The following is a 71933-nucleotide window of genomic DNA, read 5'->3' as shown; positions in this document are numbered from 1 at the left end:
GTTTACGCTCCACCTTGTAAGCCCCTATTTTAGTTGAAGAGAATTAAAGTACTTTAGATTTGGAAGACGTCTGATGCTCTACCTTATCTAGAACTACCCTAAATCTACCCTGGTTTTAGAAGACGTTTACGCTCCACCTTAATTAGATATATTGACTATTGTACCAGTAGTTAACGCGACCACCTCGAACCCCAACCCTTACCACACCCTACCTTAATACCCCGGCCTCCTCTCTAACCCCTTATAGAGACCTCTTACCCTTTTATAAACCGTTACGGACCTATTAACTACCTTTACGGACAACTATAAGACCCTTCCACCCGCTACGTACTACCCTATATAAGCATGGCAGATATTAGAAAGCAAGTCGATAAAGGTTAGAATAAGTGGAGGTAGGGAGTTAACCTTACGTCTATACCTGATGTTAACAACTATATTAAATTTAAAACCCTTAAGTACGGATACTTTAAGTTTATAAACGTTAACCTATAGGAGCAATACTAGGAGGACTTTGCGGACTTTACGGAGGCTATCTTTAAAGCATGCAACCCTACCACTATCCGCAACCTATAGACCCTCCTACGTGACCAAGGCGTATGGGTTAAAAGGAATAAACGAGTTACTATTATATAGTCCCTGTATAACATAACACATAAGGAGGACTAAATAGAATGGACTAAGGAAGAACTCCTAGACGAGTACAACACTACTAAGGAACTCTTTACTTGTCCCAAACTTAATGTAATTGCTAGCCTTATACCTAACCCACTTAATTAAATTCGTCCTACAAATATAAGCGGCTTTAGAACTAACCTTACTGGCCAAAATATACCTAATACCCAAGCTATAAACTATAATACCCCCGTAACCCAAAATACGGACCAGATTACTTCTATTGTTTAAGCCATAGATCCGCAAGTTATATATCCGTAAGCTATAGATCCGCAAGCCATATATCCGCAAGCTATAGATCCGTAAGCTATATATCCGCAAGCTACAGATCTATAAGCCATATATCCACAGGCTATAAATCCGTAAGCTATATATCCGCAAGCTATAAATCCGTAAGTTATAGATCCGCAACCTACCTAAGCGAAGACCTATGGCAAGGAGCTAGCTAACCTAGCCAAGCTTTATACTGACGAGTCTAAATACAGCGGTGAAAACGATAATTTTAACTTTAAACTAACTATCTTTACGGACCTCTGTTAGAAGGCTAATATTCCTAAATAGGTACTTAGCTAAGCCTACTTAACCATACTGCGCGGCCTAGCCCTTAACCACTACTACACCAACCTTAAGAGTAAACCCCTCGGTGTTCCCTTTAATAAGCTATGCGAAGCTATATGTAACTACTTTAAAGGACTAGAATACAAGTGTGATATCCTTACTTAATGGAATGCGACTAAGCTATGGACCGTAATTAATAAGAACACCAAAAAATCGATTATAGAGTGTCTGTAAATACTTATTAAGGACCTTCGGTATCTATAGCATGGCTTTAACGCCAAGCTTCAAACAGACGACTTCCTGTATAATAAACTCATTACAGCCTGCTAGGAAGTAGAGCCCTATAAGTACGCCTATTACAAGCCTATAGATACCTTAGCTGGCCTTATTAACGATCTACGCTCCTCTATTATAACGTATAAAGTCTTAAACCCACCAGGCAACACTTAAGCCTTTACTACGGATATTCAATATCCATAAACAGACTTAGACGTCTACTTTACGGACCGCCGCTACCGCTAGCAGCACCCGTACCGACCAAGTCCTACCCGCAACCCCCGTAGCAACCCCCGTACGAAAATATACCCCCGCAGATAAACCAGCCAGAAGTGCTTCGTATACGGCAAGGAAGGATGTTAGTCTATAAGGTATACCCAGGAAGAACGTAATAAGTCTAGGAAGAGACTTAATAACCGTATTAACCAGTTCATTTTGGAATACGAAGGAGAGGAAGTAGAAGAGCCCCCTAATAAGTTAATAGAAGCCCTTATAATTGACTTTAAATTAGACGCTTAGGAATAAAAGACCTTAGAGACATTCCTAACCACTTTTAGACCTTTTATGGACAGCCAAGCCTTTAATATTACAACCGTATTAGCCAACCGTTCCTTTATACACTTAGTTGCACCTAAAAACTATTCCGTAAGCACCCCCGTTACGGACGTTACGGACTATAAACAGGACCTATTTGTATATATTATTACAGAACGCTATACCCCTAAGGAATTCTACGGCGTTATAATTAACATAGGTGCCTCTAAGAAGTCTACCGTAGGCTACGGGCAATACCTTGCATATAAGGCCACTATAAATAATAATGCGGATATTAACACTACGTAGACTAGGGCCGTAAACGTCTAGTTCGGCATCGGCTCAACCGCATTAATTAGATCAATTGTAGTTAAGACTCCAATTAGCCTAGTTAAATTCCACGTAGTAAAAGCGGATACCCCCTTCCTACTCTGTCTTGTAGATATGGACAGGTTATAGATATACTATAATAACGTTACGGACACCCTAATTAGCCCAGCAACTGCCCTAGGAAGTAAACACGTTACCCTGCCAATTATACAACGATTTAGACACCCGTTCCTTATATAGGGAAAGACCTTATAAACGTACATTTAAGAGTCTTTTAACTATAACCCGTGTTATCTTACCAGTACTAAGATCTACCGCCTACACCGCCGTTTCGGCTACCCGTTAGCTGAAAAGCTGTATAGAGTCCTTAAACGCTCTAGATACAACGACGTTAACAGAAAGGTAATTAACCACTTAACTAAATACTGCTCCTACTGCTAGAAATACGGACGTTCTCCAGGCCGATTTAAGTTCACCCTTTATAAGGATCTTAACTTCAACCATTTAGTATACGTAGATATTATGTATATTAACGGCAGCCTAGTACTACATATAATTAATAAGGCAACCTACTACTAAGCCGCCCGTTAGTTACAAAATATATCCACAAAGCATACCTAGGATATTCTACGGACCTGCTAGATTAATACATACGTTAGACCCCCTGCGTATATCACCCACGACGCTAGTAGAAACTTTATTAGCAAGGAATTCTAGCAGAATGCTACGGCCATAGCTATATTAACAAAAGCTGTTCTAGTTAAGGCGTACTAGTCCATTAGGCTTATTAAGCGAGCTTACCCAGCCTTATAAAGAGCTTACTAGATTATTACGGACGAATATAAGAATATCTAAAAGGAACTAGCTCTGTAGATGGCCGTAAAAGCCATTAACAACACCACTGGCCCAGATGGACTAGTACCCACCCTCTTGGTCTACGGAGCCTACCCAAGAATAAGCAATCTAGATCCTCCTGCCCCGTCTATTACGGAATGAGCAGCTGTAATACGGAAGGCAATGGCCGAGATAGTTAAACTACGGGCTAAACAAACTGTTAATAACGCCTTATACTACCGTAACGGACCTAACACAACCTTAGTATACGACCTCCCGCTTAACTCCAAAGTCCTTGTATAGCGTAAAAGCGGCAAGTAGACCGGACCCTACTATTTGCTAGCTATGGAAAACGAAATATGCTACGTATAGCTCCCTAGTGGGCTAACTAGGTTTAAAAGCACGTCCGTAAAACCCTACTTTCGGCCCGAAAATACCCACGACGTTGAGCTAGACGAACTAGAAGTAACCGCCAAACCAAACGAATTGGAAGCACCCCTGTCTACCCTAGAAGTCCCTAAGGAACTTACTAAACCTATTAAGCCGATTATAAAGCGCGGTTAAGGACGCCCCTAGAAGCACCCTGTAAATAAAAACCCTGCGACGGAGAACTATATAACCTCCGCAGGTATATCCGCAAGCTCCGCAGGCATATCCGTAAGCTCCGCAGGTATACCCGCAAGGCAATCTCCGCATACGGATATATCAGTTCTAGTATAGGAAGCCCCATTTACGGCCTTATAACGTAAAGAGATTAACGGACTACTTAAGAAAGGCGTCTTTATAGTTATAGTAGAAAAGGATATTCCGTAAGGCGTCCGTATATTTAACTTACGCTTTATTAATAAAATTAAGCACCTTAGTACTAACAAAGCCTTTAAAAAGTTAAGGCTTATTGTATAAGCTTATAACAACTAAGAAAAGGACTTAGTCCTTATATAATTACCTATAATTTAACAAGTCAGCTAATGGATTATACTTGCACTTATACCTAGCCTACAGCAAATTAAACCTGTAGCTTTATACTTACGGGATATCTCGTAAGCCTATATACAGTCTAGTACCTACCTAAGCAGAGACATCTTTATACGACTACCCCGTAAGCTTAACCTATAACTAGGAACAATTTTACGGGTTATAAAACCTCTTTACGGAGTACCGGAAGCTAAGAACTACTGGTTTAAGACGTACCACTAGCACTACGTTAGTAGACTTAAAATGGAACAGTCGACCTACAACCCCTGCCTCCTATATACCCAATTAAATGGCCTTAGTATCGTTGGACTCTAAATAAACGATACTCTTTTCCTAGCAGACTAAACCTTTACGGACGCTAAAGAGACTAAACTATAAAAGGCAAAGTTCTTAGTAAAGCCGTAAGAGTAGCTAACTGAGTAAAATCCGATTAAGTTTAATAGAGGCTTAATTACCTAAAAGGGCAACCTAATTAAGCTAACTCAGAAACGCCAAGCTTAAAACTTAAGGCCTATTATAGCAAGGCCTGCAGACCTTACTAGCTCCCGTGGAGAAACCTGTAAGACCGTAAATATAAAGGACTAATACGTTATACAGCGCGTAAGAGGCGCCTATATTGCCACGGTCTGTTAACCCGAATCTACCTACGATTTATCCTTTATGGCCTAGGCAGTAGATCCACAAGAGGAAAATGTTAAGTAGCTTAATAAGCGCATTTAGTGGCAAATTGACAATGTAATAAGGGGACTTACTTTTATACCACTAGACCTAAACTCCCTTAGCCTACTGGTATTTACGGACGCCTTCTTCGCCAATAATAGGGACCTATTATCACAAATCGGTTTTATACTTATACTTACGGACCATAACCAGGATATAAATATACTGTACTGGTCTTTAATTAAGTGTAAATAAGTAACCCGCAGCGTTCTGGCTTCCAAACTATATGCACTAGCTTATGGCTTTAATATAGCAGCCGCAATCAAATTAACAGTTTAGAAGATCCTATAACTGGAGTAGTTACCCCTAGTCTTATGCACCGATTTAAAGTCCCTCTACAACTACTTAGTCAAGCTAGGTACAATATAAGAGAAGAGGCTTATAGTCAACCTAATGTGCTTACGTTAGGCCTACGAACGACGCGAGATTACGGAGGTTAAATGGATTAGCGGCGGAAATAACCCAGCAGACGCTATAACTAAGGCAAAGCCGTGTTAAGCCCTTAAAACCCTAATTAACACGAATAAGCTTAACCTAGAAGTTATAGAATGGGTAGAACGGGACTAACAACGCACCTATAGTACGTCTACGGCCCGTTAGAGGGCTGTACGGCTCGTTATACGGTATAGGTGGAAAACGGTAGAAAGCTACGGTGGAACTTGGTGGACCTACGACCAGCTTAAAGCACCGTTTAGAAAGCAGCCTAGACGGCACCTTAGGGGAGATTTTCTATGTATTTTCTTTTGCGTTTTACAGTTTTATTAAAGCAATTACGGAGGCTGTACACAGGTGGTTCCATTTTTTAAGTATCGCCAGTGTCTAATTACAGCACCTGTTGTATAAGCCGCGTGCTTACGCGCTTGGTACACCAAGTACGCGTTTACGCGTTCGGTGTACCAACCACTGCTTACGCGTTGGTGCACCAACCATCTGCTTATAAGGCACTAACTAATTAGGGGAGGCGCATCAGTATATAGACCCCGTAGTCTACTTTAATACAAGAGTCAGTCACCACCGTCTAAATGAGCATACAATACTAAACGTATTTCGTGCCCCTAGACACAACTTATACCATTAAATTGGTACCAACACTATAAAAGTAGTCAGAATTATTACGTAGTAAAAGGAATAAAATTAGTAGAAGATATATATAAATAGAGGTATAATAGTATACTATAAGGAACAAAAAAATATTTAATTAATAGTTTCGCGTTTTATTATAATAACGCATACCAAATTTATAAAGACGCTAAATACGGCGCAAGCTACTAGCCATAGGAGCTAGAATTATTAGAGTTTAGAGAAACTAACAAACTAGTTCGCAGATTAGATATTAAGGATAATAGCTTTAATATAGGCGAAACATTCCGTAATAATAAGGTAATAAAGGTAGCTTACTAGGAGTATATAAACCTTAAAGATATTATATAAAAAGTAGAGGATAATTCCACTATAAAATAGGGAACATTAGTTAGGATTAAGACCCCACTAAATATAATGTCTATTGCTTTATAAGACGTAAGAGAAGTAGACTAGCAAGCTACTTTAATACTTAATAAAGGTAAAAGGCTAAAAGCTTAAGATTCTTAAAATAAGATAAGGTAAGCTTAAGAATCTATAACAAACAATAACCAATAGAGCAGAGTAATAGCTTAGTTTAGTAATATACGAATAAGCTTAGGACGTAGTTTCCTAAAGGCATAAGATTCTTAAGATAAGATAAGAACACTAAGTAAGCCTAGTTAAATTAAGGCTAGAGCAAAGCTTAAGAAAGAAGCAAGCTTAGGATTAAGAATCCTATAGGACTAAGATTTCTAAATATAAATAAGGACTATTAAACAAACCAAGATTAAAAAGTAAAAAGACTTTAAGGATCTATCTACAAGACGTAAACTAAAAGAAACTATAGAAGAGTTTAGATAAAGAATTACCGTATAGCAGGAACAAAAACTAGATAAGAGATTTAGTATACTAAGACGTACTAGGGACAGAGCGCTAGTATAAAGAATTACTAATAGGCCTAAAGTAGGCACACTAAAAGCTAAGTGGCTTACTAAACTAAAAAACGAAGAGGATCTAGGAATCCCTATTAGATTTAAGAAACAATATATAAAAAGCTATTATAATATAATAATAAAAAGATACTTCCTTACGGACAAGCCGTATATACTCTAGTAGCTATATTAAAAGTAGCATAGGCAACAATATAATAATAAGTGGGAAGATTTCTATATATAGTTAGATAAAAGAGTTATTTAAAACCACCTAATTATAGAGAAGGCTATAACTTATATTAAAGAAGCCTTAATTATAATATTAAAGGATCTAAAGGAACAATTAAAGGACTAGAAAAGCAAGAGACAGATCTTAATACCTATAAATAAAGTTATAATGTTTAAATTAGCATAATAGAGGTTTAAACTTAAAGATAAAAATAAGTTAAGAGTTAACCTAAAGCACCTAGCATACTATACGCTATTATAGATTATATATATAGACAATATATATAAAATACACAAAAATCAAAAGAAAAAAAATAGAAATACCCTATAAGGATATATTAGGCGCTAAATAAGTAACAGTATAGAAATACTAAGTATATATATAGCTAGCATCTAATAAAAGTTTAGGAGTTAGGAGACTTAATACTTTAACTAGGAAGATTCCTTACGGAAAAATGCTTAAACGGACAATAGTAGTAGAAATACCCAGAAAATATATATTTATAGTATATAGAAGATAAAAAGCAAACTAGGTATTAGCTAAAAGGTGAGCTAAGTATAACAGGATTAAATAGCTAATAGTTAGGAAAAGTGGAGGCCTATAAAACTAAAGGGAGCTAGTAATAGAGCCTTAGACCCTTAAAGGAATTTAAGGATAATACCTAAATTTAAGAGTTAATTAGTAAGATTAGCAGTTTAAAGTATTAATAGATAGTAGAGTAATACGGAACTATATCTTACTAGCAGCAGTTAAAAGAATAGGATTACCTTACAGGCAAAAGGAGCAGCCTTACCTATTAGTTACAATTTTAGGAGATCTAATAGCCTACGGAGGAAGGATTATTAATCTTAAAATAGGACTTATTTAGATAACTATTAAAGGAAAATTAATTAAGATATCTTTTAATATCCTACTATTAGGACGGGATAAGGTAGTATTAAAAATGCCTTAATTATAAGAGTACAACCTAAAGATTAATTAGATTATAGGTTAAGTTAATATTAGAGATACTTAATAATATAAAATATAACAGCAAACCAAGTTAGTATGGTACTAGGTTAAAGTAATATATAAAGAAACTAAGCGAGGCTTAAGTTATATACTAAAGAGATACTATAAGTATAGCAAGAAACTATAAAGCCTAGAAAGTAAAAAGCTAGTAGATTATATAGCATAGGACTATAAGATAGAGTTAAAACTAAGAATAAGTCTAAGGTTCTTTCTAACCTATAAGCTTACTTAAAAAAGGCAAGCGCACTTAAAGAGTTTATTTAAGAAAACCTATAAAAGGAATATATTAAACCATCGCAGTTATTAATAGGTTATCTAGTACTGTTTATACTAAAGAAGAACAGAAAACTTAGGCTATATATTAACTATAGATAGTTAAATAGCATTACTTAGAAGGATAGGTATCTTTTACCCTTAATTAGCAAAATCTAAAATAGGATAGGCAATACGCAAATCTTTATAAAGATAGATCTAAGATAGGCGTACCATTAGATTAGAATTAAGGAAGGCAATAAATAGAAGGCAGCCTTTAGGTTAAGAGAAGAACTATATAAGCTATTAGTTATATAATTTAGATTAATAAATATACTAGTAATATTTTAGAAAAGAATTAATAGTATATTAGGAGAACACCTTAATAAGTTTATTATAGCATACCTTAATAATATTATTATCTACTTAATAACTAAGGAAAAACACAGGGAATACATTAAATAGGTTTTAAAGAGACTATAAAAAGAACAGATACTAGTAGCAATTAAGAAATACAAGTTCTTTACTAGAAAGACCAATTTTATTAGATTTATTATTAAACTAGGTTATATTAGTATAGACCTAAAAAAAATTAAAGCTATAGTAAGTTAGCAAGAACTAGAGAATATAACGCAGTTAAGGTTATTTTTAGGGTTTTGCAACTACTATAGAAGGTTTATAGCACAGTAGTTAAAAAAATATTAAACCATTTACTAGGCTTATAAAGAAAGAAAAACTATAGGCATAAGGAGACAAATAAAAGAAGTTATTTAAAAAAAAAACTTAAGGAGTTATTTACCTAGGAACTAATCCTTAAAATCTATTAACTAGGACTAGACACGGTTATAAAAATAGATATATTAGACTACGCACTAAGAGTATACTTACTATAAAAATATAAAGACGTATAGTATCTAATAGCATACTATAGTAGAAAGATAACACTACTAGAGTTAAACTATGACGTTTATAACAAGGAGTTATTAGGAATAGTTACAGTACTTAAAAAATAGAGAGCATTCTTATAAGGCGTAAAAAAACTATTTATAGTTAAAATGGATTATAAAAACCTAACGGGGTTTCTAATAATAAAAGAACTTAATTATAGATAGATTAGATAGGTAGAGATGCTTATAGAATACTATTTTAAGATTTAATATACTAAAGGAACTAAGAATATAAGGGCAGATATACTTAGTAAAAAGGCTAAACTATAAAATAATAAGAAACTATTAAAAGCAATACTACGCAAAAATAAGGATAGATTAATTAGATATAATTACCCTAAACTAGTAGCAACTTAAGAGGATAATAAACTAAAGAGAGTCTACAAGACACCAGAAAGCTTTTAGGTATAAAAGATTCTAAAAGCATAGCTAGAAAATCTATAAATAGATATATATATAAATTAAAAAGTAAAGTATATCCTAAAGAGCATAGCAGAGCATTTTATAGAATATTTCTATAAGGGAATAACTTAAGGACATAATAGAGCAACAGGCTTAGTGTTAAGACTTTAAAAAAAAAAATTTAACAGAATCTAAAATATCGTAAGAAAAGTAATAAAAGAGTACCTAAATTACTAAAGGAATAAACTAACAAAGTATAAGCTATATAGAGGGCTATAACCTATTAAAATACTAAAGAGACTATAGGAGGTTATATTATAGGACTTTATTATTAAGTTACTAAAGTTAAGAGACCCTATTACCGAACAAAATTATAATATAATCTTAGTAATAATAAATAAGTTAACTAAATAGGGCTACTTTATAGCATATACAGAAGAAATCTTAGCGGAAGACGTCGCTAAAATCTATATTAAAGAAGTATTTATAAAATATAGAGCACTAAGTAAAATTATATCGGATAGAGATCTAAGATTTATAGCAGCATTTTAGGAGGTATTTTTAGCGGAGTAAGGAGTTTGAGCAGTAACTTCTACCGCATATTATCCGCAGACGGACGGTTAAATAAAAAGATTAAATTAAACACTAAAATAGTATCTAAGGTATTATATTAACCATATACAGAATAATTGGGTATTATTATTACTAGTTATATAATTTATATATAATATAACACTATAGAAAGAAATAAGCATATTACTATTTAAGGTAAATTATGGATATAAGCTAAGAATATTATTATTACTAAGATAAGCGAAGAAAATAAGTAGCATAGCTAAAGAAAAAATAAAGACATTAATAAATCTTTATATAGGCCTTATAGAATTAGCAAAGAAAGTATAAAAAAGAATAAAAAAGTACTATAATACTAAGAGATCTAAGGGACCAGATCTTAAGGAGGGAGATAAAGTATAGCTATTATACAAAAATTTTAAGAGTTAATAACTAAGTAAGAAGTTAAACTATATTAGACTAGGACCTTTTAAAATTACGTAAAGGATTTTACTAGTTATATTTAAGTTAAACCTACTAGCTAAAATAAAGATCTACCCTATATAGTATATTATAATGCTAGAGCTAGCATATAGGAATATTAAGCTACTAGTTTATAAGGCAGACATATATAGAGGATAGGAAAAAGATAAATAGTAAGTTTTTGTCACGGGACACCCCCGTGACACCTTGCATACGTCTACCTATTTCCACCGACTTAGCAATTAAAGACTAACCGCGAAATGGCAATCTAATAGCAATCTAATAGCAATCTAATGGTAATCTACGGCATTCTGCCATATTCTGCTAAGTTCTACTAAATTCTGCTAAGTTTTGCCAGGACCACGACCTAAACCCTATTTTGCCTATGTATGAGTTAACTAAGTAACCAAGTCAACGATATATGCCCTTTCTTCCCGTTTTCCTACCTTCTTTCCTTATACAACGTTTTGACCTCCTTATATAGTTTATATATATAGCTTAATAATATCTACCTTGCTATATATTATTGTCGCTTATACTCACTCTATAATACTACGTTGCGTTAACTACCTATACTACTATTAACATATAGAACGAACCTAAAGCCCCTATCTCTTGCACCGTTAAAATCGCGCGTAGAGTTGTGGCCCAAGCTCAATCAATCAAACTCGCTTGTTTATAGGCGGTCGGAAATTCTACCGCAACATTTTGGGGGTGGAGGTTTTGATGTTCTTGAAATCGCGCACGGGCCACATCTGCACACCCGACGACGGTGCAAGGGATAACGACCGCTAGTATTATATCTACACTTTAAGAATAATTAATAGGGATATAGAAGTCTTTTATAGACACCCTTAAATAAAACTAAGCTACTTTAAATTAATAATAAGCTAAATAAGAAGCATAATACTAGTAATTAATTAAGGACCTCTAAGAAGAAGTCCGCGCCCTTAAGATGCCCATACTAGGACCTTAAGATTAAACGCTATTTCCGGAGATAAACACGCGGGACGTAAGCCCTAAACCCGCAGTAGCCACTTACCCTAAGCCGACTACTACACTAAAACAATCTAAACGACTACTAGATCCCCTAGTATTTACTAGTAAATAATAAGAGCTCTAATTATTTTTAAGCTAGCTTAAAAATAAGCTAACTGGTAACGCTAACTGATACCTAACTAAAGCTAACCAACTTTGTTACGCCCTAAGTTAACTAGGAGAAGATATAGCTAACCTTATTAAACCTCTTTAGCTAAACTTAGTATAAAGCCTAGTTATACTTCTTAAAGCTATATATAGTAACCTAAACCGCCAAGTTACTACTTAAAGAAAGATAAACTATATAACTTAAGGGATGAAAAGTTTCCTAGTATACTTTTCCAAATTTAACCGTTACGTAAAGGAAATAGGCTGGAATAACTCCATACTAATTAACAGCCTTATTAAATTCCTAAGCCCTAAACTAAAAACCTCCCTAATAGGCGTAGACCTACTAGGAGCCCTTAATACCTGCGTAAATGTTATTAATAAATAATATAATGATATACTACGCCTAATACCAAAGCCCACTTCTTAATATAATACGGCAACCCCGCAAATGTTTACTAAGTTATTATCTCAGCCTAAGCACCCCGACGCTATAGATATTAATACTAGAACCCTAGAGTACGCCCCACTAGGGTCCTTTAAATAAGAACGACGCATTAAGCTAGGCCTCTGCTTTAAATGTGGAAGTAGCTCTTACCTTTTTAACTACTACTTCGTCCCTATGCCTAAACACGAATTACAAACGGCTAATACTAGCAGCCGTTCACCGTATTAATCTTCCGGTTACCATCCCCGATCTCCGCCTAGTTCCAGCCCTATATCTAGTAAGCACTATTTATAAGGATAAAGCTATAGCCGACGTCCTATAAGAACCCTACCCTGATTACCTTTAAAAGGAAGGTCCTAGAGCTAAGTCGCTCTCTAGGACGGCTCTGCTATAGGATTTTATTAAACGTATTTAACGTTACAAACTCCGACTCTTAGGACCGTAGCATAACTATTAACTGCCGTCTTTGGCAGAATGGTTAATAAGCTAATACTTAAATCCTAATTAATACAGGAGCTAGCGGCATAGGATTTATTAATAAGATCTTTATATAAGATAATGGTTTTACCCTAACCCCCCTTAACCGGTATATTGACGTATTTAGATTTAATGGCAAACGCATTATCTTAGGCCGTATTACCCACGTAGTATTCCTGAGACTCCGATACCTAAACCACGAAGAATTAATTAAACTTTTTGTTACTACCCTAAGCCACTCGGTAATCCTTAGATAACCCTAGATAAAGCTATATAAGGTAACTATTAATTAGAATAACCTTAAGCTTCTATTTACCGCCTCCCGTTATAAGCAAAAGTACCTTATAACTCGCTACTTAGACCTAGAACTAAAATCTAAAAAATCCACTATAATCCACCAGTCTAAAATTTCTACGACTGTCCACCCTGTACCCGAGAAATCCACTAGATTCCACTAACCTAGGAATTCCACCGAACTCTACCGACGTAAGATTTCCACTAATGCCCACTTCACGCCTAAGAATTCCACCGACATCTACTAAGGATCTAAAAACTCCACTGAATTCTATAAGTTATTACTAAGTACTGCACCGCCCTAAGCCAAGTAAAAGCTTAAGCTTTATATACGAAAATACCAGAAGGACTAGTATTCCACTATAAAAAGGATTCTTAAAGAACCTGAACCCAAATCTAATACTAACTCCGTACCTAATACTAAACCTAAACCCGAATAAGAAACTATAGACAATCTAAGTAAGCTCAGCACCCTAGATATCCGTATAATTGGAGCTACCCCGCTAGCGCAACTTACTAAAAAACCCGAGTATACGATCTTTGCTGTTATAATGGCCGATATTAAGAAGGCCTTAGTACTAAAGAAGCACACTAACCCTGCTATAAAGGTACTAATAGAGTATTATTATCGCCTAGATGCATTCTTACAAAAAGAAGCTAATAAGCTACTAGAACACCGACTATACAACCATAAGATTATACTTAAAGAAGGAAAGCAGCCCGGATTTAAACCCTTATATAGGATATCCTAAAATAAACTCTAAGTACTACAAAAGTATTTAGACGAGAACCTAAGTAAAGGATTTATTAGAGCAAGCTCGTTGCCTATAGCCGTACTAGTAATCTTTATTAAGAAACCTAGCGGCGGTCTACGCTTCTGTGTAGACTACTAAGCTTTTAACGCCGTTACCGTTAAGAACTAATATCCGATTCCGTTGATATAAGAGACGCTAAACTAACTAAGTAAGGCTCGTTGCTATATAAAGCTTAATATTATCTCTACATTTAACCGTCTCCGCATTACAAAAGGGGATAAATAGCTTACTGCATTTTGTACCCGATATAGACTATTTAAGTACTTAGTAATACCCTTTAGCCTCGTAAACGCTCCGAGCTTGTTTTAATATTATATAAATAATACCCTACGCCCCTACCTGGACATTTTCTGTACTGCTTATATTAACGACATCCTAATATATAGTAATAACCCGACTAAATATTGGAAACACGTTAATCTTATCCTATAAGCCCTATACGGAGCTAGTCTATAATTGGATGTAGATAAATATAAGTTCTATAAAACGGAAGTTCTATACCTTAAACTCCTTATTTCTATAAATGGTATATAAATAGACCTAAAGAAAGTCGAAGTAATTGTGAACTGGTAAGAACCCGAGAATGTTAAGGACGTAAGAGCCTTTATAGGATTTGCTAATTTCTACTAATAGTTTATTAATAACTTCTCCGCCCTAGTTTTACCCCTTATAGCTCTAACCTAAAAGGATAAAGTTTTTACCTTTAATAAGGAATATAAGAAGGCCTTTATCTATCTAAAGGTTATATTTACTACTGCGCCCGTGCTCTAATACTTTAACCCAAACTAAATAAGTATTATAAAAGCTAACTTATTTGACTACGTTACTAAAGGCATCCTGTCTTAATATAATGAGGATAGAGTATTGTACCCTATAGCATACTTTCCAAAACGACTAAGCCTAGCCGAATGTAACTACGAGATCTACAATAAGGAATTATTAGCTATTATTAGATGTTTTAAATAATGGCGACCTAAACTAGAAGGCGCTAGATTTCCGATTAAGGTCCTTAGTGACTATAAGAACCTATAGTACTTTACGACCACAAAACAGCTAAGTTATTGTTAGGCCCGCTGGTTAGAATATCTATCTTATTTCTAATTCTTAATTACGTACCGCCTAGGCGTCTAAGGCTAGAAGCCTAATACCCTAACCCAACGCTCGTAAGACGCGCTAGCCCTAGAAGAAGCGCGCTCTTACTAAAGTTAGACCCTACTTCGCCCTAAACTATTTAACCCTCCTACTAAAGATCTTACGGTACACGTCCTTGAAATAACTAATTAATTAATTAAACAGATTATAGTTAATAAATACCCAAATAACGAGTTTATCTAAGAGACGCTTAAGCTAATGCAAGATAGCATTAGACGCTCTAAAAAGATTTCTCTAAGTAAATATAAAGCCTACGGAAACCGCTTGTATTACTAGAACCGTTTAGTTATTCCTAATTATAATAAGCTTAAGCTTAAACTCCTTAAATATATATACGATCTATTTATCGCCGGCCACCCGGGCTAAGGAAAGACCCTAAAACTACTCTAACGGGAGTATTATTGGCCGAATATGCATAATATAACACGAAGGTACGTCTCTAGCTGCTATACCTACTAATGAGCTAAAGCCTTACATAAGACGTATAACGGTCTTTTAAAGCCACTACCTGTTCCGGACTAAAGATAGAAGGATATCTTAATTAACTTTATTATTAACCTTCCTAAGAGTAAAGGCTGTATAAATATTATGGTAGTTATAGACTAACTATCTAAAATAAGACACTTAATCGCCTGCCCCGATATATTAACGCTTACCGTTACCTAACTATTCCTAGATTACGTATAGAAACTCTATAAACTCCCTAAAACAATTATCTCTAATAAAGGTAGCTAGTTTGTCTTGGTATTCTGGAAAGAACTAACTACTTAACTCCGCATTAAAGTACTGTTATCTACTACGTATTACCTAGAAACGGATGGCCAAATAGAACGCGTAAATGCTATAATGGAATAGTATATTTGGATATACGCGTTATATTTATAGGATGACTAAATTAACTAGCTTGTATTTGCCGAGTTTACTATAAATAACTCCGTCTCGGAAACTATAAAAGTCTCCCCGTTTCTAGCTAATTACGGCTAGTACCTACGAATAGGTTTTAAACCCTTTAGTAATGTTCCTTACCCCGCTTATTACGCCTTATAAATTATAGAAGCAAATTAATTTGTAGAGAAGATGGAGGAACTATAATAGTTCCTTACTAATAAGATGATATAGGCTTAATCTGTCTATAAAGCCGCAGTAAATAAGAAATAAACCCCAGCACTGGCCTACTAAATTAGTGATTTTATTTGGCTAGATATAAGAAATCTAAATACAAAACGACCTACTAAGAAACTTAATTGGAAGAACGCTGGCCCTTATAAGGTTGAAAAGATTATCTTTCCTTATGCCTACCGACTGAAGCGCCCTAATATGGTTAAAATCCACCCCGTATTTTATACGTTAGCCCTCTACCCTACTGCCCCTATATTAGACGCCCTGCCTAGACAGATATAAGACCCTCCCCTACTAGTTAAAGTAGATGGTGAGAACGAGTACTTTATTAAAAGAATTAATGATATTAAGTATAATAAACGGAAACGCTAATATATATATCTTACGAAATGGAAAGGCTTTATTAAGTTCTTATAGGAACCTATTAACTCTATAGGACTTATATAAGCTACAGAAGACTTTTACAAACTCTACCTAGAACTACTATAGCCCTATCTCGCAGAAGCTTGAGTTTAAAAGGAGGGTACTATTATAGGATACCCCCGTAACACCTTATATATATCCACCTATTTCTACCAACTTAGTAATTAGAAACTAACCGTAAAATAGCAATCTAACGGTAATTTAATAGCAATCTAACGGCAATCTACGGCATTCTGCTATATTCTGCTAAGTTCTACCAAATTCTACTAAGTTCTGCTAGGACCACGACCTAAACCCTATTCTGCCTATATATGAGTTAACTAAGCAACTAAGTCAACAATATATGCCCTTTCTTCCCGTTTTCCTACCTTCTTTCCTTACGCAACGTCTTGACCTCCTTATACAGTTTATGTATATAGCTTAATAATATCTACCTTGCTATATATTATCGTCGCTTATACTTACTCTGTAACAGTTTTAAAGATTATAAGTTATAAGGACATTAATAATAAAACATAGTATAAGGTTAAGTGGATAGGCTACACTAAAACTACCTAGAAGCTACTAGAAAATTTAAAAAATACTATAAAAAAGGTATAGGAGTATTAGAGGAGATTAGGTTAAGGAGTATTAATAAAGAAAAATTACTAAAGAATAAGTTACCTAAGGGGGACCTAAAAAGAGCAGTTGCTAAACTACTTAAATCTATTTCCTTCTTAAATAGAAAAAAATCCGTTTTTTTATTACTAAGTTCCTATAAACCTTATTTTATAAGTTTCTACTCCTTAAAACAAACCTTTTTATAACCCTTTTTAAGACAAAGTAATTAAGCGGACGCCGTAATACGGGCTTTAAGGGCCTTCTACTCTATATTATAAGAATATTCTAACTTAGCAAGGGCCTAAAACAGTTTACTATCTAGCCGTATAGCAGTAGATTAAATATAAAACCCTAAAATAAATTAATTAAGGAACTAGATAACTATTAAGGGTAATAAGTTATATATATTTAGTATTAAAGATAAAGCAAACGTTATAGAATAAATAAATATTTACTTTAATGCACTTTAAGTAAGAGGACGGTTATTATAAAGAAGGACTTGCTAATATAACACAAACTAATTTCTCTTTTAAATAATAAAAATATGGAAATAGTATAATCTTACTAAAAGATAATATTGTAGTAATAGTATAAGTATAACGTTGCGCCTATAAAGAGGAAAGAGCCTTAGGTATAATAAGCAATAATATTAACTAAATTAATTAGATAGATATTACACCTCTAGTAAATAACTTAAAGATATTTAAAATCTCTAAGAATAAAAATAAAGAGGAGGGAGATAGTATTACGGACGCTTTAAGTATAATATTATAACTACTTAGAGAAAAGTTAAAAGAAGCTAGTTAGTTAATTTAGGTATAGTCTAAAATAGAGCTAGTAAAGCTATATAATAAGGAATAGTAGCTAAGGTTATATAACATTATACGCATTATATATAGTGTATAAAGGGAATATATATATAATATATATAATATATATCTTATATATAATATAACGGAACCTTATAGCAAGGACTACAATAGGCTCGTTATTGGGCTAGGTGTGTAGGAAATGCAAGTATAAAAGTTAATAACGTAATAATAACTAGTGGAGTGGTTGCCTAATAGATTAACTCTAATTATATTCTAAGAATTACTATAAGGAAGGAACTATCTAGGTAGGGATTAAGGGTCCTTAAATACACAACCGTACTCCTATAAAATCCTTCTTATATATAATATACGTCTTATATATAAGGTACGTAAGTTCCTTTTATTCCTTTTATTTAATACGTAGTATATTATATAACCTTAGTTACTATTCCTCGTTATATAGTTCTATTGGCTTTATCCTAAACTATACCTAAATTAACTAACTAGCTTCTTTCGTCTCTTCTCTAAGTAGTTATAATATTATACTTAAAGCGTCTATAATACTATCTCCCTCCTTTTTATCTTTATCTTTAAAGATTTAAAATATCTCTAAGTTATTTACTAGAGGTATAATATCCGTCTAATTAATTTAGTTAATATTATTGCTTATTATACCTAAAGCAATTTCTTCTTTATACGCCCAACGTTGTGCTTGTACTATTGCTGTAATATTATTTCTTAGTAAGATTATACCGTCTCCGTATTCTTATTGCTTAAAAAAGGGGTTAGTTTATATTACGTTGGCGAACCTATCTTCACGATAACTATTTTTTTACTTAGAGTGTACTAAAGCAAATATTTATTTATCTTATAACGTTCGCTTTACTTCTAATGCTAAATATACGCGACCTATTACTCTTAATAGTCGTCTAGTTCCCTAATTAATTTATCTTAGGGTTTTATATTTAATCTGCTACTATATGGCTAGATAGTAAACTGTTATAAGCCCTTACTAAGTTAGAATGTTCCTATAACGCGGAATAGAAGGCTTTAAATACTTAAATTGCGGCGTCTACTTATCTGCTTTATCTTAAGAAGGTTTATAAAAAGGTTTATTTTAAGGAGTAGAAACTTATAGAATAAGGTTTACAGGAACTGGGTGATAAAAGAACGGATTCTCTTCTAATAGAGAAGGAAATAGATCTAAGTAGTTCGGCAACTACTCTTCTTAGGTCCCCCTTAGGTAACTTATTCTTTAGCGATCCTTTTTTATTAATGCTGCCTAACCTAATTTCTTCTAATACTCCTATACCTTTCCTATAGCGTTCTTTAAATTCCCTAGTGGCTCCTAGGTAGTCTTATTGTAGCCTATCTACTTTACTTTATACTATATTTTATTGTCTATATCCTTATAACTAACGATCTTTAAAACTTGCTATTTATCTTCTTTTTATCCTCTATACGTATCTGCTTTATAAACCGGTGGCTTAATATTCCTATATACTAGCTCTAGTATTACGATATATTATATAGGGTAGATCTTTATTTTAGCTAGTAAGTTTAACTTAAACATAACCGGTAAAATCCTTTATATAATTTTGAAAGGTCCTAGTTTAATATAGTCTAATTTCTTGCTTAGTTGTTAACTTTTAAAATTTTTATATAGTAGCCATACTTTATCTCCCTCCTTAAGATCTAGTTCCTTAGATCTCTTAGCATTATAGTACTTTTTTATTCTTTTTTGTACTTTCTTTACTAATTCTATAAGGTCTGCATAAAGATTTATTAACGTCTTTATTCTTTCTTTGGCTATACTACTCGTTTTCTTTACTTACTATAGTAATAACGATGTTCTTAGCTTATATCCGTAATTTGCCTTAAATAGTAATATGCCTATTCCTTCTTAAGGTGTTATATTATATATAAACTATATAACTAGTAATAGCGATACCTAATTATTCTATGTATAATTAATATAATGCCTTAGATACTGCTCTAGTGTCTAGTTTAATCTTTCCGTTTAACTATCTGTCTGTAAATAATATGCGGTGGAAGTTACTGCTTAAACTCTTTGCTCCGCTAAGAATACTTCCTAAAATACTGCTACGAATCTTAGATCTCTATCCGATATAATCTTACTTAGTGCTCCATATCTTGCAAATACTTCTTTAACATAGATTTTAGCAACATTTTCCGCTAAGATTTCTTTTATATATGCTATAAAGTATCCCCACTTTATAAGCTTATCTACTATTACTAAGATTATATTATAATCTTGTCTGGTAATAGGATCTTTTAATTTTGGCAACTTAATAATAAAGTCCTATAATATAACCTCCTATAGTCTCTCTAGTATTTTAATAGGTTATAGCCCTCTATATAGCTTATACCTTATCGGTTTATTTCTTTAGTAATCTAGATATTTCTTTATAACTTTTTTAGCTATCCTTTAGATTCTGTTAATAATGTATTCTTTTTAGAGTCTTAATACTAAGCCCATAGCTCTATTGTGTCCTTAAGTTAGTCCCTTATAAAAGTCTTCCATAAACTACTCTACTATACTTCTTAGGATATATTTCGCTTCTTAATTTTTATATATATCTATCTATAGATCTTCTAGCTATACTTTTAGAATTCTTTATACCTAAAAGCTTTTTAGTGTTTATAGACTTTCTCTAGTTTATTATCTTCTTAAGTTGCTGCGATTTTCGGATAATTATACCTAATTAATCTGTCTGTATCTTTTCGCAATAAAGCCCCCAATAGCTTCTCCTTATTTTATAGTTTAGCTTTGCGGCTTAAAGTATCTGCCCGCGTATTATCTGTACCTTTAGTATGTTAAATCTCAAAATGGTATTCCGTAAGCATCTCTGCCCATCTAACCTGTCTTTAGTTGAGTTTCTTTATTATTAGAAATCCTATTAGGTTCTTATAATCCGTCTTAACTATAAATAGTTTCTCTATACCTTATAAAAATACTCTTTATTTTTTTAATGCTGTAACTATACCTAATAACTCCTTATTATAGATGTTATAGTTTAACTCTAGTAGTGTTATCTTCCGACTATAGTATGCTACTGGGTACTATCTATCTTAATGCCTTTATATAAAGTACGCCCCTAGTGTATAGTTTAATGTATTTATCTTTATAACCGTCTCTAGTCTTAGTTAATAGATCTTAAGGACTGGCTCCTAGGTGAACAACTCTTTAACTTTCTTAAAGAGTTCTCTTTACTTCTCTCCCTATACCCATAGTTCTTCTTTCTTTATTAACCGCGTAAATGGCTTAATATTCTTTAACTACTGCGCTATAAACCTTCTACAGTAATTGTAAAACCCTAGAAACGATCTTAACTGTATAACGTTCTCTAGTTCCTACTAATTCACTATAGCCTCGATCTTCTTTAGATCTATACTAAGTTAGCCTAGTTTAATAATAAATCTAATAAAATTGGTCTTCCTAGTAAAGAACTCGCATTTCTTAATTACTACTAGTATCTATTCTTCTTATAGTCTCTTTAAAACCCATTTAACGTGTTCCCCGTATTCTTCCTTAGTTATTAAGTAGATAATAATATTGTTAAGATATGCTATAATAAATTTATCCAAGTGTTCTCCTAATATATTGTTAATACGCTTCTAAAACGTTACTAGTGCGTTTATAAGCCTAAATTGCATAACTAATAGTTTATATAGTCCTTCCTTTAATCTAAAGGCTGCCTTTTATTTATTGCCTTCCTTAATCCTAATCTAATAGTACGCCTATCTTAAATCTATCTTTATAAAGATTTACGCATTGCCTATCCTGTCTTAGATTTCGCTAATTAAGGGTAAAAGATACCTATCCTTCCTAGTAATGCTATTTAACTATTTATAGTTAATACACAGCCTTAGTTTACCATTTTTCTTTAGTACGAATAGTACTAGATAACCCACTAATAACTGCGATGGCCTAATATATCCCTTTTATAAATTTTCCTGAACAAACTCTTTTAACGCTCTACCTTCTTCTTTAATAAGCTTATAGATTGGAAAGAACTTTGGACTTATTCCTAGTTTTAACTCTATCTTATAGTCCTATACTGCATATTTTAATAGCTTTTTACTTTCCAGTAACCATAGTTTCTTACTATACTTATAATATCTCTTTAGTATATAGCTTAGTCCTTTTTCTATTTCTTTATAGGTCGCCCCTACTTAGTACTATACTAACTTAGCTTATTATTATATCTTACGGCGTTAAGTATCTTTAATATTAACCTAACCTGTAATCCAATTAATCCTTAGATTATATTTCTATAACTAAGGTATACCTAATACTGCCTCGTCCCGTCCTAATGGTAGGATATTAAAAGATATCTTAACTGGTCTTCCTTTAATGGTTAACTAAATAGGTCCTGTTTTAAGATTAATAATGCCTCCTCTATAGGCTATTAAATCTCCTAAAATTGTCACTAATGGGTAAGAATGTTCCTTCTATCTATGTGGTAACCCTATTCTTTTAACTACTACTAGTAAGATATGGTTTCGCGTTGCTCCACTATCTATTAGCGCTTTAAACTGCTAATCTTACTAATTAATTCATAAATTTAGGTGTTGTCCTTAAATTCCTTTAAGGGTTTAAGGCTCTACTACTGGCTCCCTCTAGTCCTATAGGCCTCTACTTTTCCTAACTATTAGCTGCTTAATCCTAGTGCACTTAGCTTACTCTTTAGCCAATACTTAGTTCGCTTTTTATCTTTAATATACTATAGATATATATTTTCTAGGCATTTCTACTACTATTATCTGTCTAAGCATTCTTCCGTAAGGAATCTTCCTGGTTAAAGTACTAAACTTCCTTTCTTTTAGACCTCTGCTAAATACCATCCATGCATATATTTAGCATTCCTATACTATTACTTATCCGTCATCCAGTACATCCTTATAAAGTATTTCCGATTCTTTTCTTTTAGATTCTTATGCATTTTATATATATCGTTCACGCACGCAATCCATAATAACGTGTGGTATACTGGGTGCTTTAGGTTAACTCTTAGCTCGTCTTTATCCTTAAGTTTAAACCTTTATCGTACTAATCTAAACGTTATAACTTTATTTATAGGTACTAAAATGCGTCTTTTACTTCTCCAGTCCTCTAAACATTCCTCTAGATCCTTTAACATTATAATTAAGGCTCCTTTAATATACGTTATAGCCTTCTCTATAATTAGGTAGTCCTAAATAACTTTTTTATCCAACCACATATAGAAATCTTCCCACTTATTATTGTGCCTTTGCCTATACCACTTTTAATACAGCTACTAAAGTATATACGGTCTGTCCGTAAGGAAGTATCTTCTTATTACTGCGTTGTAACAGTCCTTTATATGTCGTTCTTTAAACCTAGTAGGAATTCCTAGATCCTCTTCTTATTCCAGTTCGGTAAGCCACTTAGCTCTTAGTATACCTATTCTAGGCCTATTAGTAACTCTTTATACCGGCGCTCTATCCCTTATACGTCCTAATATACTAGATCTCTTATCTAGTTTCTATTCTTGCCATGCGATAATTCTTTGCCTAAACTCTTCTATAGTTTCTTTTGGTTTACGCCTTACGCTCTAATTTTTAAAGTTGTCTTACTTCTTAATCCTAGTATTAAACTTTCAATCTTTAGGCTAAACACTACGTTCCCCTAGTAAGTCTTCTAGGTTTATATATCTGTCTCCTAGTCTAATTACTGTTTGCGCTGTAGATTCTCTAATCTATAAAGAAGCTCCTTACCTCTTGCTTATAGGTGTCCTAATTTACACTTCAAATTCTTAACCCCTTAGATTACTTAATCCTAAGCTTGCTTCTAACTTAAGCTTAGCTCTAGCCTTAGTCCAACTAGGCTTTACGGGTGTTCTTATCTTGTCTTAAGAGTCTTATACCTGTGGGAAACTCTGTCCTAAGCTNATTTATATATTTTTAAACTAAGCTGCTGCCCTGCTCCATCGGTTTTCGTCCATTATAGGTCCTTAGGTGTGCCTTATCTTATCTTAAGAATCTTAGTCATCTCTTATCTCGTCTTAAGAATCTTAAGCCTTTAGCCTTTTACTTTTATTAAGTAGTAAGCTAGTACTAGCAGTCGTCTGCTTACTTAATCGTCTTTAAATATTACTCCTTTCGTCTTATAAAGCGATAGATGCCATATTTAACGGTGTTATTATACCCGTTACTAAATCTTACTCTATAGCGGTCTCAGTCTCTACTTCTATTGCGCTATTAAGGTTTAGATACCCCCAGTTGGTTCCTTTACTATCCTTATTGCTATTAATTAATAAGTACTCTAACTTTATTATTATTATTACTAATCCTTATCCGCACGTTGCTATAATATCTTAATCTAGCTTATAGAGTCGATCTTATTCTTTATCTAACTCTTTAGTTCCTCTAAGTCCTTTTAACTCTGGCTCTTATGGCTAATAGCTTGCACTATACTTGGCGTCTTTATAAATTCGGCATACGTTATTATAATAAAACGCAAAACTTCTAATTAAACATTCTTTTATTTCTCGCAGTATATTATTGTCCCTCTATACGTATATATCGTCTACTAGTCTCATACCTTTTACTATATAGTAACTCTGCCTACTTCTATAGTCTCTAATATAATAACCCTATTTTCCGCAATTTATATAAGCTCCTTCTTTAAACCATTTCTCTTACTATAAAGTCCGCCTAAACGTCTTCTACTATTAAGATCCCTAATTCGGCCTCTGCTCCTTAGACCTTTAATTACTTAATCCTTATCTTCTAGGTTTCTATAGTTTGCTCTATCTCTTATAGGCTTTTTTAGTACCACTTAGGTCTATTAGCTCTACGCCATACTATAGTTTCTAACTTAGCTTTTATTGTTATATACTCTACGCCTTATACAACTATAAAACTCTATCCTAGCCTCTCTTAGCCTATTCCCTTTAGAAGATCCTATTATTAATCTTAATCGCTTAATCTATTAATTCCCTTAGGGTATCCGCATCTTCCATCAGAATAATTACGTCCTAAACTTTAGCCTTAAGTCCCTGTTTGTACTATGCTATAAGCGCCCTATTATTCCACTCTATTTATATTGCTAGTATCTAAAACTATATTATATACTTAATTACTAAAGTTCGTTATATAAGGTTCTAGAGTTTTTTTTTTGCTATAGTTATTTCTTCCGGGTCTCCAAACATCTATATAAGTTATTCTGTAAATCCTTTCTAACTTAAGAACATAAATCGCACGTCTTAGTTAGTAGTTGTTATTCCATTTACCTATATCTCCATAAGGTAAGATTTAAACCACTTAAGTGCTTTTTTTAATAAAAATAGTCCTATATAGGCTATCCAATCTACGGGTATAGGTAACTTTACTCCCTTCTATAAGACCTTAAAGTACATCTACGTAAGAAATCCTTTAAGCTTTAACCTCTCTCCTATAAATCTCTTAATTAATAGTAGCTTAATCTTTACTGCTCCTATCCTATTAAGTTTTTCTTCTAACACTATATTATTAGCTATTAGCTAGTTAACTATTTCCTATAGCTATCCGACTGTTATAGGTTGCTATAAGTTAGTATCTACCATACTGGTATCACCTCCTGTCCTTAAAGTAGTTACTGCCGTTAATGGCGTTATAGTAGCTGCTTTTGGTGACATGTTATTTAACTTCTTATATTAATACCGTAACTAGGTAGTAATTATATAACGGAACCTTATAGCAAGGACTATAATAGGCTTATTATTGGGCTAGGTATATAGGAAATGCAAATATAAAAGTTAACAACGTAATAACAACTGGTGGAGTGGTTACCTAATAGATTAACTCCAATTATATTCTAAGAATCACTATAAGAAAGGAACTATCTAGGTAGGGACTAAGGGTCCTTAAATACACAACCGTACTCCTATAAAATCCTTCTTGTACGTAATATACGTCTTATACATAAGGTACGTAAGTTCCTCTCGTTCCTCTTGTTTAATACGTAGCACATCATATAACCTCGGTTACTATTCCTCGTCACATGGTTCTATCGGCTCCATCCTAGACCGTGCCTGAATTAACCAACTAGCTTCTTCCGTCTCTTCTCTAAGTAGTCGTAACATCGTATTTAAAGCGTCCGTAACATATAAAGGGGATTTCTTAGAAGTACGGTTGTGTATTTAAAGAACCATAGTCCCTACCTAGATAGTTCTCTCCTTTATAGTAAATCTTAGAATACAATTAAAGTTAATCTATTAGGCAACCACTCCACTAGTTATTATTACGTTGTTGACTTCTTATTTACCTATATACCTAGCCTATTAACAAGTCCACCGTAGTTCCTGTTATAAGGCTTCGTTATATAAACACCTACTATTACTATAGTCATAGATAGCTTAATAAAGGCCCTACCGCGTTAGAAATATAAGGCGTTTATTTAATAATTAAATCTTATTAATATTAAGGATATAACGTATTTTATAAGCGAGTTACCCACATAAGCGAATTGCCTACTTTTTATATATACTATACGTTTTATAATAATATTTAACTATAACATAATAATAAATAAATATTTTCTATATAGGGTTATTTACTAGCGTTTTAGGTATATACGAGCGTTATATTGTAATAAATTACATAAACCACATCTTAGTAGAGCCCTTTGCCGTATACCATTTAACTCTACTACTAGAGCTATATCTTAAATATTACTTTGCTAAACAAGTTATACACCCTCTACGGCTATAAGAGTAGTTAACTATAATATAAACAGACGTTTCCGGGCTCTTTTAGCCTTTTAACGGTTATTTGCGGCCTATAACTACTTATTTTCCTTAAGCAGTAAGGCCGCATTTTGCATTACTATCTTAGAACCTTTAACTATCTATAAAAATAGACGTTCTGCAGAACTTAGAGGGCTTTAACTACCCTTATTAATTAAACTTTTAAATACTAATACTTGTTTTTGTAGTTGTATTGTATTATAGGGTATTTTTAGAGTCTAAATAGAGGAGATAGACCCACGGGGTAATCCAGAAGGAGTTATTTAAATTTATAACTTTAATAGTACTTAACTAGGGTTAAATAGTACTAATCCTATTGCTATAAACCCGCTCTATATATTACTAGCTATTAAAGCTTCCGTATAAGCAGTTAGATATACTATAATAAAATCCAGTTTAGTAATATAGTGAATGCTAAGCCGTATATAGTCCTCCATTAATTAACCGTATAACCGTTTTAAGGTCGCAAAACAGCTAATATCTAAAGGCTGTAATAGATAAGATAAATACAGCAGCATATATAAGGGTATAATATCGTAATTAAGGCAGTACTGGTTAAATTCGGGTATAATATAACTGCTATAACTATTAAGTATAAGAAGTTAATAGCGGCCTACTATACGATTACGTGTATACGGATTAAAAATCTCCGTAAGCCAGTGATATCCAAGCTTGTTATTTGTCTATCTATTTTTACTAAGCGCTATAGTCTATCTAGAAGGTAAATTAGTTGTATACTAGGTAGAAATATAAACCTTTTTAGCAAAAATAAGCATAGATAGAAGGGCCTATTCTATAGCAGAAATATATTTAACCGTAGTTATCTACTCTCTATTTCTAGGCTGAATATAAACCGTATGGTGCGTTAATGTTCCTATAATAACTTTCGCAGTTGCTATTACGCCCATTATATATCCAGTTTCATTAAAGTTAAAGGTATCTTCCGAAAGTATACCGTACTAAGCTGTTACGGCCCGTACACGGTTAAACCACTTAGAGATAATTGTTGGATCTTCGCATTTTGCCCATTACTTATCGTACTTCCAAAAGTAGGCCGTTTTTAATATATTATGTCGATTGATATAGTTTATAGCCCAGTTTTGGCCGACCGTAAGTGGGGGGGTAATACCGCGACTAGCCAGTAGTAGGTTAGCCATATGGCTAACCATTTGGACGCGAGCAGGAAGCCCACACGCGTCTAAGGATAATATCCAGTCCTCCAAAGTTTTCTCTTCCGTTATTATAAGTTTGCAACCGTTAGGTGGGCAAGTAACGCGTAGTGGCTGGCCTTTACTACGGGCCATAAGGGTTTTGTGATTAACATTATATGCAGTTACGGCGGCACGAATAGTTTAAAATTAACCGTTGCGATACGCGTTTAGGGTAAGCAGGCATCTACCCTCTTTTTCTGAAGTTAATAAAGGCATTGCGTTATAAGTTATTGAAGAAGTAAGATCTATTGTATGGTATATGCAAAAAGTGGGCAATTCGCTTGTATGGGTAACTCGCTTGTGGAATACGTTAATTTAATTTAATTTAGATGATATTTAGATAAGGTAACTCTATAGAGGATTTCTGTAAGGTAGTATTGCTAGGGTGTACGGTAGGGAGCAGGCAAGCCGAGCATGAGTTGTTAATTTGCGTAAGCGGAGGTCGGAGGACGACAGGGTGAACGATGTAGTGAAGTAAGTGAAGTGGATGAACTTAATGCAATTGATGATGTCTATCTGCTGGGGATCGAGTCTCTATATACCTGGAAGACCCTAGTTCCGGAACGTCTACGTTCCGTCTCGTATTCTGATACGTTACCTGATACACTAGGTGATACGTTACCTGACACACTAGGTGATACATTACCTGATACACTAGGTGATACGTTACCTGATACACTAGGTGATACGTTACCTGATACACTGGCTGATACACTGGCTGATACCATCTGATACACTAGTTGATACACTAGTTGATACACTAGTTGGATACACTAGTTGATACACTAGTTGATTACACTAGTTGATACACTAGCTGATACCATCTGATACACCGCGTAAAGCCGTAGGGTTCTTCCAGGGTGTCCTTATGTATGCTTTACATAAGCAACATCAGAGATCATCATTGACATGAGTTACATAGGGAGTCGATGGAAGAGGACGATATAGTAATGAGGGTAGGCAATAGCCTAGTACAGAGAGAGACGAACCGATGAGGAGGGAAGGGCTGCAAGCTGAGGTGCTTATAAGGAGGTGCCAAGGGCTAGCCGAAGGCTAGCCTTGGCGACCCTAAAAGGCCCCTAGGCGATGCAGCCGAGTAAGGGCCAAAAATAACCCTTACAAGCCAGCTTTCTTTAACTTAACATTAATTAATTATTATAACTTTTTCTATTTTCCTATTTAGCTGCTTTGTTAAGCAACTAAGTTAGCTAGGGGGGGTATTTTAAGCGTTACGAAGGTCACTATTAGATGACTACCACCTTATAAAACTTATAAACCTTATTTCTTGCGCATTATATGTCTTACTATCTATTTTCTATTACAACGTATTTAATTCATCCGCTATTACCAAACTTGGTGGCAATTACCGAACCCTTGTGGCGAATTAAGTAATAAGTTCCAATTAGTCGTCAGTGATCGTCGTCACGTGTCGTTAGTCAGTCCTTTGCCTTAACTCATGTATACTAGATAAGCTTCTAAGTAGCCAGACTTCAATGAAAGAGTTTCTTATATAAGTGACTTGGCCCGTCCGACATTAACCTTTTTAATGGTTCTCTTTTAAAATACTTCTTTGGGGGAGCTCTACCCCTATATTACTATTTAGAGTGCCCGCGCTTCCTAGTTACCTCCTAGATTCTTACCTAAAAGAGGGTCCTAGTTCCTTACTAACGTCCCCTTAGCGTTGTTTATGCCGAGCCCGGAGGTGCAAATTGATTAAGTGTCTATCTTTCGGACTGTACAGCGAGGCCAAGTTACTGAGCCAAAGCATTGTAAGGGATCCGTCTTCGTGAAGCTTCAGGAGAGCTAGAATGAACAGTATCTCTCGAGTAGCAACTAAAATGTAGAGCAAAATCCGCAAAACAGAACAAAACACATTCAATGAGCCCACTAATTCCCAGCAGCACATTATAGGATACAGAATAGTTAGTCCCAAAGACTCGATTCTGGGGGTGTTACACGTAACATGGTCTGCAGCCTGGGGCGTGAGGCTGAAATACGGGCAGGGAGCTTCCTGTGCGCTCTCAACCAATCCACAGCATCACACTCACACCAGGAATGGCAATCCTCACCAGACATGCCCTTATCCCCCAAGCTCACAGATCCTGTGGCTACAGTGTATAAATAAACACACCTTTAAACCTTCGGATATCTCATCCAACGTACCCCGTCCCACATTTGCACAGCACTTCTCTGCCCCCATTTCTACCACAAAACACCAGATACCAGACCCAACAATCCCCAACTCAACCTTTTCCACACCACAATCTCGAAGCACTCCAAACACCCTCTCCAAAAAGCCCCTTATAAACCACCCCGCCACCCCCACCGCCCAACCCACCCCCTTATCCACAACCCCCCGCCCTCCCATCCCCCCTCAGCCATCCACCTCACCACCCTCCCAACCGCCCTCCCAACCACCCCATCGATCCTCTCCAACCACCCACCCCCCGCCGCCACCGGCCCCAGCAACCGCGCCTCCCCCGGCCCCACAGCCCCCGCAAGCAGCGCAGCGCGCCGCGCCAACAGCGGCGTCCGCACCTCCTCGCCGAACGCAGCAGACACTGCCGCGACGGCGGCGAGGGGCCGGGCGGGGGAGCGGGGGGAGGAGGCGGCGGCAGACGCAGAGCCGACGGCGGATGCGGGTGCGGGAGCGGGAGCCGAGACGCGCGTGGCGGGCGGGCTGCCATGCTCCTCTTCGCGCGCCTTTTCGGCGCCGCTGTGCGTGCGTCTTGCTGGTTTGGCGGCTGGGGGTGCGCTGGGCTGGGCTGGGTGCCCGAGCCCGAGCCCGAGCCCGAGCTGCTGGGGTGGGTCTAGGGGGGTGGGTCGGCGGGTTGGGCGCGTGGGTTTGCTTGGGTTTGGGCTTGGGCTTGGGCTTGGGCTTGGGCTTGGGCTTGGGCTTGGGCTTGGGCGTGAGCGCGTGCGGAGCGCGGGGAGGAGGAGGAGCGGGATGTCGTTCTGGTTTGGGGTTGGGGGTTGGCTGTCAGGGGTATGAGCTGAGGGATTGGAGCGGGTGCGGGAGTGAGAGGGAGGAGAGGCTGCAGCGGTGTGGTCCTGTGCTCTTCGCTCCGGGGCTGGCGGGGGATGGTTGTGGGCTTGTCTTTGTCCCTGTCATCGTCCTCGCCCTCAATCTCAGCCCTTCGAACCCAGGTGATGACGCTGGAGACGTGGCGGTGCTAGTGGCGCTGCTTGCGCTGCCCAAACTCTTCCACCCGTCCTCCTTCCTTTCTTGGTACTGGAAAGAGATAGGCGGGAAGTTTACAAAGTACAACACCACCGCCGCTGCTGCGCCGGCTATCAGCCCCGCTATCAGTACGCCCAGCAGCAAGGGCGGGAAGGGCGGGAGGTCGAACTCAAATCCGAATGGCTCATTCGATGGAGAGAGTGATGATGTAGCCGCTCCTACCCCACCACCCTGGGCTGGATCAGTGGGGGGTAGGGTGGCCCGCATGCTATGTGTGAGGAGGGTAGTCGGTAGGGTAGTCCGGAGCGCAGATGTGGAGAAAGGGGGGTTGAAGTATGGAGGAGGGTGCAGATGGTGCAGAGGGCGCGCATGTGGCGTCCTGGTACGATGCCGATGGCACGGAAGATGTAGTCCTCACCCCCTCTGCTCCATCCCTCGTTTCTCTGACTATTGGGCCTCTCTGCCTATGCCTCCTCCTCTAGCTTTTCCGCAACCTGGCTCTGCTTATTTGTCGTCTAGCCCGGTTGCTGCTGCAAGGTGGTTGGCCAGGTGGTGCTCCGGCTATAGCTAGGCTCTATTGAAGCGCGATCCGGGCGATGAGGCGTTAGGCCATAATGAGTAGTGACTTTTATTGTCGTCGCGCTGTTTAGTTTTTGGAAAGTTTCTCTAGCTGCCATCTTAGGTGTCTGGGAAGGGTTCGTCACTATGCTCATCGCCTCCCCCTCCACCTCTCCTCCCCGTGCTGGCCAACTCCCCATCTCACAACCCCCCCGCTCTCGGGCTAGCGGGCTATGGGTTGGTTTGGTGCTGCTGTGCGTTGCTCTCCGCGTAATGGGCGCGTGTGGCTGCATATGCGAAAGTCCCGAACCATGCAGGTTCGCGATACGGGGGCGGCAGAAAGGATATGGAGACCGTGGGGACGGAGATGCTCCGAGGGGCCATGCATGCATTCCGGGAGCGTTTCTGTAGAGGGTGGGAGTGGTGGAAGACAAGGGCTGACTTAGGCAGGCCGGCAGCAGCATCGACAACGGGTAGTAGGAGGGTACGAAAGAGAGGACATAGGATGTATGGTCACGATCGAGAGGGTTTGGGATATTGGAAGCTGAGGCTTGGTGCAAACGCACATGAGAGTTTGTCAGCGAGTGTAATGGAAAGATTAATGGCACAGTAAAGCTCAAAGATAGGCTACGAGAATGATATTAGAGGTTTTATTCTTAGCCATTTAAGCATCCTGTACAGCGGAAGCTGAGTGATACAATAGCAGTTTCACAACATACGTGAATAGAATGGACACACAAAGTGAATGAAATTGAGCAACTACTCTTCATATGCCTCTACTATTCATGTACGCCAGAGGCCACGCACACACCGCGAACAAAGCTGACTATCCAAGATTCGCCAATTCATGAACACCAGTGTAAATGCTTACTCAATTATCTGAATTTCTATGGTCTCACCCTTAGCAAGCCAGCAAAATCGCCTTCAGGTTTTCGTTCGCCAGCCTCGGAAAAGCACTCCACGAAAACCAACGAGGGCCCTAGTGTAGTGACATCGGCTCTAGAATTATGTATGGTAGAAATTAAAATGTAAAATTTTCAAGACAAAGACACATTCTCGATAGGCTGAGCGGTATCAGCGGCGGTTGAAGTTGAGGTAACGAGCCTTGTACTAAGTCAGCATTTGCATGTTCAAACGGATAGAATTAGGGATAGACTTACAGCAATAAACAACAGAATCAGATTACTTCCAATAAATGCAGCAAGTATGCCCAGATCCCTCCACCTATATTTGAATTCATACCCAAGCGGCTCGTAGAACTGATCGCCAACTTTATACGCGCAGTACTGGCATGCGTCCGTTAGGTTATTAGCAATATAGCCGGGTCCACCGGCAGAGAAGAACTTCGACATGTATGAGCCGCAGTCCTGACCTGCCGGCGCGCTGAAGGAGTTGTACTCGACGGATGTGCAGTGGACAGGGCGTTCGTGCAACTCGGTGACGACCATGCCGCCAATGAGGCGCGTGAAGGGGTCGAGCTGGTACAGCCATGCGCGCCAGAAGCCGGGGATTTGCGGGCGAGGAATTGTTACACCACAGAAGAGCGCGAAGACAATGATGATGAAAGGATTGACGAGGGAACTGATGAAGGGAGAGGGGGTTACTGCGGCGACCATTTGGCCGAGAGTCACTGAGAAGATTTCGGTAATGAGAATCATGAAGAACTGGTAGCCGGCGCGGCTGCTGGCAGAGTTGAATCCGGGGATGTAGTAGATAGGGAGGAAGAAGAAGACAGCGCAAAGGATGCTGTATGGCATCTCAGCGAGCACCATGGCGAAAGCGAACGGGAAGGTCTTGTAGGCTTTCGCTGCTTGCTCACGATAGCTAATCATCCGTGCAATAGCGTATTTAGGCTCAACTTGGGCTAGAATAAGGGCAGGTAAGACGGTGACCTGGAAGATAATGAAGACACGGTATTGAAGAGATGACCTGGAGTCATTGAGTTGCAGATATGACAATCCAGTGAGAAGTGCGATGATGACATGGTTGAAAACTCGGGTAAAGCCGTAGTTGGGCGTTCTCCAGAACGAGAGATGGGTGCGCTTGTTGACCATCTTGATCTGGTGCCACATTGGTGTGGCATATTCATGCTGAACGACTGGTTCGGCGGAGCCAACTTCTCTAATACGCTCTTCCTTGATCCTGACAATATTAGCTTTAACTTGTGCAAATTCCTCCGAATCGTTCCAGACATCTGCCCAGTCTCGTTTGCCGATGCGAGGCATTTGGCCAGCTCCAATAGCATCCAGCATCCATTCGGCAGGGTTAGCATTAGGAGGACAGTCAGCGCCATGACGGTGGAAGTAGTCGATCAGTACGTGAGCGTCTTTACCGATATCGCCGAAATACACGCATTGGCCGCCACGTTGAAGGAGCAAGAGTCTGTCGAAGTTCTCAAATAGCGCGGAGTTAGGCTGATGAATTGTACAGAGAATGGCCTGCCCGGCGGCTGCCAATTTGCGTAAGAAACGGACGATGTTGAAAGCGCTTTGACTGTCAAGACCGCTGGTGGGTTCATCTAAAAAGAGCAAAAGTTCAGGCTTAGCTGCAAGCTCGACACCGATAGTTACTCGTTTCCGCTGTTCCACAGCAAGGCCGGTGTCTGGCTCTCCGATTATAGCGTCGGCAATGTCTTCCATTTCGAGGAGCGAGATAACTTCTTCCACATAAGCGTACTTCTCTTCTTGGGGAGTGTCGTATGGTTGGCGTAGATCCGCAGAAAATCGAAGAGCCTCACGAACAGTGGTAGCTGGTTCATGGACATCGAGCTGCTCTGCGTAGGAAGTACCACGCTGAAAAGCGAGACCGGGGGCCTTGCCGTCTACCAGTTTCTCGCCAGAAATAATACCAATATTTTTTCTAGCAGCGAGAACATCTAACAAGGTAGTTTTACCTGCACCCGAAGCCCCCATAAGCGCAGTCAGTTGGCCGGGCTTGACGTAACCGAAGATGTCCTTGAGCAAACGCAATTGCCCAGAAGGGACCGGAACGTCGTAGCAGAGGTTTTCCCATGTGAGGACTGCCTTGGAAGTAATCTTCAAACCGGAGCTAGCATCGGTGCCGCCTTCCTCTTTGCGATTTCTCTTGTCTCTCTTTTCTCTAAGCTTCTGATTCAATTCTTTGAGCTCGTTGTCTTCTTTTGTGAAGTATGTGACGGTTCTTCCACCAGCGCCCCATTTGACGTATTCGCCGAGGAAGGCGTTCTAAAGAAGTTAGTCATGTATCGTTGATTTCTACGAGGGGGTCATACCGCAATTAAAAACCCAACAATGAGGACAACGATAATACCCCAGTTCCGCCAGAGGTGTTTGGGATCGTACGAAAAGGCTAGCTCAATATAGCGGCTTCCCGAAACTTGGTCTGTTCCTGCTATACTTCCTGGCAACGTGCAGACTTGGTGGTCAAGATTGTCATATCCTGGCCCATAAGGTATGAGAGATGTTCCGGTACAGGTCAGATTTAGTCGCTTGAATTCGTTCATCATAAGTGCAGAAAAGCCGAGACCTAGTGCGTTCATGTAGAATATCCATCTCAACCAGACCTGTTCTGACTGCCACTGAATCAAGTATCCCGAAGTCAACACGAACAGAGTGATGATGGTAGCTGCCAAGCGAATTGCAACGTCGAAGTCCGGGCACAGGCAGCCCACTGTTCGGAAGAATAGAGTCGTAGCCAGATAACCTGAAATAATCACTAAGACGAACGTGAAGAAAGCTCCCGCATCTCGCACAAGGCCACACATGAAATAGACCATGATACTGAAGATAAGAATCTGTGCAGAGGCAAAGAGCAAGTCAACACCAATCTGAGCAATCCAGAGCGCCGAAGGTCGATGAAATGTGTAGGCCCGATGCTTGTTGACTATAGGTCGTCCTACCATGGTAGATGCCAGTTCAGAGAATGCTTGGAATGCATTGAAGAGCAGCGCAATGAAGAGCACACCACCACGCGTGAAGGCTCCAGCACTGGTTTTGGGAAGGTTGAGCCAGACAGTGCCAAGAACAATAGCAATGATAATAGATGTGGCCCAAGAGACAACCAGTGAGAACTTATCCTGCCATCGCAGCAAGAATTGGCGTTTAGCCAAAGCCCAAATCTGAAGGTAGAAAGGAATCGAGTAGACGGACTTCTTCGAGGCGTGTCGTTTGCTTTCCTTCACAGCAGTAACGAAATCATCGTATACATGCTTTTCCTGATCTATGTTTTTACGATACTCCGTCATTTCACTCTCAAGGCGGGTTGCCAGCCCAGACTTATCGAAAGCAGCGACCAGATCGTCGGGGGTACTTGGAACGTTGTCAGCGCTCCTTCCAGGTTTGTAATCTCGTTCGAAAGGGTCTGTACAGCCGGTCAAGTAATCTGGGGTTGTCTGGCGGGGCTTTTCTAGGAATCCGAGTCCTTCGAAGTATGCACGAGCTTCCTTGGCAGGGCCAAAGAATACTTGACGACCAGAGTCGATAACCATGACCTTGTCGAAGACTTCGTAGATAGACTCGGAAGCTTGGTAAAGAGATACAAAGGTAGTGGTCTGGTAGATGTTGGTTAGGACTCGCAGAGATTTGGCATAATCGAGAGCTGTAGAAGCATCCAGTCCCCTTGTGGAGTTATCCCATGAGAGTACGGAAGCGCCGGTAACCATCATCTCAGCAATTGAGACTCTTTTACGTTCGCCTCCGGAGATACCTCGCACGAAAGGGTTGCCAACAATGGTGTTCTTAGTATGCTCAATATTAAACATTTTAAGTATTAAATCGATAACTTTCTGCTTGAATTCTTGTCTTGACAATCCCGCTGGCCGTTTTCCGGGGACTTTCGTCTCCAAGGCAAAGTCCAGCGTCTGGCCTACGGTAAGAGTCGGATGGTGGTTTTCGTCCTCCTCGCAGTAGACGGCCTCTCCTCGATAGCGCTTCTCGAAGAATTTGCTATTGAAAGGACCATAGAGAACGTCCCCGCCAATTTTTGTGTATCCGTATCTTTGGTTGCTGATGACCTTCAGGAAAGTAGTGCATCCAGACCCTGGTCGTCCAAGAACAAGAACCATTTCACCGGGTTTTGTGACACCGCGGAAGTTTTTCAAAATGTCGAACTCCCTTCCTTTTTTGCCGAATCCGAGCAGGTGCATAGCAGTTTCATATACATTGAAGAAGGAAACGAACGCCATTGGAAATGTCTTAGAATACGTTAGCGAGGGGAATTTCATTCTAAAATGCTAACGAGGTCGTCGTACCTTGACATAGTTCTTTACCCCGCCAATTCCACTGACGGTGAGATTCTCCCATACCACACCAATGCGCTTGGACTTGATCCCTGCTTCCTCTTCGAGGCCTTTGTTTCCCCTCAAGGTAGTCTCGAGGTCAAAGAGCTCCTCGTCAGAAGTCTCAGACTCGGGGGCCTTTTCGACATCCTCACCGACATTGCCTTTCTGCCCACTCTGGGTTTGCGACAATCGACGAGAGTGTTGGCTGGCTCTGGAGAGCTCCTTGCTCAGTTCCGCAAATTCCGCTTCGGCCCGCTCGACATTGACCCCGGCACGAATTGCGCTGTAGCCGTTGGGATTGTACTCGATGTCCCTGTCCTGCTTTTCGAAATTCTGGATGGCGTCTTCTTGGTGGTGGGTGGGAGTGATTGATTCGTAGACACGTGCGGAGGTCTCCTCACGCTTGGTGGAATGGTTTAGAGGTGCGTCCGTGTCCATTGCTGTGGTAGCAGCCGAAACGGCTTTGCAGGGCTCACGCGGGTTCCAAGCTTACCGACGCCTTGACCGGGGAAGAAGATAATTGAAAGAACGAACGAGCTGGTCGTAAAATTCACAGAAAGAAGAATTGGAAGAAGATTGAACAGCAAAAAAAGGGAGGGCAACCCAGGGGATCAATAGCACTCGCGGCCGCTATTCAAAAGGAAAAAAGGACTTGGGTTCGCCTTCATTAACCCCGTCGAAACCGGACTTAGGGTCAGATTTAGGGTCAACTTTAGCTCCAATTTCGGGTAGCTGCCTGAGCCGATCCGTTCTGAGCGATGGATGGATGGTGTTATTTATTTGACGGCACACGGCCTGGTGAAGATGACGGAGGAATAATTGAAGGATACTTGGAGCTGAAGGATACACGAAGTGGCCAAAACAAGCAATTGACATGTGGCGGTGACTATGATGGATCCGCGGAGTCATCCTCTCCCATTCAGACCCGCCGGGACGGCAACAAGGCACTCCGCCCCTTCTCTCTCTCACTCTCTCACCCAAAATGGGCTAACAGGGTTACCAGCAGCGGTGGAATTGGTTGGGTACGAAGGAATGGTTGGTAATAGAAAGCTTGGCACTGCCCCACTCTCCAACCATGTTCCCTCGGCAAGGTGAACCATGTGCCCGCCGTCAGGCTTGCCACACCGCCAACACCTTCGCTAACGCCCTCCCCGTCAGCCGTCAATCTCGTCATGACTCAAGCGGCAGTTCTTCGGGTAGATTGCGCATTCAATGAATCACCGTGACACCTAGTGCTCCCTTCCTTCGTTCTTTCATGCGGCAGCTTCTGCACAAAGCAACGCCGCTGATGGGAAAGCCCCACGTCAGCGCTACTCCACACACGTGCTCGTATCAATACCTCAATTGCAAAGCGCTCGAATTCGTACGGCCTTCTATAAAGTGGGTCTTGTCTGCTGCTTCGTTCCTCGGATCTTCGAACCCCCGAGTCAATAGGACATCTCACTTTGTAGGGCTGAAAGCACACCATCGGCCCACCATCTGCCCACCACCTCCGTTTAAACATCCCAAGGGAAATAAAATTGCACGACCGTATTTGATACCTGCCACACCTGTTTTATGCCCATGNTGCTCTGCTAATCTTTCTTATTGTTAACCGCATGCTGTGATAACCACGAACTGAACATTAGCCGAGACAGTGACTCTATTCGCTTCTCATACGAACCATCCAGTAATATGTCTTTCTCGCCCTCCTGCTTTAGTCCCCTTTTCGTCCGCCCTTACATCCCACCCCAACACTCTTGGCGCACAGCCCGCTCCGGGTGACTGCGGATGACTCACTCTTGCTCACTTCCGCTCACAATTGTACGATAAACTACCACTCACCCTCAAGTTCCGGTACAGCATAGAAGGTCAAGCAAGCGTAAAAGCAAAACCTCGAAACGCTGACTCGCTTCCACGGCCTTGCTATGCCGCAACTATTTTTTACTTACTTTCACCTCTACTTCGACGCCGATTTTCATACGCGGCAGGACTAGAACAGTCACACTTTCTGACTAAGATCTTTCACTAGGGTAGATATGCATTTCTCAAGCGGAAGACGTGTCGCCCACAACTTCAGACCGTTCATGTTCCTCGTCAAGTTTTATCATTGCGGAAAGTTTCACTGCATTCTTGGCCCCCTGGCTTGATGGTGACTCCTCCACAACTCTTTGAACCAGAGGCAATTTTACAATTAGTATATAACGCCAATGTGGACTAGAAGCCAGAAATGCATTGTGACGCTGTTGTCTGCGCCTTTTCCTTTTCATGCAAGCCACACAGCCAACCTATCCGGCCCATAACCACCGCATTGAATGCTGAACCCAACATGACCCAACCTATCTTCCGCAACACCGCAACCCATAACTCCAAAATATGCACCTCCACATGAATGAACGCCTCGTTGCCTCCATTCTAACGTTACGAATGCGTCCACATCACAAGCCTTTACGCCTAAGCACAACACCCAAATACTGATAGCAAGTAAGAGCTTCCTTTGCGGTGGCTGGGAGCAGGTCATTCATATCTCGGGCGGCGTTCCTGAGAAGCTCAAGCTGCGTTCTCTGAGTGGTAATTTTTTTCAAAGTGATTTTACAAAGCTTGCGGCAGTGTCGCGTATCTTCTGTGTTAGAAAGGTACGATCCCCTTAACAGAGAATATGAAGTTGGTCAGGAAAGAAGTTGATTTGGTGGAGGCTGAATGGCTTAACCTCTAGGGCCGACCAGCCAGAGCTTAACCGTACCATCATTTGAGGCCGATGCGACCAGCTTACCATCCGGTGAGAATGCAACACTCAAGACAAAGCTAAAATGGCCTTTAAGCGTAGCTTGCACTGTTGCAGTCGCCGTATCCCAGAGCACAACCGTCTCATCATCTGAGGCCGATGCGACCAGCTTACCATCCGGTGAGAAAGCAACACCCAAGACCTCTCCAGAATGGCCTCTAAGCGTAGCTTGCACTGTTGCAGTTGCCGTATCCCAGAGCACAACCGTCCTATCATGCGAGGCCGATGCGACCAGCTTCCCATCCGGTGAGAATGCAACACTCCAGACCCTTCCAGAGTGGCCTCTAAGCGTAGCTTGCACTGTTGCAGTTGCCGTATCCCAGAGTACAACCGTCCTATTAGTCGAGGCCGATGCGACCAGCTTACCATCCGGTGAGAATGCAACACCCCAGACCGTTCCAGAATGACCCTTAAGCGTAGCTTGCATTGTTGCAGTTGCCGTATCCCAGAGCACAACCGTGCTATCAGTCGAGGCCGATGCGACCAGCTTACCATCCGGTGAGAATGTAACACTCCAGACCGTTCCAGAATGGCCTTCAAGCGTAGCTTGCACTGTTTCAGTTGCTGTATCCCAGAGCACAACCGTCCTATCATATGAGGCCGATGCGACCAGCTTACCATCTGGTGAGAATGCAACGGTATTGACCGTACTAGAATGGCCCTTAAGCGTGGTTTGCAGCCCCGTTGTCGTGTCCCAAAGTTCAACCGTACCGTCGACCGAGCTCGAAACAATTAGCCTGCCGTCTGGTGAAAATGCAACGGCACAAATCTCTCTCGAATGGCCCTCAAGTGTAATGGCATTGCGGTTGGCGCCCACCTCAGCCAGATGCTGGAAGACCTCCGGGTGGTTGTTTCGGCTGGCTAACCATAGCGACGTGCATCTCAACTTTGTGTCTCCTTCTCGAGTTAAGAACTTATTCGGGATTTTTAAGCGTAGTGGCATCTCTCGTTTATCATCATCCGCCTTGAAGTCAGCCTCCTTGTTAACGTCCGCTCCCAGCTTGATTAGCGCCCGCACCGTTGTCTCGTGCCCAATGCTTGCTGCCCAATGCAGCGCCGTCCATCTGTCATCGTCCCCGGCTCCGACTTCCGCGCCTAACTCGACCAGAACTCTTACTGTATTGTGGTGCCCGTTGCTTGCCGCCCAGCGCAGCGCTGTCTGTCCATTGCCGTCCTTAGCCTCAACGTCCGCGCCTAGCTTAACCAAAAATCCCATTATATCGTGGTGCCCGTTGCTTACCGCCCAGTGTAGCGCTGTCTGTCCATTACTGTCCTTAGCCTCAACGTCTGCGCCTAGCTCAACCAACAATATTATTGTGCCGTAGTGTCTGTTGCTTAGCGCCCAGTACAGTGCCGTCCGTTCATTACTGTCCTTAGCCCCTTTGTGCGCGCCTAGCTCGGCTAAAACCCTAGTTACCCCTAACTGAAGTGCTGTCCATCCACTACGGCTCTCGGCCTTGATATCGGCGCCTAGTTCGATCAGCGCCCGCACTGTATTGCGATGGCCGTTGCTTGCCGCCCAGTGTAGCGCTGTTTGTCTATCGCAGTCCTTAGCCTCAACGTCCGCGCCTAGCTTAACTAAAACCTTTGTTATATCGTGGTGCCCCTTGCTTGCCGCCCAGTGCAGCGCTGTCTGTCCACTGCTGTCCTTAGCCTCAACGTTCGCGCCTATCTTAACCAAAAATCTTATTATATCGTGGTGCCCGGTGCTTGCCGCCCAGTGTAGCGCTGTCTGTCCATTACTGTCCTCAGCCTTAACGTCTGCGCCTAGCTCAACCAAAAATATTGTTGTGTCGTAGTGTCTGTTGCTTATCGCCCAGTGCAGTGCCGTCCGTTCATTACCGTCCTTAGCCCCTTTGTGCGCGCCTAGCTCGGCCAAAACCCAACTTACCCCCAGCTGAAGTGCTGTCCATCCATCACTGCTCTCGGCCTTGACGTCAGCGCCTAGTTCGATCAGCGCCCGCACTGTATTGCGATGGCCGTTGCTTGCCGCCCAGTGCAGCGCTGACCATCCGTTATCGTCCCTGACCCTAATTTCCGCGCCTAGCTCGGCTAAAACCTTCACTGTACTGTCGTGGCCGTTCATTGCTGCCAGGGACAGTACCTTCGACATGATCATTCCCTTTCTCTTCGCGTTGGTATGCACACCTAGCTCGACCAAATACCTAACCATGTCCTGAAGCCCGTTACGTGCCGCAATCTCCAGAGCAGTGTCTCCATTTTCATCTTTGGCGTCTTTGCTAACTTTTCTTTTGATCAACTGCAACGCAATATCGATACAGCCTGTCTCCGCAGCATGATGAAGAGGGGTTCGAAGGCCATGGTCAGTCTTCTTAGGATTGCATAATGGAAGTATCAAATTGAAGATCCTAGCATTCGCTGTCCGCGATGCCAAATGCAATACCGGAAGATTGCCATAGTGATATAGTGGGAGGTTGAAAATTTCCGCGTTGGCTTTAACTTCCTGTGAGGTAAGGAGGGCTTGTAGAAGAGGAAGATGTTGATTCGCTGTTGCCCATCCCAGTAAGCCGCAATAATGAGATTGCGGTGATTGTCCTATAGGCTCCCATGGGTGCCATCTCCAGGAGAAGTTTGGTTCAAGTGCAAGAGTTCGAAATCTGGGCCAGCAATCGGAACGTTTGTCAATGCTACGCGTAAGGAGTGCCCATTGTTCTTTTGCAAATGAGAAGAATGATGGCGGCTCCTTTACGTGAGAGAATGTTGAAGTTTTTGAAGGCAATAACATCTGCACCGGTCTGGCCCTGGGAAAAAAGGGCCGCATCCACGATTGGCCGGGTCCTATAACTGTTTCAACAGCTGCGGAACTCAATTGAATAGTCGGGCCTCTGTTCGCGTTAGAGGGCTGCAAAGCAAGAGAGTAGTCGGAGGAGGTGAGATGCGTCACGCAAAGCTGTCCGAGTTCAAGCTTCGCAGTGTTTAGCTTGAAGCCGTTTGGAAGAAGTTGAGCATCAGCCGGCTGATTTTCTAGGAATTGGCGCACAGAGTGGTGCGCCAGGAGGACCCGCCCGTCTTTGTCTTGAGTGATGAGGTTAGAGCAGCACTTCAATACTTCTTGCGTTAGTGGTAACTCGTCTCGACAAAGACACCCAGTGTTTGGGTCAACCGCAAGTGCCTCCCTAAGCTGGTCAATCTTGAATGGCTTGGTCGCTGCGCATACCCAACGCAGAATCTTAGGAGCGAAGCGACTCTGTTGAACGCTTTTTTTCGTTAAGCACCGGGCGTATGTCTCGCCTAGATCCTTCGGCAGGTTTGCGAGGGCCTTTCGGATGTCGGCATCGGTGAAGCAGTCATCCCATAGAGCGTCTAGTTGTAGGCTCACCCATAAAATCCTTCTCGAATGTTAGTGTATGATCAAATGTGTGATCGATCGTAGATATTGCACTAACATTCGATCAGCTCTCTCGTTCAGTTTGCTCTTAATGTCTTGAAGCACCCTTTCATCCTCGGTAAGTTTCCTTTCCCGCATCTTTTCCTCAATTTTCCAGTTAATGAACTTGCGAATATCTTCTTTATGATACTCTTCTGATATGCATATCGTGTTAGAACCCGGTATCGAGCTTGCCACATCAAGGGCTTCCCGTCCAGAGATGAAAATCCTAGGGCCGCGCCGCAACCCTATTTTCTGAAAAGTTTTAAGTATCTCTCGTACTTGTTCTGGCTCGCATTCATCAATCCCATCCACCACATATGTAGTGCTTGGAAGCAACACGCTTAAGGGCAAGAAAATCTCATCTATCACCTCGTCGAAGCTCGGAGGATACCGCTTGTAACCGTAGAACCGCTTCACATAAGATACTATACGGGAAGGGCACGGGTTTCTAGTAATATGAAGGTAGCCGAGGATTTGTTTAATGTAGCTTTGAAACAGATGGGTTGCCTCCAGTCGGGTCTTGTTCGAGTGGCTGAAGAAGAAATGGGCTACTAAATCACCAGCCTTCAGAGATTCCTGGATTAGGTGTTGAACAACTGTGCTCCTAAATAATATTAATATCCGGATAATGTAGGGCTGGAAAATAACTAGTGCCAACCTACGTGATGAGAGTCTTTCCGCACCCAACTAGAGCACAACAATAAGCAGGAATTTCAGGCTAGCGGATGTACGACGCATACTTTTACCAGACAGCCATAAGCATGAGTGGCTTTCTTTTTCAAACCAGGCCAGAAGCAATTCATGGTGTAGTATCCAACTTGTAGTGCCCTCGCACCTATTCCGTAAGTAGCTTCGGTGGGTGCGGTCGGGCTCATAGTCAGAGACACGATCGAAAATGTTAAAAGAGGGCACCCCTACGTGGTATTAGAACTAGTGCAGATATCGGGTAACAGAGTTAACACCTACCCTCCTGCAGAGCTAAGTCCCATTCCGGCCTTTTTGAAAGAGCAAGGAATAGTGAAGGGTCATCGGGATTAGGAGTCTCTACAAGGGTGATAACTTTGCAAACTGCATTTGACTACAAGTTAGACACAGGAAACCAAGGGAAAATAGTCTACCCTAGAAACAGAAACGAAAGCCTCATGCGAAGTCGAACAAACCTTCTCTCTCGCCTAGCGCCTTAGCGCACGTCTTCACCTGTTTATGGACAAGCTCATTTGCAAGGTAGTACTGAGTCCCGTCCACGATTGTACTACTCTCTGATACCTCGTCTAAGCCAACCTCCGCGAGCCCGTCGGGGACATTAAACCGGAAATAACGGTTAGATTCATCCAGATCGGTGTGCTCTTGGTGGAAGTCTCTTGCCGTAGCCTCCGTCTCAGTAGCTATACGTTTCAAAGTTTGGAAAATCTCAAGGCCGTCTTTCCCAAACTTCTTTATAGAAGGCACGCCTGTCCCGATCGATACGATGCATCCAATATTGCTCTCTAACGGGGCCGACGACCAAACGTCCTTGGCTTCTTTCCATAGCTGTCGAACGGGGTTATTCGCCCCAGTGGCTCCGTCAAAAAAGCGTTGCTTGCTTGGCCCAATCGTAATGGAATCGAAGAATGTAGAAGCGGCTGAAGTTGCCCGACCAGCCTCCCAAATCCTGGTAGTATTGTAAAGTTCAAAGGAGCTACGTTCATTCCGGTAACTCTGAAGGGGAACTATCGTACTAGTTCCATCACTTGTGGCACAGACGAACCTTACCACGGCATTATTAGTTAGTTCCATACAAGAGCTGCGGAAGAAAGGGATGACTGGAGAGGTTAGACTTACACCCTGCAAGAGGCACCTGGCTCTTTCAATAATGTATCCTCACTGTAACCTTGTGTCACAAGGATCTTCTTTATTGCCATTTCTAGCTCCTTGCTGTCAAATCTTTCACAGACCTTTCCTCCCATGCTGAAAGGTATGCGCCTCCTCCGCTTAAAGGCCTGATTGGAGAGCTCGCGGTATGCATCGATGCATTGCTGGACGTCCATCTTCAGGCGACCAAGCATGATCGCGATTAGACTTGATAATAGTTAGCAAGTTGCGTCTGGAAAGATATTAAGCCTTCAGAGGTATTACCCTCCAGTACTTGTGCCTGCTATCATATCGAAGTAGTCGCATGGCTTTGGAGGCTTTTCTGGATTGACAGCTTCCATAAGCCTCTGCAAGATGTATAGGGACGAGAGTCCACGAACACCCCCTCCATCAAGGCTTAACAGGTTGAGCTCTTGGCCAGGCATGATGTAGCCTTCATGAAGTAGGCGACAGGGGGGTAAGTCCGGGGTGCATGCGCTGAGGGCGATTCAAAGATGCGAGGGAAGGACGAGGCTGAGGTTGTATCAGAAAAGCGGAAGCTTCCATAGGGGCTGAAGTTGTGGCGCAGATAGTAACTAAAGCCCATATCTTTTAGCAACATAAAAATTAACACATTGTGAGAATAAATCATGCAAATATAATAGCAGCTTACATGCGACAATAGATATTTAACTTAAATTTAGAACTGCTTTAATCCTTTGGTTCAGGCATTCTCAACCGTTTGAAGAAGCTGGCTTTGGCACTATCTGTCTCGCATACCTCTGGGTCGGGGGATCGGCCGAGCTCTAAGCGCACGGGCCAGTTACGCGTGTAATCCAACTGCTTCTCATTAAGGTACTGCCCAGTGATAGAGTCGTGTTCTTTTCGCGATTGCGAAATGCAGTTGCTGAGCTAACGCATTATTGTTTTTCCTTGTATCGTCAACCTCAAGATTCATTGCGAAAATTCGACGAACTCGCCTACAATTAAAGTACCCCCCCCATATCGCGGCGAGAGAGCTCGCGCTACAGCTCTCTCTAAAGTGTAGAGCATTCGCGGGTATCGCGAGAGGGTTTGGACAATTGGCAGCACTATCCTCGAAAGACGAGGCAATAGCTTTAGGGCCGGGAAGCTGGTTCTACCGACGAACTTGGAGAGCTACGACGCTAATTTAAATAGAATTATTTCTCCAACGAGAATAAACAGCTCGGGTATGGAAGATCTTGCATTGATAAACATGTCCTTAGAGCTGTGCTCCGTGCGCACCAGCCAGGAAGCTGCATGCGCAGGCGATCAATTGTTCTGCCAGATAACCTCGCGGTCTGAGGGGCTTTTTCGCGACCCTTTTAGAAGTAGGATATTGAGTAGACTGTACAAGATCTGTATCATTAGAAATGTAGTTACGAACCATTGTGGTGGTGTAATTAATTGATAAAGTTATCTATTCTCCACTTGACGTGAGGAAGTTGATGTTCTTTGATCGGCCACATCTCTAAGTACACTGTCAATGCAAGGGATAACAATAATGTAATTAGTGGGCGCATAACCGACCGCCGAGACCACACGGCTTCTCAGCAGCTTTAAGTCAGGGTGTTATCTCGCCAACGTAACTAATCCCATTTTCATCCAAGACATCTATATCCACACCTATCCTAGAACCTATCTAATTCTTGTTTGAGACTGCAATGATAAGGATTATCAACATACGTAACGTATACGGTAAAATTTCAGGAACACAGGACCTCGTCCAAAGTTTGAGCATTTAAAGATTTGATATTTCTATCATCTCTCACTACATCCAGTGTTAGTATATGTTTGAAGTAGTCTAGCTTACCTCGCTTAGCAGCAATTTTTCCAGTTCATTTACTAGCCTCAACTTCTAAAGATCTTATTCCACTTTGGCATTTTCATCATTATGACTCTCGTCGCGGCCACAAGGGGTTTCTGCTTAAGCGCCGTCGTATAAGAATTTTGCAAAAGACTTACATTCAGTCATAAATCATTTAATGCTGTCTCTAATAAAAACCTAAATACGGTAGCGTATTAGAGACTGGCTTGCCAAGTTAATCTCTCTTGTCCACTGCTCACTTTTCTTAGTAGGTTTGGAATATGCTAGGTTATTGTGTAACCCGCCTCATTCTTCTCATCTCTTCAATAATCCGGGAGAACCTCATGGCGCCTAAAATCTCCCGGCGACCACATATCCGACAATTCACTCTATTCCCTCGCAGGTTGCATCGCAAGCTAACACAGAGGTCCCTCCTACCCGTAACTTTTGGCACTCTGTGTTGCTGCAAGGGTGCAAAATTATACTGGCTTTATTTAGCAAGCGTCATGCCAAGCCGGTTCTTCTCACCTCACATGATTTGAGTTTCAAACATTGTACCATCGCCCGGCAATAGTATACACCATCTTTTTGCACACCAATGCCTTGCAGAGACCGATCTGCATCGCAGCGGGCCGCACAATATACCTTAGGCCCACTACAGGCAAAACTCTTTATTGCGGTAACAGGTATATAACGATATCCCTTCCCACGCTGGTTTGCGTCAACGCATATCGATAAGGGTTTGGTCAATCATAGGCTCTCGTTAGCCTAAGAGCTTGGCGTTGATACTAATGTTCATAGGCTTGGCGCCAAGCTGTGGACGCCAGCGTAGGAAGGGATACTTTGTATTACGATCTACACGCCCTGATCAAGATTTTTTTGGTGTAATTAACGATTATCTGACTTTCGACGATATCGTTAAGCTCTACCACCAATGTCGGTATAACTAGTCGTATGGGAAGGGGGTATATCTGGCCCGTAAGGAGGAAAATCTAACCCTTTAGGCTTTAAGATCCTCTTTTATTGAGTTTTTACTGCTTATTCACGCTACATGTGACTCTTAGTACAACAATACCATTGGTATTACGATACATTTGGCGCCAAAACCCATATCGTACCAAGGAGTTTTGCCTGTGCCGGCTTCGCGCCACGCGTGCTTCAGCGCGCGGGATATATACGAAGCCCATTCCGGTATGTCTAATGGACTTCTAGATTTTCTTTCCTATCTTTTTAAAAATGCGGTTGTGGAGCAGTATGCTGTTTTTGGTAGGCTTGGCTGGCGCAAACACCGGCTGGCTTCACGCCGTCTGTCACTACGCATCCGGATGTCGTGCTTAATCCCACGGTCGTTTCTCTGGCGGGTATAACTCTGGCGAAGGCTAGTAAGTAGGAGTCCTGTGTATCCTATCTATAGAGGTAGTGGCTTATTGTGCAATAGTAACTTAGAGCCAGCCCACGATCGGACTAATAGGAATCGACTCCTCTGGGGCCTTCCTATTCATCATGATGGATACGTCTCCCCCCTACTTCCCTTCCCCGCTCTTTCTCTCCCCAACCTATCCTAATACCTAATAGATCTCGACGTGTAAGCCTACCCNCCCCCTCCCGCCTCCCCCCAAACCCCCAACTAACCCTCCCCCAACAGCCTCCCGCACCGTAAACGGAATGCGCCAAACCCTCCTCTACTGCATGAACACCGGCTTCAAAGTCACCACCCCGCGCACCACAGCCACCAACATGACCATCCTCGCGTCCGCCAACTCCGGCATGTGCCCTACATCGGCCCCTCACCGCCCGCCGAATCCCCGCCCCACGGCCACCGCTACGTGCAGCTCCTCTTCTAGCAGCCCGCCGCCTTCGCCGTCTTGGCTTCCCGGGCCGCTGCCGTGTCGGGCAGGTTCAGGTTTGATCCACAGATCTTCGTGAGCGCGGCGGGGCTGGGGATGCTGGTTGCGGCGGATTTCTTTATCGTGGTGGGCGCTCAGAGTCGAGTGGCGAGTGGGAGTGTGAGCGGGAACGCGAGCGCGACGACGAGCGTGGGGGTTGCGAAGAATAGTTTGTTGCCGTTTGGGGGGGTGGCGGCGGGGAGGAGCGGGCTGCTGGGAGACGGGTGGGCAGCTATGGTTGCGGGCGCGTTGGGGTTGGCGGTGTTGTAGGTTGAGAGCTGGCTCCTTAAACATTTGGAGGGTTGGAGGTGGAAGGATCTTTTGGCTCTGCGACCAAGTCGCTTTCCTTCTTCTCCCAGATGCACATTCTGTACATCTGTTCTGGCACGCAGGATGATTGCCAGTAAGCTTGTGCGCTTGGAGGTAGTGGTAGCTATACTCTATAGAGGTGCTACCAAGCCTATGAATATGAAAGATATTTCTAGTTCTGCTTAGATGTGCAACCCTCCGACCCTCGAACGCTGTGGATGCGTAAGCTGGCGGCTTGTGATGTTTCAACAGGCATGAATTGCGAGCATGGGTGGTGGGTGAGTGTGGGGCATACGTAGAAGACAAGATGGATATCCCTGGTGTCATGTTGTTAGTGTTACTTTTCAAACAGTACGGCGTCTTGGCCTTGGTCGATTGGTTTTTCAAATGAAGTCCCATTGAGATGCCGATTGTTATCGCAGGCATTGGGTGCCTGGAAAGCCAAGTTATATGCGTATTGAATGCCCGAGTAGAAGCATTATTAACTCATCAATAGTGAGCAAGACATGCTGTAAGATATTTGTACCTGTAGGTGAGCGGTAGGGTGGACGTTGGTTTCGGATGGTAAGCCTAAGTCCCAAAGAGGCTAAACCCTTCAACCTTATCTGCGGCCCCTGTGCCCCTGTTGTCGTAAACTGTAAACACCGTCTCTACATCATTAACTATTCTTATGTTACTCGACCGTCTTAGTGAGATCCTGCGCTGGAATTTTAGTTGGTTTATTACGCGAATGGCCGCAACACCTTCGGCCCTTTCCAAAGCTGGAGATGCCTCGGAGAAACCGACTCGCTGGCCTCTCTCATTCCGGATGCGATCACCTCAAATACTGGAAAAAGCGCCCAAAGGGAGGTCAAGAGCCGCTGACTCACGAAAACCCTATTGGAGCCATTTATTGTATCACGGGCCCAATATGCAGCCGGTGAAAATTGATTATTGCAAGTCCAGGACCACTTCCGAAATCATCGCGCAGACATTTCTTGATGAGAAAGTTCTCGGCTTCGATATGGAATGGGAGTCTGACACAGGGTCACTCCAGCAGAAGATTTCTGTTATCCAGATAGCCAGTGAGAGCCGAATTGCTCTCTTTCACATTGGCTTGCACGCAGGCTCCACACCCGAACAACTCATTGCGCCTTCACTGCGGAAAATCATCGAATCACCAAACATCACCAAAACAGGCGTCTCTATCAACTACGCTGATGGGAAACGTCTAAGAGAATATTTTGGATTGCGGCCATGCGGCCTATTTGAACTAAGCTATCTATACAGGCTAGTCAAGTATGCAGCTACCTCACCTAGTCAAGTCAATAAAGGCCTGGTGGCATTGAGAAAGCAGGTTGAGGAGCACTTGCACCTACCACTATTAAAAGATAAAGTGCGGATGAGTAAATGGAGCAAACCCCTCAACCAGAAGCAGATCCAATATGCAGCCAATGATGCTTATGCTGGCTTTATGCTCTACCATTGTATGGAAGCGAAAAGAACGAGAATGGATCCAATACCACCACGCCCTGCACATGCGAAACTGTGTCGGCCAATTCAGCTCCCGCAAGTCTACATAGAGAAGAGTCTTGACAAGTCCCAGATGAAAAGAGAGAATGCAGGAAGCAAACCACATGAGAATCAAACCCAAGCGAATGAAGACGAATCCGTTCTAGACCCAGTCTCAGCGGAACTCTTTGCCGATCTGTGCCAACGAAGGGCAGAGCTAGCTACACGGCACAACGTAGAGTACCATAAAATAGCCATCGACCACACTCTAAAGCGTATCGCGCAACTGCGTCCGCAACGTCTTGAGGATCTCCGTAAATCAACAGCTACCAACCCTCACCAACCATCCCGCTACGCCGCAGAATGGCTTGCCGTTGTGCACAAATTCACCGCCGCGCGGCTGCCGTCGCCGGGTTTGCCTGCGCAGCAAATGGTCTCTCTACCGACACCGAACCGGGGGATTTTATCATCCTCTACCAGAGTTCCCCCACTGCAACATCGCCAGCGTACTGCTCTACGCCCTATCAACCCCCCGAATTCTTTGGCAGCTGCTCCTCAGCTGACGGCGCCTGGTCTGGAAACCCTTTCGCCCTCCTCCCGCCGTCTTTCTTCGGCTCTGACAGCTCTGCGCGCCCGGCTTTCTCACACTCTTGGCAAGCCAGTCGATTCTATTGCTTCGCATGTGGTCATTAGGGCGCTAGTAATGTCACCTCCACAGAGCGTGGAAGAGCTGCGTAAAGTCACTGGCATCACGAGTTTGACCCAAGCCACAGAGCAAGCTGGGATTGGCCTGCTTAAGTTTATAGCAAAATACGCGCCTGCGAAGAAAGCTGTTGCGCTAAAAGAAGTGGAGTATATCAACCTTACCGGCGAGGACGCTGCGATGGCCGACTCGTTTGAGAGTGTGGATGTGAGAACGAGGTTGTTATTGACGAATTGGCGTTTTCGGAGTCTCGTCAGAGATTTCGCTATGGTCCCGCCAGGGTAGTTTCGTGGCTTGGTGAAGGCGTAGGGTATGAGGATTGAAGATTAAGGATTTATTACTATTACTGGCTATGTATGGAGAAGTTTTTGGATATCGCTGGTCATGCGTCACTACTGCATTGGGTAAATTTGGAGTCCGGCAAGTAAATGTTGGCGTATTTTCAGGGTCTCGGTAAAGCGTGGTATATTCCTTAGAATACCCGGTCAAGGGAATGCAAGATTAACGGTGTCTGGTGTAGAGCAGTGCGAGGGTTTTGATTACCAAACCTCAGCTATTGAATGGACACATATCATCGGCTACATTACCTCAACATCACACGGCTGTTAACTAAGTTTATGTCCACACATCTTCCCTAGCGGGGAGCGTCTGCCTCAACCTACAAGCGAGAACTCACAAGCTCAAATACCTGCTCGTAATGCCCATCTATACATAATTCCAAATATCCCCTCGCCGCACACAGCGGCTACAACCGCACATCCTCATCTCTTGTCTACAGGACCGGGGACCGGGGTCAGAATCCACCCCCCTAACCATGATTACTCCGTCGAGACCATTGATCTTCGAGCGAAGCCACTTCTCGTCCATAGCCGAGCGCAATTCAGTGACGGGTGTGGAACGGAAGGGCCAGCGCCTGGCCCTAGAGAGAAACCCAAACCTGTCGCGATATCGCATATTTTGGGCAAGGCTGCTGTCCTATTGCAGGGCCCTCCCCATGGTATGCAAAGGCCTTCTCCACCGTCTCGTGCACGCCAAATGTCAGAGCTCGCTTCATGTAACATGTGAGCATGCGAGTCGATGGGCGCGAATCGCCAGGTGACGTCTTGCACCATGGCTACGAGGAGCTGCTGAAGGGCGCATGCGGTCTGGACCCGCAATTCGAGAGAAAGAGAGAGGAAGGCATAATATTGAGATAGGGCCGGGAGTTGTTCGGACCCGAGTATAATGGCTTAGACTTGGCAATGTCAAAAGCCTCGAAGCTGCTGAAAGTGACGTCCGCTTTTGACGGGTTGTGGGACCATGCTGCCCTGGTTCTCACCTCACGATGCGGTTGAACTTGTTGACTGCCTCGTTTAGGTAGTGCGGGTTCGGTTGCTTGAGGTAAAGCGGACCTGCTGGGCCTGTGATGGGGGTTTGTCGTAGCCTGTGATGTTTATCCCACTTCACATGGCAGAGACCAGGCTACCTGCGGAGATTTTCGAGCGATCTCCACGAATCAAGGAGCTGGCAGGGCCGTCTGCTGTGTTGTCAAGAGGTTCAGCTAGTGGCGATAACTGCGCTCGGTGGAACTGAGTGGCATTGGAAACGGCGGCAGGGGATTGGGGAAATGCTGTGGCTGTCGAGACACGGGATAATTATCCGAAGGTAGCTCACCAGAACACACGTGTAGTGAAGCTGAAGTCTGGGTGACGTTTGTAGCTGCTCGATTGAATATAAGCTTAGTTGAGGAGAAAGGGAAGAGATTGGATGAGGTTGGAACAGCCTCTCTCATCATCCCGCATCATTTCTCATGCATCTTTGCAATTTGTTTTTCTGAGTTCTCGGTTCGTGGTGACGCACGTGTAGAGAGATCGGCTTTATCTTCCACCGACAACAGCAGCAGCACGAGAAGCCATAGTAATGCTCAATGTTATTGCGATCATCTAGCGATGTCCCAATGGTTGAATGTAGGCTTGGCCGCGTTGAAGCCGGGGCATTGCGGTAGTTATAGTGGCTGCAGTGGTGGTTGTACTCGTGGGGAAATAATTAGCGGGCACTCCAGGCTGTTGACATGACCAAGAAAATGGAGTGGTAGAAAACCGATCACCCCCATCTCTCACCCTGCGCTCCAACTAGCGGTAGGAGTGAGATGAATCTCGAATATAGTAGAACTGCGTCTATTTATGCCTTATCCGTGTCTACTTCCGCTCAGCTGTTATATAGAAGAGCCGAAACTGCGCGGGCGAGAGAGAGTCCTTCGGCGGCACGCTTGTGACAGCGTCGCTTCCACATGCAACAAGCTGCAAGGCTCTTTTAAGCGAAACCCTTCTCTCGTCTTGCATGTGACTGCGACCAACCCAACACCGGGCCAAATTAGAAAGCACCAAATCACCCTCCTGCCGCCTCTACTCCTCTCCCCCTCCCCTCTTTACCGGACGACTTCCTTCCAGGGGAGCTGAGCAAGTGGCTTTGACTTTCCGAGCACGGCAACTCTCTCAGTCTTCTGATTACCCGTCTCGGCTTGCTCTTGCGACGTCACCACCCCCCAGTCGCTTTGGCTTCTGTGAGCCACTCCACCTTCCAACATGCAGCAGGAGAGGCCGCCGGCTTACACACACGAGCCTGATACTCTCCATCTGCCCTCCGTCCCTCGCCGTGACCTCCCATCCATTGCGACAGCTACAAGACACCACTTGCCTGGCATCAAATCATTGGACTTACCTACCACTACCTCCTCACGCACCTCCACTGCCAATGCCGGCCATGGTAGCCTCGATGTGAATCCGAAGTCCCATGCTGACCCATTGCAATGGCACTACAACCGCCCATTATCCCGCACAAACTTCCCGCAGGTGCCGTCGACGGTGCCGCGCAACTCAACGGAGGTTGACATTGGCAGTCCTATGGAAGTCGAGAGCGTTACGAGCGTAGACGATCAGCACACCCAGAAGGCAGCTAGCATTATCTCCATGGACGATCCTGATGTTCGGCTAGCAGCTGAGGCACTGTCAGGGTTGGGGAATCCAGGTGAGTAGTTTTGGTCTCATGTTTATCACGCCGCTTCACAGCAGTACCGGGCCACACTTTAAAATATATACCAGTTGGGGGGCCTTGGACCCTTACCGAACATCCGTACACCGCCCTGTATATGTCACGCCCTATTAGTACTTGCCGCCGGGGGATAGTCTCGAAGGCCTCTGGAGGCATTAAGCTGTCCCACCCACCACTACTTTATGGCTTAACCTATGCTTGTTATATCGACACTTAGCTAATGCTATGTCAGACTTCGTCCGGTCTCCTACCAACCGCAACTCAAATCTCCCCCGCGACCGCACCCACGAACCAGAACCCCTCCTTTCGCTCCTCACCTCCAATCATCCCTGGCTCGGCGGTACTATCAACGGCTCGATATCCGCATACACCACCACCAAATCCTACTCTCCGCGCTTCATCCAGTACGGCGCCGAGCTACTCGAGCGCAATATCGGCTCGCCCGTCGCCAACACCGTCAGCTCGGTAGGTCGCCGCACTGGCGTTGAGAAGAACCTGCGTCGGTACCTGGGTGGGCACCGTCGGCCCAGCGACCTCGAGCAGGGCGACGACGCGGCTGGTAGTCCTGGCCACAAGCGTCGGCGCGTCATGAGCTCTGACGCCATGGACGTCGAAATCGGCAGCCGCACCCCAACCCCGCGCACCCGCGGCGACTCGCAGAGCTCGTACGCGGACACCCTGCCGGCGTATGACGACCACCGCTCGCCTCAGTACGAGGAAACGGCCACCACTCCCAGCACGGCCGTCGTGGTAGTCGGCCCGCCGCCCAACCAAGACCAGAGCCAGACTCAGGGCGGTTCCCAGGACCGCCGCGTCAACTGGCCCACGCAGCTCATGATCACGACGTCCGGCCTCGGTGCCGCGCTGTCCGAGGGCTCGCTGCGCAGCCTGAAGTTCTGCCTCGGCCTGCTGCGCTCCGCGACCCAGCACGTCGATACCGCCATGCACGCCCTCAAGCTGCTGCTGGACGACTACGAGAAAGCGATGCGCGCGCGGCGGCAGGAAGGCGGCGAGAACACCGCACCCACCACGGCTCTGACCACCACTGTCTCTAGTACGCCGGTGGACGAGAAGGAGGAGCAGGTCCGCGCCCTCGCGGCCCGCATGAAGCACCTCTCCGACGACATCTGGCAGACGCTCAAGACGGTCGTCTCGTCCGTGTCGCGCTACACCGGCGGCGCGCTGCCGGAGAACGCCGGCGTGCTCGTGCGGCGGCAGCTGCTGAGCGTGCCGCAGCGGTGGCGGGCCGCGGGCGAGAGCACCGCGGGCGAAGAACGCGAGGGCCGCGGCGAGGAGGTCCGCGGCGCGTACAGGATGCTTGCGTTTGCGCGCGAGGGCCTCGACATGATGGCACAGGTTAGCACGGTCGTGGATGGGACGATCGTCAGTGCGGAGACTTGGTTGGGGAGGATGGGGAGGCGGAGGGAAGAGGAGGTGGAGGGGAGCGCGGAGAAGGGCGAGAAGGAGGGGTTGGTGGGCGCTACGGGGGAGCAGTTTGGGGCGGGTGAGAAGAGGGGGTTGGAGAAGAGTGGGTTTTGAGGGCTTGAGATATGGTCTCTGGCTTTTAGTGTAAAACGATCTCTGGGGAGCTGAGGTTTCGGATCGGGTTGAAAAGATCTTGGGATGGACTTGGGATGGGGATTGCTACTGCCGATTCGGTGGTGCTTGGACTCCGGGCATAGGATTAGGACAAAGGAAGTCAAAGCTGCTTCCTTGAAACACGGGACTTCTAGGGATTTCATGCGTGTGGACAGCTCTGAAACGCCGTTCTGGACCCTCCACTTCCACTTCTTCCTTTTCTTCTTGTCCTTCTCTTTCCTTTGTTTCCCCTCTCAGGGCTTCTTCACGCAGCGCATGGCGTTTTCGTTGCCTATGGGGCGTGGCGTTTCCGGTTCCGGCATCACCCGGAGGGGCTTAGGAGCGCTTTTCATGTTTCTGGCTGCGGAGCTTTGTGAGGGAATTATTTCATCAGCGCGCTTTTTACGTTGTCTTCCGTCGATAAGGCCATGGTAGGGTGGGGATATACCGTACCAAGCTTTTTTGGCTTCTTTATGACGTGGGGAGGTGTGAAAACGGGTCCGGGCTCGGTCCACCCTTTGTTCTCCTGCGGTTGCCGGGGTTGGTGTATGTAGCTTGATATAGCCGGAGGCTGAAAAGTCGTTGTGGGAGATTCGATAAAGTGAGGTTCTTGAGAATATATCACTAGGGAGTTCTTGCTATTGCTGTTGTGGTTACCGCTACGTTGTGCTGTAGTGCGGTCTGAGATCTGACGTCTGTGGTGGTGATTGGTTTTGGTTCTGTGGATAGGGGGAGCATGTGCAAAGGGGCGGCGATGACAAAAACCAAGTAAGTGAGTAAAGTAAAGACACTCCCAGCTGTGTTTGATAGGGTAGTTCCTCCTTGAGTTTTTGGCTGTTATAAAATGCCTCACACCAGTGAGGCTCACAGGAACGTGAAGTTGATGCTGGACGGCTTGGTTTGACGTGTAGCCGATAAGGTTTCCCTAGCTTGTAGCACTTCTTTTCTCCTTAGCCACACTTTGATTAGGTTGGATCAGGGCTATCCCTCAATTTCCCCTTAGGCTCAAACCAAATCATCCCAAATGTCGAGCTGAGGTACCTTAACTTTAGGTCGATGGGTCCTCCTCACTACATCCGTGGAAGATTCTATGGGACCAGCGGAATTTTTGCGTCTTCAGACTTTAAGAGCTATTTGGGGATAAATTCAATAACATCGATACATAGATAAAACGATGGTAATATTCCAGGGTGCCGTTCTGTTGATCGCGTAGCCAGGGGATACTCGGGTGCAACGTTACAAAATGTAAGTCAAGAGAAGCCCTTTAAGGAGCCTAAGGGGCTGTTCGGTTGCGACATCATATTCAAATATGGAGGCTCCATATTTAGCCGACATAGAGCTCAAATATGATTCTGAGGCGATCGTTCAGTTAAACTCCTTAGAACTAGAACACTCAGCCACAGAATTTTTAATGTTCCCTTTACCGCTAAAAACCACGCCAAAAGGTTAGCAACTTTACTATATCCGGCTTCTGAAACAGAGCTCCTGGCGTTGTTTCAATATATAATTAGCTCGACACTCCCGTTACAGATTCCAGTTCAATATGGAGGCTTTAGTTAAATCCACAGACTCGTAACAAATTAGGAAGGAACGCGTCCTTTCTGCTGGACTTTCAGTTCATATTCAACCTGACGGTTTTGCAACCGAACACAAATATGACCAAGATTCCACAACAGCTCTAGCAGGTTTAGCCACATATTGAAGGAATCGAAGCCACAGCAGACGGGCCAAGCCGGCGCTCTCCATGGGATGTGAGAAAGCGGTATGGTAAGACGCAAGTATACATCTTGGTTCAGTGGCGTGGCTTGGGCATCCAATTCAAGTGCTATGCCCAGGCCGAACATCACAATTAAGACTTGAGGCGTTTATTGCTGCGTGGGAAACTTTCTCACCCTTCCCTCAGCCGCTTTTAAAAGCATTTTATAAGTTGCGTATCAATAACCGGTGAGCGTTGGCATTAGAGTTTGATTCGATCAGATTATCGCAGGAAATATTGCCCACTCAGCCTCATCTACTCCCAACCGCATGTCCCATCCTAATAAGTCTTCTTCGTCCATCAATTTTCGTCAGCTCCTACTATCTTACCTCATTCTTTTCCAGAGCACAGCTAAGCTTCGTGCCGAATTTTAACTTCCAAAATGTCCCTCCCACCATATTGGGAATCGCATTACGATGCACAACTCGGGAAAATGTACTACTTGCATAGACTCAGCAAGGTCAAGCAGTACGAATTTCCTAGCATCGCTGATATAGAAAAGGACGGATCCAAAAATTCATATCAGATCCCTCGCCAGGCAGCCGAAGACTCTATCACGACGCAAATGTCGGCCATGTCTATTTCCCCAAGTGGACAACAGACTTCAGCCGCTCAGTCTCCTTACTCATACCCAATTCACATGCAACCACAAACCCTCCAGCATACTCCCTCGAACCCGGCACAGCAGCCAGTATCATCGCCAAGCGTCTATCCATCGCTATCGAACGTAAATAACTGGTCCTCGCAGCCAGTGAACTCTCAAATTAACCACCATCCATCAACACCACAACCTGGCCTTCAGCAGTCGACGCCAAATACACCATATCAGGCAAACCTGGTTCCACAAAGCTATACGCAACCTCAATACAATATGAGCTACCAACAAAATCCATCGACTCCCTACCAATCTCATGTAAATTCCCCTCCTATACATCCAAATAGCCAGCCAGCTATTCAGACTCAGGTAACGGCACCGACCCAGACAACACCACAGCCATACAATTCACCGTATGGTTCTCCACTGCAAGCACCCCCAAATCAAAGCTCTGCCAATTCGCGCGTGGTGCAGCCGTATAATTCTCAGCAAACCCAGGCAGGAATCCCGTCCATTCCTGGATATCCATATCAACAGATTGTGAACTCTGCACCGCCCCAGGGTCAGAATTTTCAACAGCCTGCAAATTCTGGAGCTCCGAATCCTTACCAGCAGCCCTTGAGCCCGACAAATGCTACGCCCTCGAACCAAAGCAACCAGCCAAATCAACAATTACAAGCTGTTTCTTCTCATCAGAGTTATCAGAGCACTAATGTAACCGCTACCTATCCAAACCAAGGATATTGCCAACCAAACTGGTCAAACACCGCACATCCAACATTTGCTCATCAGCCCCCGCCATCGCATTCGCCGACGGCACCAGTGTCGAACATTGCCCAACCTACCCCCATTAAGCCAATTCATGCTCTTCCTCCACAGCAACAACCCTACCACGCTTCAGCTGGACCTGTTCATCCATCCGCATCTATTTCTCTAATTAATCCAACACCTCCCTCGGATGGCCCTATCTCATCAGACCCCTATATCCCGTTATCAAGTCCTCCGCAATACAGCACAGTTTTGCAGCCGAGCCCAAGGCTTCAAATGAATAACCCAGCAGCTCCTAACCAAGGCCACCATTTAGCTCCGCCCAACACTCCAACGGTATACACTAGCACCTTTCCAGCTCCTTACTCCGCCGCAGCACACGGTCCACATGCCCCATACAACAACCCCCCGGCAATCCCCTCAGCCAGCCCCAACTCGCTTGCCCACCCCCAACCACCAGCCCAGCACCAGCCCCACGAAGAAGTCTCGGCTAAAGGTCTCACCACCAGCGTCAAAAAATTCTTCAAAGGCGCCAGCAAAGGCAAAATCGCCCTCGGCGTTGGTGGCGCCCTCCTAGCCGGTCTCGTCGGCGCGGAGATCGGAGACGGCATGTCCGAACTCTTCGGCTCTGGAGCGGGGGTCGAGACCGCCGACTTCTCTGGGTTTGAGGACGGCGGAGGGGGGGATGTCGTGTATGCTGAGACGCCAGCGGATGCGGGGGGGTATGATCCGGCGCAAGCGCAGATGGAGGAGCGGATGCAGGCACAGATGTTCGATGCGCAGATGCAGGCGCAGACGTTCAATGCGCAGATGCAGGCGCAGGCGTCGCAGGCCGCGATGAATGCTATTTAGGGGCTGAGGGAGAGCAGAGCAGTTGGGATTGCGAAACGTTCACTCCGAATAAAGTTACTCTTTACCGTCCTAGTCATTGTTTAACAAAGGTCTAAATATTTCTCTCTGCAAAAACAATTGTAAAAATACGGGTATACTAATTTAAACGATGGTATAGAATCTGTCGATCGGTAGTCCGTGCACCGATAAGTAAGTAAAGAATGAGGACTCTGTCTATTCAACTATAAAGAAAAGAAGCTATTTATACATGAGGTAGGTGTCTAAAATAGGAAAGGGAGGGGGGGTCTGTAACTGAAACAGGGGTAGTAGTATACCCGGAATAAGACCAAGGATAGGGTAATAGGCTAAATCCAACCTAAATTGACACACCCTCCCAGCTTTAAGCCCTTATTGGCCAAAGCTGCATCGCGAGTCTTGGCATGGTGTTGAGTCGAAAATACCCTATATCTTCTTGCTTGCCTTAGTCAATTTAGATCCTATCCTTAATATTAACCAAATTTAATTAATAAACAAATGTCTTGTGCTTCTGCCTTAGTAGAGCTTTTATTAAGCCATCTGTTACTATTGCTACAGTAGGCGTCCAATTAATCTTAATTTAATTGTCACGTACTTCTTAACGTAATTAGTAGTGGTGTATATTAACGTATTAAAGCTTTATAGATAGCTCTAGTCCGTCTTTTATAAGTAGTTAAATTATCTATAAATTGTTACAGTTAATTATTTACCTATTATCTAAGGTTAATCCAATTTCTTTAAAGAAGTAACTCTACTAGATTAATTCTGTTCCTATATGCAACAGAGCCATAAGCTTTGCCTTAGTGCTTGACTTTATTACTAATATCTGCTTAGTAGAGCGCCAGTTAATTAGTCCCCCGAATAGGATAAATAGATATCCTTCCGTACTACATCTACTTGTTAAGTTATCTCCGAATACTACATCGCTTGCTCCTATAAAGACTTAACTCCCTACATTATATCCTAAATATTTAATTGTGAGCGTCCTTAACTAATATAGGTAGGCGATCGCTTGATGGGCTGCGGCGTTGTGTAGGGGTAAGGGGTTTTGTAGGAATTCTAACAGCTTACTTAACGCTTTAGCTGCATCTAGTCTTATAATATAGGTCACGTAGAGGAGTAATCTAATTATCCTCTAGTAGACGTAGGTGTCTTAATTTAAAGCTTCCTCCGGGTTCGGTAGGAGCTTATTAGTACTTATAGGTGTACTAACTAAGCCTATATTAGTTAAATAAAAGTTATTAGCGATCTTCTTAATTAGGAGTCTTAATAGAGCTATAGCTTCTTTTAACTCCTATCTCTTAAGACTTAAATTCCTAGGAACTAGGATAGTTTACCTAGGTCCTTTATCTTATATCTCTTTATAAGCGCATTCTTAAAGCTTAGAAGCTCTAACTAGTTCCCCTTAGTGCTTACGGCACAGATATTATCTATATAGAAGAATACAATTAGTTAATTATTATAGTAGAGATACGGCTCTCTACTAATAGGCTTTAACCCTAATTTGGTTAGTTCCTAACTTAAGTTATTATACTAGAGACGTAGCAATCGTTAAAGTCCGTAGAGAGCTCTATGTAGTAGTAGATATTTACCCTTAATAGTAAATCCATCTGGATACTTAATATAGACTATTTCGTCAATTAAGCTGTTCGCGAACGCGTTAATAGCGTCGCCCTACTAAACGTCCAAATTAAATGCTGCGATAACTGCTATAAGAGCTCTAAAGACTTTAGCTGCCAGAGTTGCCGTATAGGTATCTTTATAAATCAACTCTTATAGATCGCCTCTTATACAGAGTCGTGCTTTAAACTTCGTTAGATATCCATTAGTGTCCGTTTTATAGGTAAATCTCTAGGTTATAAGCACCGTTTTAACTAACGGAGTCTTATTTATAACCTCGAATGTTCCACGACCGTCTAGGTCCGTGTATTCTTTTATAGCAGTAGTAAGGAACTCTTCCCTATACTAGTGTCTTATAAGCTCCTTCCAGTTCTTAGGTAGAGGTAATAGCTTATCGCGATAGATTTTCCTATAATATTTTAGGCCTACGTAGAAGGCTGCCTAAAGTACTTTAAAGCTGTCTACTTCCTTAAGGTAAGTCAAATAAGCCATATACCATTTAGGTAGCCTCTTTAATCGCTTACCCTTTATAATATTATCTTCCTTAATAGCTGCGCCGTCTTTATCCTATAAGTCATCCTCTATAGGTACGTATTTATAATACGGTCGTCAATAGGTAAAGGGAGCGGAGGAGCTTAAGGATTCTTTAGTAGGAATCAATTAAGGTTCTAGCGTCTTATCTAGGGTAGGTAGGAAATTGTTCTTTAAGGTTTATAAGCTTACTATATTATTATCTTAATCGGTTGCTTAGTCTTAATTTCCACCAGAATCTACCTATTAATTTCTACTATTATCCACTTAAATCTTATCTAAAGTCTTATTGTCCTTATTTAACGTTTTATCAAGCTCTTCCTAAAGCGTCCTGTTAACCTATAATATATCAATTACCTCTAAAATTTAATTAGCGCGTTTGCGGAGCAGATTCGCGAGATTTAGCTAATTATTATTATAGAGCAATTGCTTATTAAATGTGACGTCTCTTATTTAAATTACCTTCTTTTCGCTAGGTATATAGACCCTAAAGATATTCATTAACTAGTACCTAACTAGGTATCTAATATAAGCTTTTAGCTTAAGCTTTTAAGTATATAGGAGGTTATATTTAAGCGGGTAAGCTCTATAGCCGTATATATATAGATAAGCTATATTTAGTTTTAATAGTAAGAGCCCTAATACTAACTAAAGCTTCTTAAAAGGTATTATTTAGTTAAGCTAGGCGTTCGGTGTCCTATTAATTAAATACGCTATAGCTCTAATAATTTTTAGCTAGAGCTCTTCTAGTAATTAAGCTTTAATTTATATACAACAAGACTTAATAATAATTACCCCCCTAGAACGTTTAGTAAAACTATTCTAAGACTTTATATATAGGGCCGAGTGCTCTACTATAATTCCTTCTTAGGCCGTCTAACTATAGAAGTCGCCACTAAGGGAGGTTTCGCCATTAATTCGGATGACCGCGATCTTCTATTTATATTAACGCTTTACCTTATTTAAATATTATATAATTACTTATATTATTAACGACTTTTAGGTAAAAATCTCTACCTTATTTATCCGCAAGAATTCGTTAAAGAAATATATTGTCTAATTATAACCGTTATACGCTACGATCTCCGGAAATAGGTTAATATACACTTAGTAGAAGGGCCTTGTTGCCTTATTATTAGGTGCTCTTCTTAATATAATTTTGTAAGCCTTACTAATAGCATAGGTCTTATAGTTAATTGTTATTAGTCCTTAAAGCTTCACACCTTCTACCTTCTAGGGTAGATGCTTAATCGCTTTAGGTGCTGCATAACCTAGTCTCTTATACTAGAGCCTTCCTACTACTTCCTAATTAGGAAGGGGGTCTCGCGATTAGATTGCAAATAAGGCCTTTAGTTTATTATATTTAAGCGTATTTTAGTTATAATGTCGCCCATAATAGGCAAATGTCTTACAATTGTCTTTATAATATAGTAGGTTCTTTTTATTATCCCACCATATATTCTTATTATTAAACCTATCTAAATAGGCTAAATTTATATAAAACGCTAGTATATACGCTGCGTTAGCTAGTAAGATCCTCTTAGGACCTACTAGTGTCTAAATCGTAACTACTACTATCTCTATACCCTTAACTAGATCTAGGCCCGTTCTAGTATATACAAAGTCATTACTTAGTTAAAGCTCGACAACAAATCTTAATTGATTATTAATAACGTATATCGTGGTTCCGTTATTAAGAATTACGCTATTATATAGCTTATAGTTAGAACCTACGTTATAGGCGCTCACTTAGTATACGGCGAAGGTACAGTCCCTCGTCAAAAGTCTCCGTGCGAGCGCATTTTTTAGACAACCTACCTTACTAAATTACTATATAACAACCACATAATTAATTCTAAAGCTATAAAAAATATTTTAAGTTTATATTATATNTCCAATCTAGCTATTATACCCTTTTTTAAAATTTAAAATCTATAACTCCTTTAGAAATCCTATTAATTCTTTACTAAAATCTAAAATCTGTAATATATATTTTCTACTACTAAATATTAAANTTATTTTTTAAAAATTTCATATCTTATAGACATTTAGGTTTACTATAACTTTTTTTATTTAAATTTTTATTTTAAAAGTGTGAAAGTTTATTATAACCCTTTGTACCCTTAATTTTTCAAATTTGTATGGGAAATTGCATTTTTTTCACTCTTTTTTAGGTTTATAACCTTATAACAATTTTTTATACTTTTTAATTAAAANTTTAAATAGAGAGAGTTTTAATAAAAGCAAATCCCTATAAGATATTAAATTTTTAAGTCATATTTTTAATATCTAGTAATAGAAAATATATGCTCAATATAGTAAGTTTTAGTAGGAAGTCGGTAAAACCTAGAGACTTTTAATAAAGGACTACGGATTTTAAATACTAAAAAAGTATCGNGATTACTAGATTATATATCTATAAGTAGCTTTAGATGTTTTTTTAAGCTCTAGAATTAATTATGCGACTTTTATATAGTATTTTGGCAAAAAGTGTCATTTTTGGCGTGACCTCGGCACGGACACTTTTGACGAGGGACTGTACCGTAGTTATTTTCCTTTTAACTTTTACCTAGGCTCCGTACAGCTTCCTTTTATAGAGCTTCCTTACCTAAAGCCTCCTTCCTTATTTTTTTTTTTTTTTTAATTTTTGACTTAGTCTAATTTAATGCGCTTATAATCCTTTCTTTAACTTTTATAGCTGTGGCTTTATCCAATTTCCAATCCTTTAATTAAACCAATTTATTAATATAGGGACAATCTAGAAACTAGTGAATATCTCCGCAGTAATACAGTAGGGCGTCTTTCTTCTTTAACGTCCTAGATAGTGTAGTAGGGGCCTTATCCTTAGGAGCCTTGTCCTTAGAAGCCTTGTCTTTATAAGCTCCGTTAATTAACCCGCCTTAAAAGCCTACTATATTAGCACTAAGCTAATCTCTTCTCTTTTAGGCAGTCTCTATTTGTTAATAGTTCTAATATATTTTAACTAGTTAATCTATAGATATCATCTAGTTACTAGCCTAGTTGTGTTTATTAAATTCGACCCTCTATATTAAGGCCCAATTTGGTAATACTAGCTCTACTACTAGTAGAAAATCTCTAATTATATAGTCGCCGTATACGTCTAGCAATTTAATCTTTTTATAGTCGTTATATATCTTCTCCTACTGCTATAGCTAGGCCTCGAAGTTCTGGTTCTTTGGGCCCTTTTTAACCTTAGTATATTAAGTGGATAGGTATAGCTCTTACGCTATATTAGTGGGGGCAACCCTCTCCTTAAGAGCCACTAGGGTATTATATACTGAGTTAATACCTAGTATATAGGTATTAAGGTTCCTAGCTACTATACTAGTAATATAACTTTATAGGGAGGTTAAAGCTGCCTTCTGCTTCTTATATTCCTTCTCTACTATCTTATACCTCTTATGGAGAATTTAAAGCTCGTCCTTCTCGTCCTTAAAGAGAGCTATATATAAGGTTGTTCCTAACTTCACATCTTAAGGCCTAGGAAAGACTAGTTTAAGCAAATAGGGCAACTAAGCCTATTTAGTTAAGGGGTTAACATATTCCTTATCTCTTATTTAAGCTTAAAGCCTAATAAGGTTGATCTATTTGTCCCAATTAGCTTAGTTTAATAATATTACCGTCGTAGTAATAGCTTAGGTAGGTTAAGAAGTTATATTAAAAGGTGCTTATAAAGACAAATAAAGTATTTAATAAGGGGTACGATTAATTAAATTAAGGTGTAGTATGGTAAGTTACCTAGGCTTATAACTGTCGATTGGTAGTCCGTATACTAATAAGTAAGTAAAGAATAAGGACTCTGTCTATTTAACTATAAAGAAAAGAAGCTATTTATATATAAGGTAAGTGTCTAAAATAGAAAAGGAAGGGGGGTCTATAACTAAAACAGGGGTAGTAGTATACCCAGAATAAGAACAAGGATAGGGTAATAGGCTAAATCTATTAAACGGACAATTAGGAATAAGAACTCTGTTTATTAAAGAAGGCTCTAGAAGCTCTCTTATATACATTAGGTAGGTCTAAATACAATAACGACGACGTTATTATATAGTAGGTCATAGTTAAAAAAAATAGGTAATAAGACGTTTAATAAGATATACGAGCTTAAGATATAAGATAACTAAAACATAGTTTATATAGACGATCTAGGTCGTCAGATAGTATTACGATGGTAGTAAGGAACTTCAATTTAGGTTAATATACCCCCCTAGCTGCATAGAGCCTTCTAGGCTGCTGTAGAAATACTAAAAAGTTATAATAGCAATTTGGTGTTAAGTTAAAGGAAATCCTCCATATATTTATCTTACCTAAATATTATTTAAATTAAATTAAATTAGATCCTTAATATTAATGAGGTTTAATTACTAAACAAACGTCTCGTGCTTTTAATAAGGTAGAGCCTTTGTTAGGCCGTCTACTATTATATCTGCAGTAGGCACCTATTTAATATTAATACTTCCTTTATAAACTTCCTAGTGGAGCTAGTAGTAATAGATATTAACGTGTTAAAGCTTAGTATTAAGCTCCGCGTTACTTTTAGTTAGTAGTTAAATAGTTTATAAATTGTTACAATATATCGTTTGCTTCTTATTAGGGTTAAATCCAATTTCTTTAAAGAATTGCTGCCACTAAATTAACTTAGTAGCTGTATGCGATAGAGCTAAGAGCTCTGCTTCTATGCTTAATTTTATTACTAACTTCTGCTTTATAAATCGCTAGTTAATTAGTCCCCTAAATAAGGTAAATAGATAGCCTTTTATACTTTTTCTACTTACTAAATCGTCGTTAAATGACGCGTCGCTTGCCCTTACGAAGATCTAGTTTATTATATTCTCCTTTAAATACTTAATCGCAAGAGTCTTGGTTTAATTAAGGTAGGTAATTACCCTTATAGCAGCTGCGTTATAAATTAGTAATAGATTTTATAAGAATTCTAACAGCTTACTTACTATTCTTGCTATATTTAGATAAGTAATATTAGCTATATAGAGTATAGATCCGACTTTCCTCTAATAGGTATAGGTATCCTACTTAGGGGCTTACTTTAAATTAGGCTTAAGTTCCTTAATACCTATTAGTATATATATTTTACAATAATCTTTAACTTTAAGGCTTATTGTAATTTTATTAATATAGAAATCCTAGCTAAGCCAGAGCTTTTTATTCTTTCTATTACGGATAATTTAAATTCTTAAGAACTAGGTAAGGTTACCTAGGTCCTTTATCTTATACTTTCTTATAAGGTGCTCCTTAAAGGTTTAAAGCTTAAGTAGGTATTTCTTCCTAAATATAGCTATAATATTATTAACGTAGAAGAAGACTATTAGCCAATTATTATAATATAGGCAAGGCTCCTCCGCCACTAGCTTTAAGCCTTCCTTTTTTAACGTTATTATTAAGTCACCGTACTATAGCAGAGGTAATCGCCTTAATCCGTAGAGGGCTCTTTAGAGAAGTAGGCACTTACCCTTAATTAAAAATCTATCTAGATACTTAATATACACGACCTTATTAATTACGCTATTTATAAATATATTAACAGCGTCGCCTTATTAGTAGTCTAGGTCAAATATTATAATAATAGCCATTAAGGCTTTAAACAATCTTGCTGCTAAAGTTATAGTATAGGTATCCTTATAAACTAACTCTTATAGATTACTTTATATATAAAGACGAGCTTTAAACCTTATTAGATATCCATTAATATTAGTCTTATATATAAATACCTAGATAATAGGCACTATTTTAGTATAGATCGTCTTATTAATAACTTAAAACGTTCCTTAATTTTAAAGGTCCGTATATTCCTTTCGGGCAGTAGCTATAAACTCTTCCTTATATTAATGTCTTTAAAGCTTCTTCTGATTCCTAGGCGGCAGTAGAAGCTAATCGCGGTATAGCTTTTTATAAAATATAAGCTCTATATTAAAGGCTAATCTTTAAGCTAAAAGGCTCTGGTTAGTAATATTAGCAAGAAAGCCTATATAGATCTTTAATCGTCCTTTAAGTCTCTTTTCTTTAACCATGTTTTACTCTCCTATATCACTATTAATTTTCTTTTTTAGCTTAGCTTTATTAATCGGAACTATAATATAGTGCGGCTTCTTTACTAAGGTGTTTAAGGACGGTAGTAAAGGCTCTAGTAAATTAGGTTTTAGTATCTTATCTAGGGTAGAAAGCCCTAGAGCTAAGTTATCTTTAGAGCTTAAATCTTATTACTTACTACTCCTAATATTAGGCTCTTCCTTATTTCCACTAGATTCTACCTATTATCTCCCTTTAGTATTAACTTAAATCTTATCTTAAGTCTTATTACTTTTATTAGACAATAATTCTAATTCGTTTTAGAGATCCTATATTTAATAAACATTAATAAATTCTAATATTTGGTTAGTTCTTACTTAGAGTATATTTACTAGATCTAGCTATAAGTTATTATAGAGTAACCGCTTATTAAACTTTATATCTCTTATTTTAATAACCTTTTTCTAACTAGGAATATAGATTCGGAATATATTCGTTAAATTATACCCTACTAGATATTCTATATAGGCCCTTAGCGCGAGCTTATTTAGGCGTAGAATATTATATTTAAAAGGGTAGGCCCTATAGCCGTAAACTTATAGGTGGCCTATATTTGGTTTTAGTGGTAATATACCTATAGCTAACTAGATTTTTTTAAAAGGCGTCTATTACCTAAGTCTTCTACTAGGCGTTTAATTAAGTAGATAGGCAGCTACTTTATAAACTGTTGGTATCACCCAAGTGCACTTAATTGGCCTATTAACTGATGAATTGATTTTTGTCTAATAGGTGTCGAAAGCAGAGGATCGTAAGGATCGCGGTGCCTAAGTAGGGGGTTGATTAGTCACCATAAGGATGACTAATTAAAGACATGACGACGACACGTCGACGACACGTAACTATATAACTTCTGTCCATATATTCCGACACTAGCAGTTCTTTCTTTATACTTGTGGTGCTGTAGAAAGGTAGCAAGGTAGCAGGGTAGTAAGGTATTAGTTTAGCTGGAGGTGGAAGCAATAAAAGTCTGTTCGGGTGGTAGTACGGTACTAGCGGCGGTAGTAATAGTGGTTAAGCATAGAGCTTATCTATTAGTTGGTCAGTTAATCGTAGGCGTATAGGCACGATTATTTGGTCGGTAGATTGTAGGCGTATAGGTACGATTATTCGGTTGGTAGATCGCAGGCGTATTGGCGTGATTAGTATTATAATAGCAGGCATAGCGGCGCTATTAGTTTATTGATGGTATGTGGCAGTATAGTGCTAGCGTTAGGTGGATTACAGGTGTAATAGCACAATTATTTAGTTGGTAGATCTCTATTCTAATAAAGCTTAACACCCAAATTCCCGTTTATATTTTTTAGATAACGACATCCCCAAATATGCTTATAGAGAGTGGTATTTAAAGGGAATATAGATCTGCATTTAGTATATTAAAATGGTTAACAATCTAGTAAATATTTAAAGAGCGCTTAACCTAAAGGGAATATAGTAGAGCACTTTTCGCAGGTTTAAGGTTACGGGGGTTTATACAAGCTTGGCTGCCGTGGCTCCTTAGCTTTAGTTATTAAAGAGGGTAAAGCTGACGGAGCTTGCGCGGATGGAGCTTGTGTGGATGGAGCTTGTATGGACAGAGCTTGTGCTAGTATAGCTTATTGTTACTGTAATTGCTAAACTATACTTTATAACTCCTTAATCTTCTCCTTTTATTCTTAATACGCCTTCTAGATTCTTTTGTACTGTTGTTGATGTAGGTCTAGAATATCTTATATATCCTAAATCTGTTTTTGATAAGCGGCTATAGTTAGAAACTCCCATTGGGCTTTGTTATTATAGATGTTAATATAGTAAGGCCGCCTAGTGGTTGTACAGCTCCCGCTTTTATATCCTTTAGGAAGTTAAGGTAGTGCTATTATTGAGGGTTTATAGCTGCCGCAGACGCTAGTAAATTCGAGAGGGTAGAGGATAGGGAGCGCGCTAGCGTTGTAGGCGCGCTGTTAACGTGATTTTCAACGTGGCAGATCTGTAAGGAAGGTAGCAGACGGTATTGGGATTATTGGTAGGTAGAGGGTGGTCTGCGGCTGACGCTGCTGGGTTGTTGGGTATTAGGTGCTGCGCGAGGCTGCTGAGTTGCTGTAACGCTAGAGTACTGCACAAGGCTATTAGGTGTTGGTTTGTATGCTAAGCACACTAGGTAGTGGTTTGCTGCTAAGTTACGTAGCTACGCTGGGGTACTGCGTAAAGTAGTTGGGTAGTTAGATATTGGGTGCTGTAAAAGCTGGTATGCTGTATACGGCTAGAGCGCTGCCGTAGTACTGCTGGGGTAGCTGCTGGGGTACTGCCCGAGGGCTATTGAACGTTTGGTGCTATTAAGCTAGGGGTACGGCACTTAGTGAAGAGGTCGTACTAGGGGTTGATGCTATTAAGCTGGGGGTACGGCGCTTAGTGAAGAGGTCGTACTAGGGGTTAATTTGCTGCTATAGAATGTCTTATACGTTACGTATTTGTCGTATATTCTAAGCTAGCTAGGGTTAAATGCTGCCTAAGCTGCTGGTATGGTTTTTGTAAGCTTTGCAGTGTGCGGGAATTGAACGAGCAACTTGATTGTAAATCTATGGAAATCAAGTGATATAAATACATGAAAGTAGACCCCGAACTCCGAAGCCCATGACTCATTTCCAACGTATCCGAGACATACGAGGGTAGTGCTGACGCACGTGAAACAGGGTAATATGCAAGGTCCGGTAGTCGGTTACAGTTTTTGCTGCTAGGTATTAGATTACTGCTTTTAATTAAAGCTGTTAGGGCGGCAGTGAACCTTATTACTCTATAGCTAACCGGTGAGGTTAACCATTAATCAATGTCGGTATCACTTAAGTGCACTTAATTGGCCTATTAACTGATAAATTGATTCTTGTCTAATAGGTGTCAAAAGTAGAGGATTGTAAGGATCGCGGTGCCTAAGTAGGGGGTTGATTAGTCACCATAAGGATGACTAATCAAAGACACGACGATGACACGTCGATGACACGTAACTATATAACTTCTGTCCATATATTCCGACATAAACTTTAGAATATAGCTCCTCTAGTAAATAGGCCTTAATTCTTATATACCGAGCCTTTTATATAATTACCCCCCTAGATTATTCCGCTGGACCGTTTTATAATTAAGTATTAGGTACTAATCTTTTAAGAGTAATTCCTTATTTAGCTGCCTATTCCTTAAATTCGCCTATAAAAGACGTCTCCCTATTTATATAGATAATGGCTACCTTAAAGCCGTATTGTTATTCGATAATATTATAATATTTAATAATAATTTGGGTAAGGGACGACTTCTTAGCCATTATCTCTACCTTATTTATTCGCGTTGTGTTATTAAGAAAGTATACTACGTACTTATTACTATTAAATGCGACTATTCCGGGTATTAAATTAAGGTATATTCTATAAAAAGGAACTAGTGACTAAGTTAAAGGTCTTCTAGATACTACTTTATAAGCTTTACTTACTTTATATAATTTATATTCTGCTATTATTAGGCCCTTTAGAATCGCGCCCGTTACTAACTAAGGTAGTTACTTAATTATATCTTTTCTAGTATAGCCTAATCGCTAGTGCCATATATGGCCTTCTGCGTAATTTAGCAGAGGCTTTAATAAGTACTTTATTAGCTTTAATTGAGTCGCAAATAAGGCCTTAGGTAAGTTACTTTTTAGCTTATTATATTTAATAGTATTCTAACTATAATAGCGGCCATAGTAGGCGTACGTCTCATTGTCGCTATAGAAGAAAGTGTTCTTTTTATTATTCTAGTAGACTTCCTTATTGTTAGGCTTATTAAGATATACTAAGTTAGTATAAAAGCCTAGTATAAAGGCTACTCCTAAGAGCTATATCTAT

At 41.3% G+C, this 71933-nt stretch overlaps 8 protein-coding genes across 8 annotated transcripts; 2 read left to right on the top strand and 6 right to left on the bottom strand.

Moving 5' to 3' along the window:
• Positions 1 to 32408: 32408 nt before the first annotated feature.
• K441DRAFT_643842 (ABC transporter CDR4) lies at positions 32409 to 37875 on the bottom strand. Its single transcript, XM_067646738.1, has 4 exons — positions 37007 to 37875; positions 35030 to 36949; positions 32940 to 34982; positions 32409 to 32883 (listed from the first exon to the last, which is right to left on the bottom strand). Exons 1-4 carry the CDS (start codon positions 37472 to 37474, stop codon positions 32854 to 32856), a joined length of 4461 nt encoding a protein of 1486 aa, XP_067499557.1. The 5' UTR covers positions 37475 to 37875; the 3' UTR covers positions 32409 to 32853.
• Positions 37876 to 39720: 1845 nt separating this feature from the next.
• Positions 39721 to 40743, bottom strand: K441DRAFT_581185 (WD40 repeat-like protein; the record flags this gene model as incomplete). Its single annotated transcript, XM_067644404.1, has 1 exon — positions 39721 to 40743. The coding sequence occupies one exon, from the start codon at positions 40741 to 40743 to the stop codon at positions 39721 to 39723; it is 1023 nt and encodes a 340-aa protein (XP_067499556.1).
• A 39-nt stretch (positions 40744 to 40782) lies between these two features.
• On the bottom strand, positions 40783 to 41061 carry K441DRAFT_469248 (ankyrin repeat protein; the record flags this gene model as incomplete). The annotated part of the gene is made up of 1 exon (XM_067641846.1): positions 40783 to 41061. A coding segment is annotated over one exon (279 nt), but the record flags the coding sequence as incomplete, so codon positions are not given.
• Positions 41062 to 41214: 153 nt separating this feature from the next.
• On the bottom strand, positions 41215 to 41487 carry K441DRAFT_507598 (ankyrin; the record flags this gene model as incomplete). Its single annotated transcript, XM_067642066.1, has 1 exon — positions 41215 to 41487. A coding segment is annotated over one exon (273 nt), but the record flags the coding sequence as incomplete, so codon positions are not given.
• Positions 41488 to 44331: 2844 nt separating this feature from the next.
• On the bottom strand, positions 44332 to 45467 carry K441DRAFT_581091 (FabD/lysophospholipase-like protein; the record flags this gene model as incomplete). The annotated part of the gene is made up of 3 exons (XM_067644400.1): positions 44332 to 44938; positions 45013 to 45249; positions 45307 to 45467. The coding sequence occupies 3 exons, from the start codon at positions 45465 to 45467 to the stop codon at positions 44332 to 44334; spliced, it is 1005 nt and encodes a 334-aa protein (XP_067499553.1).
• Positions 45468 to 47029: 1562 nt separating this feature from the next.
• Positions 47030 to 47544, top strand: K441DRAFT_666692 (uncharacterized protein; the record flags this gene model as incomplete). Its single annotated transcript, XM_067649700.1, has 3 exons — positions 47030 to 47047; positions 47110 to 47331; positions 47374 to 47544. Coding segments are annotated over exons 2-3 (151 nt in total), but the record flags the coding sequence as incomplete, so codon positions are not given.
• Positions 47545 to 48179: 635 nt separating this feature from the next.
• Positions 48180 to 49371, bottom strand: K441DRAFT_699373 (uncharacterized protein; the record flags this gene model as incomplete). Its single annotated transcript, XM_067653148.1, has 1 exon — positions 48180 to 49371. The coding sequence occupies one exon, from the start codon at positions 49369 to 49371 to the stop codon at positions 48637 to 48639; it is 735 nt and encodes a 244-aa protein (XP_067499551.1). The 3' UTR covers positions 48180 to 48636.
• Positions 49372 to 53790: 4419 nt separating this feature from the next.
• On the top strand, positions 53791 to 55687 carry K441DRAFT_462987 (Opi1-domain-containing protein; the record flags this gene model as incomplete). Its single annotated transcript, XM_067641791.1, has 3 exons — positions 53791 to 54244; positions 54501 to 55018; positions 55049 to 55687. Coding segments are annotated over 3 exons (1611 nt in total), but the record flags the coding sequence as incomplete, so codon positions are not given.
• Between the last annotated feature and the right edge of the window lie 16246 nt (positions 55688 to 71933).

Source organism: Cenococcum geophilum, assembly GCF_001692895.1.
Source record: "Cenococcum geophilum 1.58 unplaced genomic scaffold K441scaffold_50, whole genome shotgun sequence".
Lineage (NCBI taxonomy): Eukaryota > Fungi > Ascomycota > Dothideomycetes > Gloniales > Gloniaceae > Cenococcum > Cenococcum geophilum.
Note: the sequence above shows the minus strand (reverse complement) of the source record. Positions and strands in the feature narration are given on the sequence as shown.

What these genes read in the sequence shown, in the direction of transcription:
- K441DRAFT_643842 (XM_067646738.1), bottom strand. Translation starts at nt 37,474, where the DNA reads ATGGACACGGACGCACCTCTAAACCATTCCACCAAGCGTGAGGAGACC. An exon ending in TTGTTGGGTTTTTAATTGCG is followed by an intron (nt 34,983 to 35,029) that starts GTATGACCCCCT and finishes TAACTTCTTTAG; the next exon opens with AACGCCTTCCTCGGCGAATA. An exon ending in TGATTCTGTTGTTTATTGCT is followed by an intron (nt 32,884 to 32,939) that starts GTAAGTCTATCC and finishes ACTTAGTACAAG; the next exon opens with GCTCGTTACCTCAACTTCAA.